The sequence below is a fragment of the Camellia sinensis genome, chromosome 12, assembly GCF_055761805.1.
Source record: "Camellia sinensis isolate YWXY chromosome 12, ASM5576180v1, whole genome shotgun sequence".
Taxonomy (NCBI): Eukaryota; Viridiplantae; Streptophyta; class Magnoliopsida; order Ericales; family Theaceae; genus Camellia; species Camellia sinensis.
The window spans coordinates 11,507,515-11,579,603 of record NC_138972.1 but is presented as its reverse complement, the minus strand read 5'-3'; positions in this window follow the sequence as shown (position 1 = coordinate 11,579,603).

Here is a 72,089-nt window from a genome sequence, read left to right as displayed (position 1 = left end):
TGCAGGAGAATCCGTATAGGTGTTCGAGTGTTCGAACCGTAATGCGCAAGAAATGGTACGGAAACCCCGTATTTACAGATCTGCCACTGTGCAGGAGAATCCGTATAGGTGTTCAAGTGTTCGAACCGTAATGCGCAAGAAATGGTACGGAAACCCCGTATTTACATATCTGCCACTATGTAGGGGAATCCGTATAGGTGTTCGGGTGTTCGAACCGTAATGCGCAAGAAATGGTGCGGAAACCCCATATTTACATATCTGCCACTATGCAGGAGAATCCGTATAGGTGTTCGAGTGTTAGAACCGTAATGCGCAAGAAATGGTATGTAAACCCCGTATTTAAATATCTGCCACTGTGCAGGAGAATCCGTATAGGTGTTCGAGTGTTCGAACCGTAATGCGCAAGAAATGGTACGGAAACCCCGTATTTACATATCTGCCACTGTGCAGGAGAATCCGTATAGGTGTTCGAGTGTTCAAACCGTAATGGCAAGAAATGTTATGTAGACCCCGTATTTACATATCTGCCACTGTGCAGGAGAATCCGTATAGGTGTTCGAGTGTTCGAACCGTAATGCGCAAGAAATGGTGCGGAAACCCCATATTTACATATCTGCCACTATGCAGGAGAATCCGTATAGGTGTTCGAGTGTTAGAACCGTAATGCGCAAGAAATGGTATGTAAACCCCGTATTTAAATATCTGCCACTGTGCAGGAGAATCCGTATATTTGTTCGAGTGTTCGAACCGTAATGCGCAAGAAATGGTACGGAAACCCCGTATTTACAGATCTGCCACTGTGCAGGAGAATCCGTATAGGTGTTCAAGTGTTCGAACCGTAATGCGCAAGAAATGGTACGGAATCCCCGTATTTACATATCTGCCACTATGTAGGGGAATCCGTATAGGTGTTCGGGTGTTCGAACCGTAATGCGCAAGAAATGGTACGGAAACCCCATATTTACATATCTGCCACTATGCAGGAGAATCCGTATAGGTGTTCGAGTGTTAGAACCGTAATGCGCAAGAAATGGTATGTAAACCCCGTATTTAAATATCTGCCACTGTGCAGGAGAATCCATATAGGTGTTCGAGTGTTCGAACCGTAATGCGCAAGAAATGGTACGGAAACCCCGTAGTTACATATCTGCCACTGTGCAGGAGAATCCGTATAGGTGTTCGAGTGTTCGAACCGTAATGGCAAGAAATGTTATGTAGACCCCGTATTTACATATCTGCCACTGTGCAGGAGAATCCAAATAGGTGTTCTAGTGTTCGAACCGTAATGTGCAAGAAATGGTCCCGAAACCCCGTATTTACATATCTGCCACTGTACAGGAGAATCCGTATAGGTGTTCGAGTGTTCGAACCGTAATGCGCAAGAAATGGTATGTAAACCCCGTATTTACATATCTGCCACTGTGCAGGAGAATCCGTATAGGTGTTCGAGTGTTCGAACCGTAATGCGCAAGAAATGGTACGGAAACAACGTATTTACATATCTGCCACTGTGCAAGAGAATCCGTGTTGGTGTTCTAGTGTTCGAACCGTAATGCGCAAGAAATGGTACGGAAACCCCGTATTTACATATCTGCCACTGTGCAGGAGAATCCGTATAGGTGTTCGAGTGTTCGAACCGTAATGCGCAAGAAGTGGTACGGAAACCCCGTATTTACATATCTGCCACTGCGCAGGAGAATCCGTATAGCTGTTCGAGTGTTCGAACCGTAATGCGCAAGAAATGGTATGTAAACCCCGTATTTACATATCTGCCACTGTGGAGGAGAATCCGTATAGGTGTTCGAGTGTTCGAACCGTAATGCGCAAGAAATGGTACGGAAACCCCGTATTTACATATCTGCCACTTTGCAGGAGAATCCTTATAGGTGTTCGAGTGTTCGAACCGTAATGCGCAAGAAATGGTATGGAAACCCCGTATTTACATATCTGCCACTGTGCAGGAGAATCCGTATAGGTTTTCGAGTGTTCGAACCGTAATGCGCAAGAAATGGTATGTAAACCCCGTATTTACATATCTGGCACTGTGCAGGAGAATCCGTATAGGTGTTCGAGTGTTCGAACCGTAATGCGCAAGAAATGGTACGGAAACCCCGTATTTACATATCTGCCACTGTGCAGGAGAATCCGTATAGGTGTTCGAGTGTTCGAACCGTAATGCGCAAGAAATGTTATGTAGACCCCGTATTTACATATCTGCCACTGTGCAGGAGAATCCGTATAGGTGTTCGAGTGTTCGAACCGTAATGCGCAAGAAATGGTGCGGAAACCCCATATTTACATATCTGCCACTATGCAGGAGAATCCGTATAGGTGTTCGAGTGTTAGAACCGTAATGCGCAAGAAATGGTATGTAAACCCCGTATTTAAATATCTGCCACTGTGCAGGAGAATCCGTATAGGTGTTCGAGTGTTCGAACCGTAATGCGCAAGAAATGGTACGGAAACCCCGTATTTACATATCTGCCACTGTGCAGGAGAATCCGTATAGGTGTTCAAGTGTTCGAACCGTAATGCGCAAGAAATGGTACGGAAACCCCGTATTTACATATCTGCCACTGTGTAGGGGAATCCGTATAGGTGTTCGAGTGTTCGAACCGTAATGCGCACGAAATGGTATGTAAACCCCGTATTTACATATCTGCCACTGTGTAGAAGAATCCATATAGGTGTTCTAGTGTTCGAACCGTAATGTGCAAGAAATGGTCCCGAAACCCCGTATTTACATCTCTGCCACTGTGCAGGAGAATCCGTATAGGTGTTCGAGTGTTCGAACCGTAATGCGCAAGAAATGGTATGTAAACCCCGTATTTACATATCTGCCACTGTGCAGGAGAATCCGTATAGGTGTTCGAGTGTTCGAACCGTAATGCGCAAGAAATGGTACGGAAACCCCGTATTTACATATCTGCCACTGTGCAGGAGAATCCGTATAGGTGGTCGAGTGTTCGAACCGTAATGCGCAAGAAATGGTATGTAAACCCCGTATTTAAATATCTGCCACTGTGCAGGAGAATTCGTATAGGTGTTCGAGTGTTCGAACCGTAATGCGCAAGAAATGGTACGGAAACCCCGTATTTACAGATCTGCCACTGTGCAGGAGAATCCGTATAGGTGTTCAAGTGTTCGAACCGTAATGCGCAAGAAATGGTACGGAAAGCCCGTATTTACATATCTGCCACTATGTAGGGGAATCCGTATAGGTGTTCGAGTGTTCGAACCGTAATGCGCAAGAAATGGTACGGAAACCCCGTATTTACATATCTGCCACTGTGCAGGAGAATCCGTATAGGTGTTCGAGTGTTCGAACCGTAATGCGCAAGAAATGGTACGGAAACCCCGTATTTACATATCTGCCACTGTGCAGGAGAATCCGTATAGGTGTTCGAGTGTTCGAACCGTAATGCGCAAGAAATGGTATGTAAACCCCGTATTTACATATCTGCCACTGTGCAGGAGAATCCGTATAGGTGTTCGAGTGTTCGAACCGTAATGCGCAAGAAATGGTACGGAAACCTCGTATTTACATATCTGCCACTGTGCAGGAGAATCCGTATAGGTGTTCGAGTGTTCGAACCGTAATGCGCAAGAAATGGTACGGAAACCCCGTATTTACATATCTGCCACTGTGCAGGAGAATCCGTATAGGTGTTCGAGTGTTCGAACCGTAATGCGCAAGAAATGTTTTGTAAACCCCGTATTTACATATCTGCCACTGTGCAGGAGAATCCGTATAGGTGTTCGAGTGTTCGAACCGTAATGCGCAAGAAATGTTTTGTAGACCCCGTATTTACATATCTGCCACTGTGCAGGAGAATCCGTATAGGTGTTCGAGTGTTCGAACCGTAATGCGCAAGAAATGGTATGTAAACCCCGTATTTAAATATCTGCCACTGTGCAGGAGAATTCGTATAGGTGTTCGAGTGTTCGAACCGTAATGCGCAAGAAATGGTACGGAAACCCCGTATTTACAGATCTGCCACTGTGCAGGAGAATCCGTATAGGTGTTCAAGTGTTCGAACCGTAATGCGCAAGAAATGGTACGGAAAGCCCGTATTTACATATCTGCCACTATGTAGGGGAATCCGTATAGGTGTTCGAGTGTTAGAACCGTAATGCGCAAGAAATGGTATGTAAACCCCGTATTTAAATATCTGCCACTGTGCAGGAGAATCCGTATAGGTGTTCGAGTGTTCGAACCGTAATGCGCAAGAAATGGTACGGAAACCCCGTATTTACAGATCTGCCACTGTGCAGGAGAATCCGTATAGGTGTTCAAGTGTTCGAACCGTAATGCGCAAGAAATGGTACGGAAACCCCGTATTTACATATCTGCCACTATGTAGGGGAATCCGTATAGGTGTTCGGGTGTTCGAACCGTAATGCGCAAGAAATGGTGCGGAAACCCCGTATTTACATATCTGCCACTATGCAGGAGAATCCGTATAGGTGTTCGAGTGTTAGAACCGTAATGCGCAAGAAATGGTATGTAAACCCCGTATTTAAATATCTGCCACTGTGCAGGAGAATCCATATAGGTGTTCGAGTGTTCGAACCGTAATGCGCAAGAAATGGTACGGAAACCCCGTAGTTACATATCTGCCACTGTGCAGGAGAATCCGTATAGGTGTTCGAGTGTTCGAACCGTAATGGCAAGAAATGTTATGTAGACCCCGTATTTACATATCTGCCACTGTGCAGGAGAATCCACATAGGTGTTCTAGTGTTCGAACCGTAATGTGCAAGAAATGGTCCCGAAACCCCGTATTTACATATCTGCCACTGTACAGGAGAATCCGTATAGGTGTTCGAGTGTTCGAACCGTAATGCGCAAGAAATGGTATGTAAACCCCGTATTTACATATCTGCCACTGTGCAGGAGAATCCGTATAGGTGTTCGAGTGTTCGAACCGTAATGCGCAAGAAATGGTACGGAAACCCCGTATTTACATATCTGCCACTGTGCAAGAGAATCCGTGTTGGTGTTCTAGTGTTCGAACCGTAATGCGCAAGAAATGGTACGGAAACCCCGTATTTACATATCTGCCACTGTGCAGGAGAATCCGTATAGGTGTTCGAGTGTTCGAACCGTAATGCGCAAGAAGTGGTACGGAAACCCCGTATTTACATATCTGCCACTGCGCAGGAGAATCCGTATAGCTGTTCGAGTGTTCGAACCGTAATGCGCAAGAAATGGTATGTAAACCCCGTATTTACATATCTGCCACTGTGGAGGAGAATCCGTATAGGTGTTCGAGTGTTCGAACCGTAATGCGCAAGAAATGGTACGGAAACCCCGTATTTACATATCTGCCACTGTGCAGGAGAATCCGTATAGGTGTTCGAGTGTTCGAACCGTAATGCGCAAGAAATGTTATGTAGACCCCGTATTTACATATCTGCCACTGTGCAGGAGAATCCGTATAGGTGTTCGAGTGTTCGAACCGTAATGCGCAAGAAATGGTGCGGAAACCCCATATTTACATATCTGCCACTATGCAGGAGAATCCGTATAGGTGTTCGAGTGTTAGAACCGTAATGCGCAAGAAATGGTATGTAAACCCCGTATTTAAATATCTGCCACTGTGCAGGAGAATCCGTATAGGTGTTCGAGTGTTCGAACCGTAATGCGCAAGAAATGGTACGGAAACCCCGTATTTACATATCTGCCACTGTGCAGGAGAATCCGTATAGGTGTTCAAGTGTTCGAACCGTAATGCGCAAGAAATGGTACGGAAACCCCGTATTTACATATCTGCCACTGTGTAGGGGAATCCGTATAGGTGTTCGAGTGTTCGAACCGTAATGCGCACGAAATGGTATGTAAACCCCGTATTTACATATCTGCCACTGTGTAGAAGAATCCATATAGGTGTTCTAGTGTTCGAACCGTAATGTGCAAGAAATGGTCCCGAAACCCCGTATTTACATCTCTGCCACTGTGCAGGAGAATCCGTATAGGTGTTCGAGTGTTCGAACCGTAATGCGCAAGAAATGGTATGTAAACCCCGTATTTACATATCTGCCACTGTGCAGGAGAATCCGTATAGGTGTTCGAGTGTTCGAACCGTAATGCGCAAGAAATGGTACGGAAACCCCGTATTTACATATCTGCCACTGTGCAGGAGAATCCGTATAGGTGGTCGTGTGTTCGAACCGTAATGCGCAAGAAATGGTATGTAAACCCCGTATTTAAATATCTGCCACTGTGCAGGAGAATTCGTATAGGTGTTCGAGTGTTCGAACCGTAATGCGCAAGAAATGGTACGGAAACCCCGTATTTACAGATCTGCCACTGTGCAGGAGAATCCGTATAGGTGTTCAAGTGTTCGAACCGTAATGCGCAAGAAATGGTACGGAAAGCCCGTATTTACATATCTGCCACTATGTAGGGGAATCCGTATAGGTGTTCGAGTGTTCGAACCGTAATGCGCAAGAAATGGTACGGAAACCCCGTATTTACATATCTGCCACTGTGCAGGAGAATCCGTATAGGTGTTCGAGTGTTCGAACCGTAATGCGCAAGAAATGGTATGTAAACCCCGTATTTACATATCTGCCACTGTGCAGGAGAATCCGTATAGGTGTTCGAGTGTTCGAACCGTAATGCGCAAGAAATGGTACGGAAACCTCGTATTTACATATCTGCCACTGTGCAGGAGAATCCGTATAGGTGTTCGAGTGTTCGAACCGTAATGCGCAAGAAATGGTACGGAAACCCCGTATTTACATATCTGCCACTGTGCAGGAGAATCCGTATAGGTGTTCGAGTGTTCGAACCGTAATGCGCAAGAAATGTTTTGTAAACCCCGTATTTACATATCTGCCACTGTGCAGGAGAATCCGTATAGGTGTTCGAGTGTTCGAACCGTAATGCGCAAGAAATGTTTTGTAGACCCCGTATTTACATATCTGCCACTGTGCAGGAGAATCCGTATAGGTGTTCGAGTGTTCGAACCGTAATGCGCAAGAAATGGTATGTAAACCCCGTATTTAAATATCTGCCACTGTGCAGGAGAATTCGTATAGGTGTTCGAGTGTTCGAACCGTAATGCGCAAGAAATGGTACGGAAACCCCGTATTTACAGATCTGCCACTGTGCAGGAGAATCCGTATAGGTGTTCAAGTGTTCGAACCGTAATGCGCAAGAAATGGTACGGAAAGCCCGTATTTACATATCTGCCACTATGTAGGGGAATCCGTATAGGTGTTCGAGTGTTCGAACCGTAATGCGCAAGAAATGGTACGGAAACCCCGTATTTACATATCTGCCACTGTGCAGGAGAATCCGTATAGGTGTTCGAGTGTTCGAACCGTAATGCGCAAGAAATGTTATGTAGACCCCGTATTTACATATCTGCCACTGTGCAGGAGAATCCGTATAGGTGTTCGAGTGTTCGAACCGTAATGCGCAAGAAATGGTGCGGAAACCCCATATTTACATATCTGCCACTATGCAGGAGAATCCGTATAGGTGTTCGAGTGTTAGAACCGTAATGCGCAAGAAATGGTATGTAAACCCCGTATTTAAATATCTGCCACTGTGCAGGAGAATCCGTATAGGTGTTCGAGTGTTCGAACCGTAATGCGCAAGAAATGGTACGGAAACCCCGTATTTACATATCTGCCACTGTGCAGGAGAATCCGTATAGGTGTTCAAGTGTTCGAACCGTAATGCGCAAGAAATGGTACGGAAACCCCGTATTTACATATCTGCCACTGTGTAGGGGAATCCGTATAGGTGTTCGAGTGTTCGAACCGTAATGCGCAAGAAATGGTATGTAAACCCCGTATTTACATATCTGCCACTGTGCAGAAGAATCCATATAGGTGTTCTAGTGTTCGAACCGTAATGTGCAAGAAATGGTCCCGAAACCCCGTATTTACATCTCTGCCACTGTGCAGGAGAATCCGTATAGGTGTTCGAGTGTTCGAACCGTAATGCGCAAGAAATGGTACGGAAACCCCGTATTTACATATCTGCCACTGTGCAGGAGAATCCGTATAGGTGTTTAAGTGTTCGAACCGTAATGCGCAAGAAATGGTACGGAAACCCCGTATTTACATATCTGCCACTGTGTAGGGGAATCCGTATAGGTGTTCGAGTGTTCGAACCGTAATGCGCTAGAAATGGTATGTAAACCCCATATTTACATATCTGCCACTGTGCAGGAGAATCCGTATAGGTGTTCGAGTGTTCGAACCGTAATGCGCAAGAAATGGTACGGAAAGCCCGTATTTACATATCTGCCACTATGTAAGGGAATCCGTATAGGTGTTCGAGTGTTCGAACCGTAATGCGCAAGAAATGGTACGGAAACCCCATATTTACATATCTGCCACTGTGCAGGAGAATCCGTATAGGTGTTCGAGTGTTAGAACCGTAATGCGCAAGAAATGGTATGTAAACCCCGTATTTAAATATCTGCCACTGTGCAGGAGAATCCGTATAGGTGTTCGAGTGTTCGAACCGTAATGCGCAAGAAATGGTACGGAAACCCCGTATTTACAGATCTGCCACTGTGCAGGAGAATCCGTATAGGTGTTCAAGTGTTCGAACCGTAATGCGCAAGAAATGGTACGGAAACCCCGTATTTACATATCTGCCACTATGTAGGGGAATCCGTATAGGTGTTCGAGTGTTCGAACCGTAATGCGCAAGAAATGGTGCGGAAACCCCATATTTACATATCTGCCACTATGCAGGAGAATCCGTATAGGTGTTCGAGTGTTAGAACCGTAATGCGCAAGAAATGGTATGTAAACCCCGTATTTAAATATCTGCCACTGTGCAGGAGAATCCGTATAGGTGTTCGAGTGTTCGAACCGTAATGCGCAAGAAATGGTACGGAAACCCCGTATTTACATATCTGCCACTGTGCAGGAGAATCCGTATAGGTGTTCCAGTGTTCGAACCGTAATGCGCAAGAAATGGTACGGAAACCCCGTATTTACATATCTGCCACTGTGTAGGGGAATCCGTATAGGTGTTCGAGTGTTCGAACCGTAATGCGCAAGAAATGGTATGTAAACCCCGTATTTACATATCTGCCACTGTGCAGAAGAATCCATATAGGTGTTCTAGTGTTCGAACCGTAATGTGCAAGAAATGGTCCCGAAACCCCGTATTTACATCTCTGCCACTGTGCAGGAGAATCCGTATAGGTGTTCGAGTGTTCGAACCGTAATGCGCAAGAAATGGTATGTAAACCCCGTATTTACATATCTGCCACTGTGCAGGAGAATCCGTATAGGTGTTCGAGTGTTCGAACCGTAATGCGCAAGAAATGGTACGGAAACCCCGTATTTACATATCTGCCACTGTGCAGGAGAATCCGTATAGGTGTTCAAGTGTTCGAACCGTAATGCGCAAGAAATGGTACGGAAACCCCGTATTTACATATCTGCCACTGTGTAGGGGAATCCGTATAGGTGTTCGAGTGTTCGAACCGTAATGCGCAAGAAATGGTATGTAAACCCCGTATTTACATATCTGCCACTGAGCAGAAGAATCCATATAGGTGTTCTAGTGTTCGAACCGTAATGTGCAAGAAATGGTCCCGAAACCCCGTATTTACATCTCTGCCACTGTGCAGGAGAATCCGTATAGGTGTTCGAGTGTTCGAACCGTAATGCGCAAGAAATGGTACGGAAACCCCGTATTTACATATCTGCCACTGTGCAGGAGAATCCGTATAGGTGTTTAAGTGTTCGAACCGTAATGCGCAAGAAATGGTACGGAAACCCCGTATTTACATATCTGCCACTGTGTAGGGGAATCCGTATAGGTGTTCGAGTGTTCGAACCGTAATGCGCAAGAAATGGTATGTAAACCCCGTATTTACATATCTGCCACTGTGCAGGAGAATCCGTATAGGTGTTCGAGTGTTCGAACCGTAATGCGCAAGAAATGGTACGAAAAGCCCGTATTTACATATCTGCCACTATGTAGGGGAATCCGTATAGGTGTTCGAGTGTTCGAACCGTAATGCGCAAGAAATGGTACGGAAACCCCATATTTACATATCTGCCACTGTGCAGGAGAATCCGTATAGGTGTTCGAGTGTTAGAACCGTAATGCGCAAGAAATGGTATGTAAACCCCGTATTTAAATATCTGCCACTGTGCAGGAGAATCCGTATAGGTGTTCGAGTGTTCGAACCGTAATGCGCAAGAAATGGTACGGAAACCCCGTATTTACAGATCTGCCACTGTGCAGGAGAATCCATATAGGTGTTCAAGTGTTCGAACCGTAATGCGCAAGAAATGGTACGGAAACCCCGTATTTACATATCTGCCACTATGTAGGGGAATCCGTATAGGTGTTCGAGTGTTCGAACCGTAATGCGCAAGAAATGTTTTGTAAACCCCGTATTTACATATCTGCCACTGTGCAGGAGAATCCGTATAGGTGTTCGAGTGTTCGAACCGTAATGCGCAAGAAATGTTTTGTAGACCCCGTATTTACATATCTGCCACTGTGCAGGAGAATCCGTATAGGTGTTCGAGTGTTCGAACCGTAATGCGCAAGAAATGGTATGTAAACCCCGTATTTAAATATCTGCCACTGTGCAGGAGAATTCGTATAGGTGTTCGAGTGTTCGAACCGTAATGCGCAAGAAATGGTACGGAAACCCCGTATTTACAGATCTGCCACTGTGCAGGAGAATCCGTATAGGTGTTCAAGTGTTCGAACCGTAATGCGCAAGAAATGGTACGGAAAGCCCGTATTTACATATCTGCCACTATGTAGGGGAATCCGTATAGGTGTTCGAGTGTTCGAACCGTAATGCGCAAGAAATGGTACGGAAACCCCGTATTTACATATCTGCCACTGTGCAGGAGAATCCGTATAGGTGTTCGAGTGTTCGAACCGTAATGCGCAAGAAATGTTATGTAGACCCCGTATTTACATATCTGCCACTGTGCAGGAGAATCCGTATAGGTGTTCGAGTGTTCGAACCGTAATGCGCAAGAAATGGTGCGGAAACCCCATATTTACATATCTGCCACTATGCAGGAGAATCCGTATAGGTGTTCGAGTGTTAGAACCGTAATGCGCAAGAAATGGTATGTAAACCCCGTATTTAAATATCTGCCACTGTGCAGGAGAATCCGTATAGGTGTTCGAGTGTTCGAACCGTAATGCGCAAGAAATGGTACGGAAACCCCGTATTTACATATCTGCCACTGTGCAGGAGAATCCGTATAGGTGTTCAAGTGTTCGAACCGTAATGCGCAAGAAATGGTACGGAAACCCCGTATTTACATATCTGCCACTGTGTAGGGGAATCCGTATAGGTGTTCGAGTGTTCGAACCGTAATGCGCAAGAAATGGTATGTAAACCCCGTATTTACATATCTGCCACTGTGCAGAAGAATCCATATAGGTGTTCTAGTGTTCGAACCGTAATGTGCAAGAAATGGTCCCGAAACCCCGTATTTACATCTCTGCCACTGTGCAGGAGAATCCGTATAGGTGTTCGAGTGTTCGAACCGTAATGCGCAAGAAATGGTACGGAAACCCCGTATTTACATATCTGCCACTGTGCAGGAGAATCCGTATAGGTGTTTAAGTGTTCGAACCGTAATGCGCAAGAAATGGTACGGAAACCCCGTATTTACATATCTGCCACTGTGTAGGGGAATCCGTATAGGTGTTCGAGTGTTCGAACCGTAATGCGCAAGAAATGGTATGTAAACCCCGTATTTACATATCTGCCACTGTGCAGGAGAATCCGTATAGGTGTTCGAGTGTTCGAACCGTAATGCGCAAGAAATGGTACGGAAAGCCCGTATTTACATATCTGCCACTATGTAGGGGAATCCGTATAGGTGTTCGAGTGTTCGAACCGTAATGCGCAAGAAATGGTACGGAAACCCCATATTTACATATCTGCCACTGTGCAGGAGAATCCGTATAGGTGTTCGAGTGTTAGAACCGTAATGCGCAAGAAATGGTATGTAAACCCCGTATTTAAATATCTGCCACTGTGCAGGAGAATCCGTATAGGTGTTCGAGTGTTCGAACCGTAATGCGCAAGAAATGGTACGGAAACCCCGTATTTACAGATCTGCCACTGTGCAGGAGAATCCGTATAGGTGTTCAAGTGTTCGAACCGTAATGCGCAAGAAATGGTACGGAAACCCCGTATTTACATATCTGCCACTATGTAGGGGAATCCGTATAGGTGTTCGAGTGTTCGAACCGTAATGCGCAAGAAATGGTGCGGAAACCCCATATTTACATATCTGCCACTATGCAGGAGAATCCGTATAGGTGTTCGAGTGTTAGAACCGTAATGCGCAAGAAATGGTATGTAAACCCCGTATTTAAATATCTGCCACTGTGCAGGAGAATCCGTATAGGTGTTCGAGTGTTCGAACCGTAATGCGCAAGAAATGGTACGGAAACCCCGTATTTACATATCTGCCGCTGTGCAGGAGAATCCGTATAGGTGTTCAAGTGTTCGAACCGTAATGCGCAAGAAATGGTACGGAAACCCAGTATTTACATATCTGCCACTGTGTAGGGGAATCCGTATAGGTGTTCGAGTGTTCGAACCGTAATGCGCAAGAAATGGTATGTAAACCCCGTATTTACATATCTGCCACTGTGCAGAAGAATCCATATAGGTGTTCTAGTGTTCGAACCGTAATGTGCAAGAAATGGTCCCGAAACCCCGTATTTACATCTCTGCCACTGTGCAGGAGAATCCGTATAGGTGTTCGAGTGTTCGAACCGTAATGCGCAAGAAATGGTATGTAAACCCCGTATTTACATATCTGCCACTGTGCAGGAGAATCCGTATAGGTGTTCGAGTGTTCGAACCGTAATGCGCAAGAAATGGTACGGAAAGCCCGTATTTACATATCTGCCACTATGTAGGGGAATCCGTATAGGTGTTCGAGTGTTCGAACCGTAATGCGCAAGAAATGGTACGGAAACCCCATATTTACATACCTGCCACTGTGCAGGAGAATCCGTATAGGTGTTCGAGTGTTAGAACCGTAATGCGCAAGAAATGGTATGTAAACCCCGTATTTAAATATCTGCCACTGTGCAGGAGAATCCGTATAGGTGTTCGAGTGTTCGAACCGTAATGCGCAAGAAATGGTACGGAAACCCCGTATTTACAGATCTGCCACTGTGCAGGAGAATCCGTATAGGTGTTCAAGTGTTCGAACCGTAATGCGCAAGAAATGGTACGGAAACCCCGTATTTACATATCTGCCACTATGTAGGGGAATCCGTATAGGTGTTCGAGTGTTCGAACCGTAATGCGCAAGAAATGGTGCGGAAACCCCATATTTACATATCTGCCACTATGCAGGAGAATCCGTATAGGTGTTCGAGTGTTAGAACCGTAATGCGCAAGAAATGGTATGTAAACCCCGTATTTAAATATCTGCCACTGTGCAGGAGAATCCGTATAGGTGTTCGAGTGTTCGAACCGTAATGCGCAAGAAATGGTACGGAAACCCCGTATTTACATATCTGCCACTGTGCAGGAGAATCCGTATAGGTGTTCAAGTGTTCGAACCGTAATGCGCAAGAAATGGTACGGAAACCCCGTATTTACATATCTGCCACTGTGTAGGGGAATCCGTATAGGTGTTCGAGTGTTCGAACCGTAATGCGCAAGAAATGGTATGTAAACCCCGTATTTACATATCTGCCACTGTGCAGAAGAATCCATATAGGTGTTCCAGTGTTCGAACCGTAATGTGCAAGAAATGGTCCCGAAACCCCGTATTTACATCTCTGCCACTATGCAGGAGAATCCGTATAGGTGTTCGAGTGTTCGAACCGTAATGCGCAAGAAATGGTATGTAAACCCCGTATTTACATATCTGCCACGGTGCAGGAGAATCCGTATAGGTGTTCGAGTGTTCGAACCGTAATGCGCAAGAAATGGTACGGAAACCCCGTATTTACATATCTGCCACTGTGCAGGAGAATCCGTATAGGTGTTCAAGTGTTCGAACCGTAATGCGCAAGAAATGGTACGGAAACCCCGTATTTACATATCTGCCACTGTGTAGGGGAATCCGTATAGGTGTTCGAGTGTTCGAACCGTAATGCGCAAGAAATGGTATGTAAACCCCGTATTTACATATCTGCCACTGTGCAGAAGAATCCATATAGGTGTTCTAGTGTTCGAACCGTAATGTGCAAGAAATGGTCCCGAAACCCCGTATTTACATCTCTGCCACTGTGCAGGAGAATCCGTATAGGTGTTCGAGTGTTCGAACCGTAATGCGCAAGAAATGGTACGGAAACCCCGTATTTACATATCTGCCACTGTGCAGGAGAATCCGTATAGGTGTTTAAGTGTTCGAACCGTAATGCGCAAGAAATGGTACGGAAACCCCGTATTTACATATCTGCCACTGTGTAGGGGAATCCGTATAGGTGTTCGAGTGTTCGAACCGTAATGCGCAAGAAATGGTATGTAAACCCCGTATTTACATATCTGCCACTGTGCAGGAGAATCCGTATAGGTGTTCGAGTGTTCGAACCGTAATGCGCAAGAAATGGTACGGAAAGCCCGTATTTACATATCTGCCACTATGTAGGGGAATCCGTATAGGTGTTCGAGTGTGCGAACCGTAATGCGCAAGAAATGGTACGGAAACCCCATATTTACATATCTGCCACTGTGCAGGAGAATCCGTATAGGTGTTCGAGTGTTAGAACCGTAATGCGCAAGAAATGGTATGTAAACCCCGTATTTAAATATCTGCCACTGTGCAGGAGAATCCATATAGGTGTTCGAGCGTTCGAACCGTAATGCGCAAGAAATGGTACGGAAACCCCGTATTTACAGATCTGCCACTGTGCAGGAGAATCCATATAGGTGTTCAAGTGTTCGAACCGTAATGCGCAAGAAATGGTACGGAAACCCCGTATTTACATATCTGCCACTATGTAGGGGAATCCGTATAGGTGTTCGAGTGTTCGAACCGTAATGCGCAAGAAATGGTGCGGAAACCCCATATTTACATATCTGCCACTATGCAGGAGAATCCGTATAGGTGTTCGAGTGTTCGAACCGTAATGCGCAAGAAATGGTACGGAAACCCCGTATTTACATATCTGCCACTGTGCAGGAGAATCCGTATAGGTGTTCAAGTGTTCGAACCGTAATGCGCAAGAAATGGTACGGAAACCCCGTATTTACATATCTGCCACTGTGTAGGGGAATCCGTATAGGTGTTCGAGTGTTCGAACCGTAATGCGCAAGAAATGGTATGTAAACCCCGTATTTACATATCTGCCACTGTGCAGAAGAATCCATATAGGTGTTCTAGTGTTCGAACCGTAATGTGCAAGAAATGGTCCCGAAACCCCGTATTTACATCTCTGCCACTGTGCAGGAGAATCCGTATAGGTGTTCGAGTGTTCGAACCGTAATGCGCAAGAAATGGTATGTAAACCCCGTATTCACATATCTGCCACTGTGCAGGAGAATCCGTATAGGTGTTCGAGTGTTCGAACCGTAATGCGCAAGAAATGGTACGGAAACCCCGTATTTACATATCTGCCACTGTGCAGGAGAATCCGTATAGGTGTTCGAGTGTTCGAACCGTAATGCGCAAGAAATGGTACGGAAACCCCGTATTTACATATCTGCCACTGTGCAGGAGAATCCGTATAGGTGTTCAAGTGTTCGAACCGTAATGCGCAAGAAATGGTATGTAAACCCCGTATTTAAATATCTGCCACTGTGCAGGAGAATCCGTATAGGTGTTCGAGTGTTCGAACCGTAATGCGCAAGAAATGGTACGGAAACCCCGTATTTACATATCTGCCACTGTGCAGGAGAATCCGTATAGGTGTTCAAGTGTTCGAACCGTAATGCGCAAGAAATGGTACGGAAACCCCGTATTTACATATCTGCCACTGTGTAGGGGAATCCGTATAGGTGTTCGAGTGTTCGAACCGTAATGCGCAAGAAATGGTATGTAAACCCCGTATTTACATATCTGCCACTGTGCAGAAGAATCCATATAGGTGTTCTAGTGTTCGAACCGTAATGTGCAAGAAATGGTCCCGAAACCCCGTATTTACATCTCTGCCACTGTGCAGGAGAATCCGTATAGGTGTTCGAGTGTTCGAACCGTAATGCGCAAGAAATGGTATGTAAACCCCGTATTCACATATCTGCCACTGTGCAGGAGAATCCGTATAGGTGTTCGAGTGTTCGAACCGTAATGCGCAAGAAATGGTACGGAAACCCCGTATTTACATATCTGCCACTGTGCAGGAGAATCCGTATAGGTGTTCGAGTGTTCGAACCGTAATGCGCAAGAAATGGTATGTAAACCCCGTATTTACATATCTGCCACTGTGCAGGAGAATCCGTATAGGTGTTCGAGTGTTCGAACCGTAATGCGCAAGAAATGGTACGGAAACCTCGTATTTACATATCTGCCACTGTGCAGGAGAATCCGTATAGGTGTTCGAGTGTTCGAACCGTAATGCGCAAGAAATGGTACGGAAACCCCGTATTTACATATCTGCCACTGTGCAGGAGAATCCGTATAGGTGTTCGAGTGTTCGAACCGTAATGCGCAAGAAATGTTTTGTAAACCCCGTATTTACATATCTGCCACTGTGCAGGAGAATCCGTATAGGTGTTCGAGTGTTCGAACCGTAATGCGCAAGAAATGTTTTGTAGACCCCGTATTTACATATCTGCCACTGTGCAGGAGAATCCGTATAGGTGTTCGAGTGTTCGAACCGTAATGCGCAAGAAATGGTACGGAAACCCCATATTTACATATCTGCCACTGTGCAGGAGAATCCGTATAGGTGTTCGAGTGTTAGAACCGTAATGCGCAAGAAATGGTATGTAAACCCCGTATTTAAATATCTGCCACTGTGCAGGAGAATTCGTATAGGTGTTCGAGTGTTCGAACCGTAATGCGCAAGAAATGGTACGGAAACCCCGTATTTACAGATCTGCCACTGTGCAGGAGAATCCGTATAGGTGTTCAAGTGTTCGAACCGTAATGCGCAAGAAATGGTATGGAAAGCCCGTATTTACATATCTGCCACTATGTAGGGGAATCCGTATAGGTGTTCGAGTGTTCGAACCGTAATGCGCAAGAAATGTTATGTAGACCCCGTATTTACATATCTGCCACTGTGCAGGAGAATCCGTATAGGTGTTCGAGTGTTCGAACCGTAATGCGCAAGAAATGGTGCGGAAACCCCATATTTACATATCTGCCACTATGCAGGAGAATCCGTATAGGTGTTCGAGTGTTAGAACCGTAATGCGCAAGAAATGGTATGTAAACCCCGTATTTAAATATCTGCCACTGTGCAGGAGAATCCGTATAGGTGTTCGAGTGTTCGAACCGTAATGCGCAAGAAATGGTACGGAAACCCCGTATTTACATATCTGCCACTGTGCAGGAGAATCCGTATAGGTGTTCAAGTGTTCGAACCGTAATGCGCAAGAAATGGTACGGAAACCCCGTATTTACATATCTGCCACTGTGTAGGGGAATCCGTATAGGTGTTCGAGTGTTCGAACTGTAATGCGCAAGAAATGGTATGTAAACCCCGTATTTACATATCTGCCACTGTGCAGAAGAATCCATATAGGTGTTCTAGTGTTCGAACCGTAATGTGCAAGAAATGGTCCCGAAACCCCGTATTTACATCTCTGCCACTGTGCAGGAGAATCCGTATAGGTGTTCGAGTGTTCGAACCGTAATGCGCAAGAAATGGTACGGAAACCCCGTATTTACATATCTGCCACTGTGCAGGAGAATCCGTATAGGTGTTTAAGTGTTCGAACCGTAATGCGCAAGAAATGGTACGGAAACCCCGTATTTACATATCTGCCACTGTGTAGAGGAATCCGTATAGGTGTTCGAGTGTTCGAACCGTAATGCGCAAGAAATGGTATGTAAACCCCGTATTTACATATCTGCCACTGTGCAGGAGAATCCATATAGGTGTTCTAGTGTTCGAACCGTAATGTGCAAGAAATGGTCCCGAAACCCCGTATTTACATCTCTGCCACTGTGCAGGAGAATCCGTATAGGTGTTCGAGTGTTCGTACCGTAATGCGCAAGAAATGGTATGTAAACCCCGTATTTACATATCTGCCACTGTGCAGGAGAATCCGTATAGGTGTTGGAGTGTTCGAACCGTAATGCGCAAGAAATGGTACGGAAACCTCGTATTTACATATCTGCCACTGTGCAGGAGAATCCGTATAGGTGTTCGAGTGTTCGAACCGTAATGCGCAAGAAATGGTATGTAAACCCCGTATTTACATATCTGCCACTGTGCAGGAGAATCCGTATAGGTGTTCGAGTGTTCGAACCGTAATGCGCAAGAAATGGTACGGAAACCCCGTATTTACATATCTGCCACTGTGCAGGAGAATCCGTATAGGTGTTCGAGTGTTCGAACCGTAATGCGCAAGAAATGGTACGGAAAGCCCGTATTTACATATCTGCCACTATGTAGGGGAATCCGTATAGGTGTTCGAGTGTTCGAACCGTAATGCGCAAGAAATGGTACGGAAACCCCATATTTACATATCTGCCACTGTGCAGGAGAATCCGTATAGGTGTTCGAGTGTTAGAACCGTAATGCGCAAGAAATGGTATGTAAACCCCGTATTTAAATATCTGCCACTGTGCAGGAGAATCCGTATAGGTGTTCGAGTGTTCGAACCGTAATGCGCAAGAAATGGTACGGAAACCCCGTATTTACAGATCTGCCACTGTGCAGGAGAATCCGTATAGGTGTTCAAGTGTTCGAACCGTAATGCGCAAGAAATGGTACGGAAACCCCGTATTTACATATCTGCCACTATGTAGGGGAATCCGTATAGGTGTTCGAGTGTTCGAACCGTAATGCGCAAGAAATGGTGCGGAAACCCCATATTTACATATCTGCCACTATGCAGGAGAATCCGTATAGGTGTTCGAGTGTTAGAACCGTAATGCGCAAGAAATGGTATGTAAACCCCGTATTTAAATATCTGCCACTGTGCAGGAGAATCCGTATAGGTGTTCGAGTGTTCGAACCGTAATGCGCAAGAAATGGTACGGAAACCCCGTATTTACATATCTGCCACTGTGTAGGAGAATCCGTATAGGTGTTCAAGTGTTTGAACCGTAATGCGCAAGAAATGGTACGGAAACCCCGTATTTACATATCTGCCACTGTGTAGGGGAATCCGTATAGGTGTTCGAGTGTTCGAACCGTAATGCGCAAGAAATGGTATGTAAACCCCGTATTTACATATCTGCCACTGTGCAGAAGAATCCATATAGGTGTTCTAGTGTTCGAACCGTAATGTGCAAGAAATGGTCCCGAAACCCCGTATTTACATCTCTGCCACTGTGCAGGAGAATCCGTATAGGTGTTCGAGTGTTCGAACCGTAATGCGCAAGAAATGGTATGTAAACCCCGTATTTACATATCTGCCACTGTGCAGGAGAATCCGTATAGGTGTTCGAGTGTTCGAACCGTAATGCGCAAGAAATGGTACGGAAACCCCGTATTTACATATCTGCCACTGTGCAGGAGAATCCGTATAGGTGTTCGAGTGTTCGAACCGTAATGCGCAAGAAATGGTATGTAAACCCCGTATTTACATATCTGCCACTGTGCAGGAGAATCCGTATAGTTGTTCGAGTGTTCGAACCGTAATGCGCAAGAAATGGTACGGAAACCTCGTATTTACATATCTGCCACTGTGCAGGAGAATCCGTATAGGTGTTCGAGTGTTCGAACCGTAATGCGCAAGAAATGGTACGGAAACCCCGTATTTACATATCTGCCACTGTGCAGGAGAATCCGTATAGGTGTTCGAGTGTTCGAACCGTAATGCGCAAGAAATGTTTTGTAAACCCCGTATTTACATATCTGCCACTGTGCAGGAGAATCCGTATAGGTGTTCGAGTGTTCGAACCGTAATGCGCAAGAAATGTTTTGTAGACCCCGTATTTACATATCTGCCACTGTGCAGGAGAATTCGTATAGGTGTTCGAGTGTTCGAACCGTAATGCGCAAGAAATGGTACGGAAACCCCATATTTACATATCTGCCACTGTGCAGGAGAATCCGTATAGGTGTTCGAGTGTTTGAACCGTAATGCGCAAGAAATGATATGTAAACCCCGTATTTAAATATCTGCCACTGTGCAGGAGAATTCGTATAGGTGTTCGAGTGTTCGAACCGTAATGCGCAAGAAATGGTACGGAAACCCCGTATTTACAGATCTGCCACTGTGCAGGAGAATCCGTATAGGTGTTCAAGTGTTCGAACCGTAATGCGCAAGAAATGGTACGGAAAGCCCGTATTTACATATCTGCCACTATGTAGGGGAATCCGTATAGGTGTTCGAGTGTTCGAACCGTAATGCGCAAGAAATGGTACGGAAACCCCATATTTACATATCTGCCACTGTGCAGGAGAATCCGTATAGGTGTTCGAGTGTTAGAACCGTAATGCGCAAGAAATGGTATGTAAACCCCGTATTTAAATATCTGCCACTGTGCAGGAGAATCCGTATAGGTGTTCGAGTGTTCGAACCGTAATGCGCAAGAAATGGTACGGAAACCCCGTATTTACAGATCTGCCACTGTGCAGGAGAATCCGTATAGGTGTTCAAGTGTTCGAACCGTAATGCGCAAGAAATGGTACGGAAACCCCGTATTTACATATCTGCCACTATGTAGGGGAATCCGTATAGGTGTTCGAGTGTTCGAACCGTAATGCGCAAGAAATGGTGCGGAAACCCCTTATTTACATATCTGCCACTATGCAGGAGAATCCGTATAGGTGTTCGAGTGTTAGAATCGTAATGCGCAAGAAATGGTATGTAAACCCCGTATTTAAATATCTGCCACTGTGCAGGAGAATCCGTATAGGTGTTCGAGTGTTCGAACCGTAATGCGCAAGAAATGGTACGGAAACCCCGTATTTACATATCTGCCACTGTGCAGGAGAATCCGTATAGGTGTTCAAGTGTTCGAACCGTAATGCGCAAGAAATGGTACGGAAACCCCGTATTTACATATCTGCCACTGTGTAGGGGAATCCGTATAGGTGTTCGAGTGTTCGAACCGTAATGCGCAAGAAATGGTATGTAAACCCCGTATTTACATATCTGCCACTATGCAGGAGAATCCACATAGGTGTTCTAGTGTTCGAACCGTAATGTGCAAGAAATGGTCCCGAAACCCCGTATTTACATATCTGCCACTGTACAGGAGAATCCGTATAGGTGTTCGAGTGTTCGAACCGTAATGCGCAAGAAATGGTATGTAAACCCCGTATTTACATATCTGCCACTGTGCAGGAGAATCCGTATAGGTGTTCGAGTGTTCGAACCGTAATGCGCAAGAAATGGTACGGAAACCTCGTATTTACATATCTGCCACTGTGCAGGAGAATCCGTATAGGTGTTCGAGTGTTCGAACCGTAATGCGCAAGAAATGGTACGGAAACCCCGTATTTACATATCTGCCACTGTGCAGGAGAATCCGTATAGGTGTTCGAGTGTTCGAACCGTAATGCGCAAGAAATATTTTGTAAACCCCGTATTTACATATCTGCCACTGTCCAGGAGAATCCGTATAGGTGTTCGAGTGTTCGAACCGTAATGCGCAAGAAATGTTTTGTAGACCCCGTATTTACATATCTGCCACTGTGCAGGAGAATCCGTATAGGTGTTCGAGTGTTCGAACCGTAATGCGCAAGAAATGGTACGGAAACCCCATATTTACATATCTGCCACTGTGCAGGAGAATCCGTATAGGTGTTCGAGTGTTAGAACCGTAATGCGCAAGAAATGGTATGTAAACCCCGTATTTAAATATCTGCCACTGTGCAGGAGAATTCGTATAGGTGTTCGAGTGTTCGAACCGTAATGCGCAAGAAATGGTACGGAAACCCCGTATTTACAGATCTGCCACTGTGCAGGAGAATCCGTATAGGTGTTCAAGTGTTCGAACCGTAATGCGCAAGAAATGGTACGGAAAGCCCGTATTTACATATCTGCCACTATGTAGGGGAATCCGTATAGGTGTTCGAGTGTTCGAACCGTAATGCGCAAGAAATGGTACGGAAACCCCATATTTACATATCTGCCACTGTGCAGGAGAATCCGTATAGGTGTTCGAGTGTTAGAACCGTAATGCGCAAGAAATGGTATGTAGACCCCGTATTTAAATATCTGCCACTGTGCAGGAGAATCCGTATAGGTGTTCGAGTGTTCGAACCGTAATGCGCAAGAAATGGTACGGAAACCCCGTATTTACAGATCTGCCACTGTGCAGGAGAATCCGTATAGGTGTTCAAGTGTTCGAACCGTAATGCGCAAGAAATGGTACGGAAACCCCGTATTTACATATCTGCCACTGTGCAGGAGAATCCGTATAGGTGTTCGAGTGTTCGAACCGTAATGCGCAAGAAATGGTACGGAAACCCCGTATTTACATATCTGCCACTGTGCAGGAGAATCCGTATAGGTGTTCGAGTGTTCGAACCGTAATGCGCAAGAAATGTTTTGTAAACCCCGTATTTACATATCTGCCACTGTGCAGGAGAATCCGTATAGGTGTTCGAGTGTTCGAACCGTAATGCGCAAGAAATGTTTTGTAGACCCCGTATTTACATATCTGCCACTGTGCAGGAGAATTCGTATAGGTGTTCGAGTGTTCGAACCGTAATGCGCAAGAAATGGTACGGAAACCCCATATTTACATATCTGCCACTGTGCAGGAGAATCCGTATAGGTGTTCGAGTGTTTGAACCGTAATGCGCAAGAAATGATATGTAAACCCCGTATTTAAATATCTGCCACTGTGCAGGAGAATTCGTATAGGTGTTCGAGTGTTCGAACCGTAATGCGCAAGAAATGGTACGGAAACCCCGTATTTACAGATCTGCCACTGTGCAGGAGAATCCGTATAGGTGTTCAAGTGTTCGAACCGTAATGCGCAAGAAATGGTACGGAAAGCCCGTATTTACATATCTGCCACTATGTAGGGGAATCCGTATAGGTGTTCGAGTGTTCGAACCGTAATGCGCAAGAAATGGTACGGAAACCCCATATTTACATATCTGCCACTGTGCAGGAGAATCCGTATAGGTGTTCGAGTGTTAGAACCGTAATGCGCAAGAAATGGTATGTAAACCCCGTATTTAAATATCTGCCACTGTGCAGGAGAATCCGTATAGGTGTTCGAGTGTTCGAACCGTAATGCGCAAGAAATGGTACGGAAACCCCGTATTTACAGATCTGCCACTGTGCAGGAGAATCCGTATAGGTGTATAAGTGTTCGAACCGTAATGCGCAAGAAATGGTACGGAAACCCCGTATTTACATATCTGCCACTATGTAGGGGAATCCGTATAGGTGTTCGAGTGTTCGAACCGTAATGCGCAAGAAATGGTGCGGAAACCCATATTTACATATCTGCCACTATGCAGGAGAATCCGTATAGGTGTTCGAGTGTTAGAATCGTAATGCGCAAGAAATGGTATGTAAACCCCGTATTTAAATATCTGCCACTGTGCAGGAGAATCCGTATAGGTGTTCGAGTGTTCGAACCGTAATGCGCAAGAAATGGTACGGAAACCCCGTATTTACATATCTGCCACTGTGCAGGAGAATCCGTATAGGTGTTCAAGTGTTCGAACCGTAATGCGCAAGAAATGGTACGGAAACCCCGTATTTACATATCTGCCACTGTGTAGGGGAATCCGTATAGGTGTTCGAGTGTTCGAACCGTAATGCGCAAGAAATGGTATGTAAACCCCGTATTTACATATCTGCCACTATGCAGGAGAATCCACATAGGTGTTCTAGTGTTCGAACCGTAATGTGCAAGAAATGGTCCCGAAACCCCGTATTTACATATCTGCCACTGTACAGGAGAATCCGTATAGGTGTTCGAGTGTTCGAACCGTAATGCGCAAGAAATGGTATGTAAACCCCGTATTTACATATCTGCCACTGTGCAGGAGAATCCGTATAGGTGTTCGAGTGTTCGAACCGTAATGCGCAAGAAATGGTACGGAAACCTCGTATTTACATATCTGCCACTGTGCAGGAGAATCCGTATAGGTGTTCGAGTGTTCGAACCGTAATGCGCAAGAAATGGTACGGAAACCCCGTATTTACATATCTGCCACTGTGCAGGAGAATCCGTATAGGTGTTCGAGTGTTCGAACCGTAATGCGCAAGAAATATTTTGTAAACCCCGTATTTACATATCTGCCACTGTCCAGGAGAATCCGTATAGGTGTTCGAGTGTTCGAACCGTAATGCGCAAGAAATGTTTTGTAGACCCCGTATTTACATATCTGCCACTGTGCAGGAGAATCCGTATAGGTGTTCGAGTGTTCGAACCGTAATGCGCAAGAAATGGTACGGAAACCCCATATTTACATATCTGCCACTGTGCAGGAGAATCCGTATAGGTGTTCGAGTGTTAGAACCGTAATGCGCAAGAAATGGTATGTAAACCCCGTATTTAAATATCTGCCACTGTGCAGGAGAATTCGTATAGGTGTTCGAGTGTTCGAACCGTAATGCGCAAGAAATGGTACGGAAACCCCGTATTTACAGATCTGCCACTGTGCAGGAGAATCCGTATAGGTGTTCAAGTGTTCGAACCGTAATGCGCAAGAAATGGTACGGAAAGCCCGTATTTACATATCTGCCACTATGTAGGGGAATCCGTATAGGTGTTCGAGTGTTCGAACCGTAATGCGCAAGAAATGGTACGGAAACCCCATATTTACATATCTGCCACTGTGCAGGAGAATCCGTATAGGTGTTCGAGTGTTAGAACCGTAATGCGCAAGAAATGGTATGTAGACCCCGTATTTAAATATCTGCCACTGTGCAGGAGAATCCGTATAGGTGTTCGAGTGTTCGAACCGTAATGCGCAAGAAATGGTACGGAAACCCCGTATTTACAGATCTGCCACTGTGCAGGAGAATCCGTATAGGTGTTCAAGTGTTCGAACCGTAATGCGCAAGAAATGGTACGGAAACCCCGTATTTACATATCTGCCACTGTGCAGGAGAATCCGTATAGGTGTTCGAGTGTTCGAACCGTAATGCGCAAGAAATGGTACGGAAACCCCGTATTTACATATCTGCCACTGTGCAGGAGAATCCGTATAGGTGTTCGAGTGTTCGAACCGTAATGCGCAAGAAATGTTTTGTAAACCCCGTATTTACATATCTGCCACTGTGCAGGAGAATCCGTATAGGTGTTCGAGTGTTCGAACCGTAATGCGCAAGAAATGTTTTGTAGACCCCGTATTTACATATCTGCCACTGTGCAGGAGAATTCGTATAGGTGTTCGAGTGTTCGAACCGTAATGCGCAAGAAATGGTACGGAAACCCCATATTTACATATCTGCCACTGTGCAGGAGAATCCGTATAGGTGTTCGAGTGTTTGAACCGTAATGCGCAAGAAATGATATGTAAACCCCGTATTTAAATATCTGCCACTGTGCAGGAGAATTCGTATAGGTGTTCGAGTGTTCGAACCGTAATGCGCAAGAAATGGTACGGAAACCCCGTATTTACAGATCTGCCACTGTGCAGGAGAATCCGTATAGGTGTTCAAGTGTTCGAACCGTAATGCGCAAGAAATGGTACGGAAAGCCCGTATTTACATATCTGCCACTATGTAGGGGAATCCGTATAGGTGTTCGAGTGTTCGAACCGTAATGCGCAAGAAATGGTACGGAAACCCCATATTTACATATCTGCCACTGTGCAGGAGAATCCGTATAGGTGTTCGAGTGTTAGAACCGTAATGCGCAAGAAATGGTATGTAAACCCCGTATTTAAATATCTGCCACTGTGCAGGAGAATCCGTATAGGTGTTCGAGTGTTCGAACCGTAATGCGCAAGAAATGGTACGGAAACCCCGTATTTACAGATCTGCCACTGTGCAGGAGAATCCGTATAGGTGTATAAGTGTTCGAACCGTAATGCGCAAGAAATGGTACGGAAACCCCGTATTTACATATCTGCCACTATGTAGGGGAATCCGTATAGGTGTTCGAGTGTTCGAACCGTAATGCGCAAGAAATGGTGCGGAAACCCATATTTACATATCTGCCACTATGCAGGAGAATCCGTATAGGTGTTCGAGTGTTAGAATCGTAATGCGCAAGAAATGGTATGTAAACCCCGTATTTAAATATCTGCCACTGTGCAGGAGAATCCGTATAGGTGTTCGAGTGTTCGAACCGTAATGCGCAAGAAATGGTACGGAAACCCCGTATTTACATATCTGCCACTGTGCAGGAGAATCCGTATAGGTGTTCAAGTGTTCGAACCGTAATGCGCAAGAAATGGTACGGAAACCCCGTATTTACATATCTGCCACTGTGTAGGGGAATCCGTATAGGTGTTCGAGTGTTCGAACCGTAATGCGCAAGAAATGGTATGTAAACCCCGTATTTACATATCTGCCACTATGCAGGAGAATCCACATAGGTGTTCTAGTGTTCGAACCGTAATGTGCAAGAAATGGTCCCGAAACCCCGTATTTACATATCTGCCACTGTACAGGAGAATCCGTATAGGTGTTCGAGTGTTCGAACCGTAATGCGCAAGAAATGGTATGTAAACCCCGTATTTACATATCTGCCACTGTGCAGGAGAATCCGTATAGGTGTTCGAGTGTTCGAACCGTAATGCGCAAGAAATGGTACGGAAACCTCGTATTTACATATCTGCCACTGTGCAGGAGAATCCGTATAGGTGTTCGAGTGTTCGAACCGTAATGCGCAAGAAATGGTACGGAAACCCCGTATTTACATATCTGCCACTGTGCAGGAGAATCCGTATAGGTGTTCGAGTGTTCGAACCGTAATGCGCAAGAAATATTTTGTAAACCCCGTATTTACATATCTGCCACTGTCCAGGAGAATCCGTATAGGTGTTCGAGTGTTCGAACCGTAATGCGCAAGAAATGTTTTGTAGACCCCGTATTTACATATCTGCCACTGTGCAGGAGAATCCGTATAGGTGTTCGAGTGTTCGAACCGTAATGCGCAAGAAATGGTACGGAAACCCCATATTTACATATCTGCCACTGTGCAGGAGAATCCGTATAGGTGTTCGAGTGTTAGAACCGTAATGCGCAAGAAATGGTATGTAAACCCCGTATTTAAATATCTGCCACTGTGCAGGAGAATTCGTATAGGTGTTCGAGTGTTCGAACCGTAATGCGCAAGAAATGGTACGGAAACCCCGTATTTACAGATCTGCCACTGTGCAGGAGAATCCGTATAGGTGTTCAAGTGTTCGAACCGTAATGCGCAAGAAATGGTACGGAAAGCCCGTATTTACATATCTGCCACTATGTAGGGGAATCCGTATAGGTGTTCGAGTGTTCGAACCGTAATGCGCAAGAAATGGTACGGAAACCCCATATTTACATATCTGCCACTGTGCAGGAGAATCCGTATAGGTGTTCGAGTGTTAGAACCGTAATGCGCAAGAAATGGTATGTAGACCCCGTATTTAAATATCTGCCACTGTGCAGGAGAATCCGTATAGGTGTTCGAGTGTTCGAACCGTAATGCGCAAGAAATGGTACGGAAACCCCGTATTTACAGATCTGCCACTGTGCAGGAGAATCCGTATAGGTGTTCAAGTGTTCGAACCGTAATGCGCAAGAAATGGTACGGAAACCCCGTATTTACATATCTGCCACTATGTAGGGGAATCCGTATAGGTGTTCGAGTGTTCGAACCGTAATGCGCCAGAAATGGTGCGGAAACCCCATATTTACATATCTGCCACTATGCAGGAGAATCCGTATAGGTGTTCGAGTGTTAGAACCGTAATGCGCAAGAAATGGTATGTAAACCCCGTATTTAAATATCTGCCACTGTGCAGGAGAATCCGTATAGGTGTTCGAGTGTTCGAACCGTAATGCGCAAGAAATGGTACGGAAACCCCGTATTTACATATCTGCCACTGTGCAGGAGAATCCGTATAGGTGTTCATGTGTTCGAACCGTAATGCGCAAGAAATGGTACGGAAACCCCGTATTTACAGATCTGCCACTGTGCAGGAGAATCCGTATAGGTGTTCAAGTGTTCGAACCGTAATGCGCAAGAAATGGTACGGAAACCCCGTATTTACATATCTGCCACTATGTAGGGGAATCCGTATAGGTGTTCGAGTGTTCGAACCGTAATGCGCCAGAAATGGTGCGGAAACCCCATATTTACATATCTGCCACTATGCAGGAGAATCCGTATAGGTGTTCGAGTGTTAGAACCGTAATGCGCAAGAAATGGTATGTAAACCCCGTATTTAAATATCTGCCACTGTGCAGGAGAATCCGTATAGGTGCTCGAGTGTTCGAACCGTAATGCGCAAGAAATGGTACGGAAACCCCGTATTTACATATCTGCCACTGTGCAGGAGAATCCGTATAGGTGTTCATGTGTTCGAACCGTAATGCGCAAGAAATGGTACGGAAACCCCGTATTTACATATCTGCCACTGTGTAGGGGAATCCGTATAGGTGTTCGAGTGTTCGAACCGTAATGCGCAAGAAATGGTATGTAAACCCCGTATTTACATATCTGCCACTGTGCAGGAGAATCCACATAGGTGTTCTAGTGTTCGAACCGTAATGTGCAAGAAATGGTCCCGAAACCCCGTATTTACATATCTGCCACTGTACAGGAGAATCCGTATAGGTGTTCGAGTGTTCGAACCGTAATGCGCAAGAAATGGTATGTAAACCCCGTATTTACATATCTGCCACTGTGCAGGAGAATCCGTATAGGTGTTCGAGTGTTCGAACCGTAATGCGCAAGAAATGGTACGGAAACCCCGTATTTACATATCTGCCACTGTGCAGGAGAATCCGTATAGGTGTTCGAGTGTTCGAACCGTAATGCGCAAGAAATGGTATGTAAACCCCGTATTTACATATCTGCCACTGTGCAGGAGAATCCGTATAGGTGTTCGAGTGTTCGAACCGTAATGCGCAAGAAATGGTACGGAAACCTCGTATTTACATATCTGCCACTGTGCAGGAGAATCCGTATAGGTGTTCGAGTGTTCGAACCGTAATGCGCAAGAAATGGTACGGAAACCCCGTATTTACATATCTGCCACTGTGCAGGAGAATCCGTATAGGTGTTCGAGTGTTCGAACCGTAATGCGCAAGAAATGTTTTGTAAACCCCGTATTTACATATCTGCCACTGTGCAGGAGAATCCGTATAGGTGTTCGAGTGTTCGAACCGTAATGCGCAAGAAATGTTTTGTAGACCCCGTATTTACATATCTGCCACTGTGCAGGAGAATTCGTATAGGTGTTCGAGTGTTCGAACCGTAATGCGCAAGAAATGGTACGGAAACCCCATATTTACATATCTGCCACTGTGCAGGAGAATCCGTATAGGTGTTCGAGTGTTAGAACCGTAATGCGCAAGAAATGGTATGTAAACCCCGTATTTAAATATCTGCCACTGTGCAGGAGAATCCGTATAGGTGTTCGAGTGTTCGAACCGTAATGCGCAAGAAATGGTACGGAAACCCCGTATTTACATATCTGCCACTGTGCAGGAGAATCCGTATAGGTGTTCATGTGTTCGAACCGTAATGCGCAAGAAATGGTACGGAAACCCCGTATTTACAGATCTGCCACTGTGCAGGAGAATCCGTATAGGTGTTCGAGTGTTCGAACCGTAATGCGCAAGAAATGGTACGGAAACCCCGTATTTACATATCTGCCACTATGTAGGGGAATCCGTATAGGTGTTCGAGTGTTCGAACCGTAATGCGCCAGAAATGGTGCGGAAACCCCATATTTACATATCTGCCACTATGCAGGAGAATCCGTATAGGTGTTCGAGTGTTAGAACCGTAATGCGCAAGAAATGGTATGTAAACCCCGTATTTAAATATCTGCCACTGTGCAGGAGAATCCGTATAGGTGCTCGAGTGTTCGAACCGTAATGCGCAAGAAATGGTACGGAAACCCCGTATTTACATATCTGCCACTGTGCAGGAGAATCCGTATAGGTGTTCATGTGTTCGAACCGTAATGCGCAAGAAATGGTACGGAAACCCCGTATTTACATATCTGCCACTGTGTAGGGGAATCCGTATAGGTGTTCGAGTGTTCGAACCGTAATGCGCAAGAAATGGTATGTAAACCCCGTATTTAAATATCTGCCACTGTGCAGGAGAATCCACATAGGTGTTCTAGTGTTCGAACCGTAATGTGCAAGAAATGGTCCCGAAACCCCGTATTTACATATCTGCCACTGTACAGGAGAATCCGTATAGGTGTTCGAGTGTTCGAACCGTAATGCGCAAGAAATGGTATGTAAACCCCGTATTTACATATCTGCCACTGTGCAGGAGAATCCGTATAGGTGTTCGAGTGTTCGAACCGTAATGCGCAAGAAATGGTACGGAAACCCCGTATTTACATATCTGCCACTGTGCAGGAGAATCCGTATAGGTGTTCGAGTGTTCGAACCGTAATGCGCAAGAAATGGTATGTAAACCCCGTATTTACATATCTGCCACTGTGCAGGAGAATCCGTATAGGTGTTCGAGTGTTCGAACCGTAATGCGCAAGAAATGGTACGGAAACCTCGTATTTACATATCTGCCACTGTGCAGGAGAATCCGTATAGGTGTTCGAGTGTTCGAACCGTAATGCGCAAGAAATGGTACGGAAACCCCGTATTTACATATCTGCCACTGTGCAGGAGAATCCGTATAGGTGTTCGAGTGTTCGAACCGTAATGCGCAAGAAATGTTTTGTAAACCCCGTATTTACATATCTGCCACTGTGCAGGAGAATCCGTATAGGTGTTCGAGTGTTCGAACCGTAATGCGCAAGAAATGTTTTGTAGACCCCGTATTTACATATCTGCCACTGTGCAGGAGAATTCGTATAGGTGTTCGAGTGTTCGAACCGTAATGCGCAAGAAATGGTACGGAAACCCCATATTTACATATCTGCCACTGTGCAGGAGAATCCGTATAGGTGTTCTAGTGTTAGAACCGTAATGCGCAAGAAATGATATGTAAACCCCGTATTTAAATATCTGCCACTGTGCAGGAGAATTCGTATAGGTGTTCGAGTGTTCGAACCGTAATGCGCAAGAAATGGTACGGAAACCCCGTATTTACAGATCTGCCACTGTGCAGGAGAATCCGTATAGGTGTTCAAGTGTTCGAACCGTAATGCGCAAGAAATGGTACGGAAAGCCCGTATTTACATATCTGCCACTATGTAGGGGAATTCGTATAGGTGTTCGAGTGTTCGAACCGTAATGCGCAAGAAATGGTACGGAAACCCCATATTTACATATCTGCCACTGTGCAGGAGAATCCGTATAGGTGTTCGAGTGTTAGAACCGTAATGCGCAAGAAATGGTATGTAAACCCCGTATTTAAATATCTGCCACTGTGCAGGAGAATCCGTATAGGTGTTCGAGTGTTCGAACCGTAATGCGCAAGAAATGGTACGGAAACCCCTTATTTACAGATCTGCCACTGTGCAGGAGAATCCGTATAGGTGTTCAAGTGTTCGAACCGTAATGCGCAAGAAATGGTACGGAAACCCCGTATTTACATATCTGCCACTATGTAGGGGAATCCGTATAGGTGTTCGAGTGTTCGAACCGTAATGCGCAAGAAATGGTGCGGAAACCCCATATTTACATATCTGCCACTATGCAGGAGAATCCGTATAGGTGTTCGAGTGTTAGAACCGTAATGCGCAAGAAATGGTATGTAAACCCCGTATTTAAATATCTGCCACTGTGCAGGAGAATCCGTATAGGTGTTCGAGTGTTCGAACCGTAATGCGCAAGAAATGGTACGGAAACCCCGTATTTACATATCTGCCACTGTGCAGGAGAATCCGTATAGGTGTTCAAGTGTTCGAACCGTAATGCGCAAGAAATGGTACGGAAACCCCGTATTTACATATCTGCCACTGTGTAGGGGAATCCGTATAGGTGTTCGAGTGTTCGAACCGTAATGCGCAAGAAATGGTATGTAAACCCCGTATTTACATATCTGCCACTATGCAGGAGAATCCACATAGGTGTTCTAGTGTTCGAACCGTAATGTGCAAGAAATGGTCCCGAAACCCCGTATTTACATATCTACCACTGTACAGGAGAATCCGTATAGGTGTTCGAGTGTTCGAACCGTAATGCGCAAGAAATGGTATGTAAACCCCGTATTTACATATCTGCCACTGTGCAGGAGAATCCGTATAGGTGTTCGAGTGTTCGAACCGTAATGCGCAAGAAATGGTACGGAAACCTCGTATTTACATATCTGCCACTGTGCAGGAGAATCCGTATAGGTGTTCGAGTGTTCGAACCGTAATGCGCAAGAAATGGTACGGAAACCCCGTATTTACATATCTGCCACTGTGCAGGAGAATCCGTATAGGTGTTCGAGTGTTCGAACCGTAATGCGCAAGAAATGTTTTGTAAACCCCGTATTTACATATCTGCCACTGTGCAGGAGAATCCGTATAGGTGTTCGAGTGTTCGAACCGTAATGCGCAAGAAATGGTACGGAAACCCCGTATTTACAGATCTGCCACTGTGCAGGAGAATCCGTATAGGTGTTCAAGTGTTCGAACCGTAATGCGCAAGAAATGGTACGGAAACCCCGTATTTACATATCTGCCACTATGTAGGGGAATCCGTATAGGTGTTCGAGTGTTCGAACCGTAATGCGCAAGAAATGGTGCGGAAACCCCATATTTACATATCTGCCACTATGCAGGAGAATCCATATAGGTGTTCGAGTGTTAGAACCGTAATGCGCAAGAAATGGTATGTAAACCCCGTATTTAAATATCTGCCACTGTGCAGGAGAATCCGTATAGGTGTTCGAGTGTTCGAACCGTAATGCGCAAGAAATGGTACGGAAACCCCGTATTTACATATCTGCCACTGTGCAGGAGAATCCGTATAGGTGTTCGAGTGTTCGAACCGTAATGCGCAAGAAATGGTACGGAAACCCCGTATTTACATACCTGCCACTGTGCAGCAGAATCCGTATTGGTGTTCAAGTGTTCGAACCGTCATGCGCAAGAAATGGTACGGAAACCCCGTATTTACATATCTGCCACTGTGCAGGGGAATCCGTATAGGTGTTCGAGTGTTCGAACCGTAATGCGCAAGAAATGGTAAGTAAACCCCGTATTTACATATCTGCCACTGTGCAGGAGAATCCATATAGGTCTTCTAGTGTTCGAACCGTAATGTGCAAGAAATGGTCCCGAAACCCCGTATTTACATATCTGCCACTGTGAAGGAGAATCCGTATAGGTGTTCGAGTGTTCGAACCGTAATGCGCAAGAAATGGTATGTAAACCCCGTATTTACATATCTGCCACTGTGCAGGAGAATCCGTATAGGTGTTCGAGTGTTCGAACCGTAATGCGCAAGAAATTTTACGGAAACCCCGTATTTACATATCTGCCACTGTGCCGGAGAATCCGTATAGGTGTTCGAGTGTTAGAACCGTATTGCGCAAGAAATAGTATGTAAACCCCGTATTTACATATCTGCCACTGTGCAGGAGAATCCGTATAGGTGTTCGAGTGTTCGAACCGTAATGCGCAAGAAATGTTATGTAGACCCCATATTTACATATCTGCCACTGTGCAAGAGAATCCGTATAGGTGTTCGAGTGTTCGAACCGTAATGCGCAAGAAATGGTACGGAAACCCCGTATTTACATATCTGCCACTGTGCAGGAGAATCCGTATAGGTGTTCGAGTGTTCGAACCGTAATGCGCAAGAAATGGTACGGAAACCCCGTATTTACATATCTGCCATTGTGCAGGAGAATCCGTATTGGTGTTCAAGTGTTCGAACCGTAATGCGCAAGAAATGGTACGGAAAGCCCGTATTTACATATCTGCCACTATGTAGGGGAATCCGTATAGGTGTTCGAGTGTTCGAACCGTAATGCGCAAGAAATGGTACGGAAACCCCATATTTACATATCTGCCACTGTGCAGGAGAATCCGTATAGGTGTTCGAGTGTTAGAACCGTAATGCGCAAGAAATGGTATGTAAACCCCGTATTTAAATATCTGCCACTGTGCAGGAGAATCCGTATAGGTGTTCGAGCGTTCGAACCGTAATGCGCAAGAAATGGTACGGAAACCCCGTATTTACAGATCTGCCACTGTGCAGGAGAATCCGTATAGGTGTTCGAGTGTTCGAACCGTAATGCGCAAGAAATGTTTTGTAAACCCCGTATTTACATATCTGCCACTGTGCAGGAGAATCCGTATAGGTGTTCGAGTGTTCGAACCGTAATGCGCAAGAAATGGTACGGAAACCCCGTATTTACAGATCTGCCACTGTGCAGGAGAATCCGTATAGGTGTTCATGTGTTCGAACCGTAATGCGCAAGAAATGGTACGGAAACCCCGTATTTACATATCTGCCACTGTGTAGGGGAATCCGTATAGGTGTTCGAGTGTTCGAACCGTAATGCGCAAGAAATGGTATGTAAACCCCGTATTTACATATCTGCCACTGTGCAGGAGAATCCACATAGGTGTTCTAGTGTTCGAACCGTAATGTGCAAGAAATGGTCCCGAAACCCCGTATTTACATATCTGCCACTGTACAGGAGAATCCGTATAGGTGTTCGAGTGTTCGAACCGTAATGCGCAAGAAATGGTACGGAAACCCCGTATTTACAGATCTGCCACTGTGCAGGAGAATCCGTATAGGTGTTCGAGTGTTCGAACCGTAATGCGCAAGAAATGGTACGGGAACCCCGTATTTCCATATCTGCCACTGTGCAGGAGAATCCGTATAGGTGTTCGAGTGTTCGAACCGTAATGCGCAAGAAATGGTACGGAAACCCCGTATTTACATACCTGCCACTGTGCAGGAGAATCCGTATTGGTGTTCAAGTGTTCGAACCGTCATGCGCAAGAAATGGTACGGAAACCCCGTATTTACATATCTGCCACTGTGCAGGGGAATCCGTATAGGTGTTCGAGTGTTCGAACCGTAATGCGCAGGAAATGGTAAGTAAACCCCGTATTTACATATCTGCCACTGTGCAGGAGAATCCATATAGGTCTTCTAGTGTTCGAACCGTAATGTGCAAGAAATGGTCCCGAAACCCCGTATTTACATATCTGCCACTGTACAGGAGAATCCGTATAGGTGTTCGAGTGTTCGAACCGTAATGCGCAAGAAATGGTGTGTAAACCCCGTATTTACATATCTGCCACTGTGCAGGAGAATCCGTATAGGTGTTCGAGTGTTCGAACCGTAATGCGCAAGAAATGGTACGGAAACCCCGTATTTACATATCTGCCACTGTGCAGGAGAATCCGTATAGGTGTTCGAGTGTTCGAACCGTAATGCGCAAGAAATGGTACGGAAACCCCGTATTTACATACCTGCCACTGTGCAGGAGAATCCGTATTGGTGTTCAAGTGTTCGAACCGTCATGCGCAAGAAATGGTACGGAAACCCCGTATTTACATATCTGCCACTGTGCAGGAGAATCCGTATAGGTGTTCGAGTGTTCGAACCGTAATGCGCAAGAAATGGTACGGAAACCCCGTATTTACATACCTGCCACTGTGCAGCAGAATCCGTATTGGTGTTCAAGTGTTCGAACCGTCATGCGCAAGAAATGGTACGGAAACCCCGTATTTACATATCTGCCACTGTGCAGGGGAATCCGTATAGGTGTTCGAGTGTTCGAACCGTAATGCGCAAGAAATGGTAAGTAAACCCCGTATTTACATATCTGCCACTGTGCAGGAGAATCCATATAGGTCTTCTAGTGTTCGAACCGTAATGTGCAAGAAATGGTCCCGAAACCCCGTATTTACATATCTGCCACTGTGAAGGAGAATCCGTATAGGTGTTCGAGTGTTCGAACCGTAATGCGCAAGAAATGGTATGTAAACCCCGTATTTACATATCTGCCACTGTGCAGGAGAATCCGTATAGGTGTTCGAGTGTTCGAACCGTAATGCGCAAGAAATTTTACGGAAACCCCGTATTTACATATCTGCCACTGTGCCGGAGAATCCGTATAGGTGTTCGAGTGTTAGAACCGTATTGCGCAAGAAATAGTATGTAAACCCCGTATTTACATATCTGCCACTGTGCAGGAGAATCCGTATAGGTGTTCGAGTGTTCGAACCGTAATGCGCAAGAAATGTTATGTAGACCCCATATTTACATATCTGCCACTGTGCAAGAGAATCCGTATAGGTGTTCGAGCGTTCGAACCGTAATGCGCAAGAAATGGTACGGAAACCCCGTATTTACATATCTGCCACTGTGCAGGAGAATCCGTATAGGTGTTCGAGTGTTCGAACCGTAATGCGCAAGAAATGGTACGGAAACCCCGTATTTACATATCTGCCATTGTGCAGGAGAATCCGTATTGGTGTTCAAGTGTTCGAACCGTAATGCGCAAGAAATGGTGCGGAAACCCCATATTTACATATCTGCCACTATGTAGGGGAATCCGTATAGGTGTTCGAGTGTTCGAACCGTAATGCGCAAGAAATGGTACGGAAACCCCATATTTACATATCTGCCACTGTGCAGGAGAATCCGTATAGGTGTTCGAGTGTTAGAACCGTAATGCGCAAGAAATGGTATGTAAACCCCGTATTTAAATATCTGCCACTGTGCAGGAGAATCCGTATAGGTGTTCGTGCGTTCGAACCGTAATGCGCAAGAAATGGTACGGAAACCCCGTATTTACAGATCTGCCACTGTGCAGGAGAATCCGTATAGGTGTTCCAGTGTTCGAACCGTAATGCGCAAGAAATGGTACGGAAACCCCGTATTTACATATCTGCCACTATGTAGGGGAATCCGTATAGGTGTTCGAGTGTTCGAACCGTAATGCGCAAGAAATGGTGCGGAAACCCCATATTTACATATCTGCCACTATGCAGGAGAATTCGTATAGGTGTTCGAGTGTTAGAACCGTAATGCGCAAGAAATGGTATGTAAACCCCGTATTTAAATATCTGCCACTGTGCAGGAGAATCCGTATAGGTGTTCGAGTGTTCGAACCGTAATGCGCAAGAAATGGTACGGAAACCCCGTATTTACATATCTGCCCCTGTGCAGGAGAATCCGTATAGGTGTTCAAGTGCTCGAACCGTAATGCGCAAGAAATGGTACGGAAACCCCGTATTTACATATCTGCCACTGTGTAGGGGAATCCCTATAGGTGTTCGAGTGTTCGAACCGTAATGCGCAAGAAATGGTATGTAAACCCCGTATTTACATATCTGCCACTGTGCAGGAGAATCCACATAGGTGTTCTAATGTTCGAACCGTAATGTGCAAGAAATGGTCCCGAAACCCCGTATTTACATATCTGCCACTGTACAGGAGAATCCGTATAGGTGTTCGAGTGTTCGAACCGTAATGCGCAAGAAATGGTATGTAAACCCCGTATTTACATATCTGCCACTGTGCAGGAGAATCCGTATAGGTGTTCGAGTGTTCGAACCGTAATGCGCAAGAAATGGTACGGAAACCCCGTATTTACATATCTGCCACTGTGCAGGAGAATCCGTATAGGTGTTCGAGTGTTCGAACCGTAATGCGCAAGAAATGGTACGGAAACCCCGTATTTACATACCTGCCACTGTGCAGGAGAATCCGTATTGGTGTTCAAGTGTTCGAACCGTCATGCGCAAGAAATGGTACGGAAACCCCGTATTTACATATCTGCCACTATGCAGGGGAATCCGTATAGGTGTTCGAGTGTTCGAACCGTAATGCGCAAGAAATGGTAAGTAAACCCCGTATTTACATATCTGCCACTGTGCAGGAGAATCCATATAGGTCTTCTAGTGTTCGAACCGTAATGTGCAAGAAATGGTCCCGAAACCCCGTATTTACATATCTGCCACTGTGAAGGAGAATCCGTATAGGTGTTCGAGTGTTCGAACCGTAATGCGCAAGAAATGGTATGTAAACCCCGTATTTACATATCTGCCACTGTGCAGGAGAATCCGTATAGGTGTTCGAGTGTTCGAACCGTAATGCGCAAGAAATTTTACGGAAACCCCGTATTTACATATCTGCCACTGTGCCGGAGAATCCGTATAGGTGTTCGAGTGTTAGAACCGTATTGCGCAAGAAATAGTATGTAAACCCCGTATTTACATATCTGCCACTGTGCAGGAGAATCCGTATAGGTGTTCGAGTGTTCGAACCGTAATGCGCAAGAAATGTTATGTAGACCCCATATTTACATATCTGCCACTGTGCAAGAGAATCCGTATAGGTGTTCGAGTGTTCGAACCGTAATGCGCAAGAAATGGTACGGAAACCCCGTATTTACATATCTGCCACTGTGCAGGAGAATCCGTATAGGTGTTCGAGTGTTCGAACCGTAATGCGCAAGAAATGGTACGGAAACCCCGTATTTACATATCTGCCATTGTGCAGGAGAATCCGTATTGGTGTTCAAGTGTTCGAACCGTAATGCGCAAGAAATGGTACGGAAAGCCCGTATTTACATATCTGCCACTATGTAGGGGAATCCGTATAGGTGTTCGAGTGTTCGAACCGTAATGCGCAAGAAATGTTACGGAAACCCCATATTTACATATCTGCCACTGTGCAGGAGAATCCGTATAGGTGTTCGAGTGTTAGAACCGTAATGCGCAAGAAATGGTATGTAAACCCCGTATTTACATATCTGCCACTGTGCAGGAGAATCCGTATAGGTGTTCGAGTGTTCGAACCGTAATGCGCAAGAAATGGTACGGAAACCCCGTATTTACATATCTGCCATTGTGCAGGAGAATCCGTATTGGTGTTCAAGTGTTCGAACCGTAATGCGCAAGAAATGGTGCGGAAACCCCATATTTACATATCTGCCACTATGTAGGGGAATCCGTATAGGTGTTCGAGTGTTCGAACCGTAATGCGCAAGAAATGGTACGGAAACCCCATATTTACATATCTGCCACTGTGCAGGAGAATCCGTATAGGTGTTCGAGTGTTAGAACCGTAATGCGCAAGAAATGGTATGTAAACCCCGTATTTAAATATCTGCCACTGTGCAGGAGAATCCGTATAGGTGTTCGTGCGTTCGAACCGTAATGCGCAAGAAATGGTACGGAAACCCCGTATTTACAGATCTGCCACTGTGCAGGAGAATCCGTATAGGTGTTCCAGTGTTCGAACCGTAATGCGCAAGAAATGGTACGGAAACCCCGTATTTACATATCTGCCACTATGTAGGGGAATCCGTATAGGTGTTCGAGTGTTCGAACCGTAATGCGCAAGAAATGGTGCGGAAACCCCATATTTACATATCTGCCACTATGCAGGAGAATTCGTATAGGTGTTCGAGTGTTAGAACCGTAATGCGCAAGAAATGGTATGTAAACCCCGTATTTAAATATCTGCCACTGTGCAGGAGAATCCGTATAGGTGTTCGAGTGTTCGAACCGTAATGCGCAAGAAATGGTACGGAAACCCCGTATTTACATATCTGCCCCTGTGCAGGAGAATCCGTATAGGTGTTCAAGTGCTCGAACCGTAATGCGCAAGAAATGGTACGGAAACCCCGTATTTACATATCTGCCACTGTGTAGGGGAATCCCTATAGGTGTTCGAGTGTTCGAACCGTAATGCGCAAGAAATGGTATGTAAACCCCGTATTTACATATCTGCCACTGTGCAGGAGAATCCACATAGGTGTTCTAATGTTCGAACCGTAATGTGCAAGAAATGGTCCCGAAACCCCGTATTTACATATCTGCCACTGTACAGGAGAATCCGTATAGGTGTTCGAGTGTTCGAACCGTAATGCGCAAGAAATGGTATGTAAACCCCGTATTTACATATCTGCCACTGTGCAGGAGAATCCGTATAGGTGTTCGAGTGTTCGAACCGTAATGCGCAAGAAATGGTACGGAAACCCCGTATTTACATATCTGCCACTGTGCAGGAGAATCCGTATAGGTGTTCGAGTGTTCGAACCGTAATGCGCAAGAAATGGTACGGAAACCCCGTATTTACATACCTGCCACTGTGCAGGAGAATCCGTATTGGTGTTCAAGTGTTCAAACCGTCATGCGCAAGAAATGGTACGGAAACCCCGTATTTACATATCTGCCACTATGCAGGGGAATCCGTATAGGTGTTCGAGTGTTCGAACCGTAATGCGCAAGAAATGGTAAGTAAACCCCGTATTTACATAGCTGCCACTGTGCAGGAGAATCCATATAGGTCTTCTAGTGTTCGAACCGTAATGTGCAAGAAATGGTCCCGAAACCCCGTATTTACATATCTGCCACTGTGAAGGAGAATCCGTATAGGTGTTCGAGTGTTCGAACCGTAATGCGCAAGAAATGGTATGTAAACCCCGTATTTACATATCTGCCACTGTGCAGGAGAATCCGTATAGGTGTTCGAGTGTTCGAACCGTAATGCGCAAGAAATTTTACGGAAACCCCGTATTTACATATCTGCCACTGTGCCGGAGAATCCGTATAGGTGTTCGAGTGTTAGAACCGTATTGCGCAAGAAATAGTATGTAAACCCCGTATTTACATATCTGCCACTGTGCAGGAGAATCCGTATAGGTGTTCGAGTGTTCGAACCGTAATGCGCAAGAAATGTTATGTAGACCCCATATTTACATATCTGCCACTGTGCAAGAGAATCCGTATAGGTGTTCGAGTGTTCGAACCGTAATGCGCAAGAAATGGTACGGAAACCCCGTATTTACATATCTGCCACTGTGCAGGAGAATCCGTATAGGTGTTCGAGTGTTCGAACCGTAATGCGCAAGAAATGGTACGGAAACCCCGTATTTACATATCTGCCATTGTGCAGGAGAATCCGTATTGGTGTTCAAGTGTTCGAACCGTAATGCGCAAGAAATGGTACGGAAAGCCCGTATTTACATATCTGCCACTATGTAGGGGAATCCGTATAGGTGTTCGAGTGTTCGAACCGTAATGCGCAAGAAATGGTACGGAAACCCCATATTTACATATCTGCCACTGTGCAGGAGAATCCGTATAGGTGTTCGAGTGTTAGAACCGTAATGCGCAAGAAATGGTATGTAAACCCCGTATTTAAATATCTGCCACTGTGCAGGAGAATCCGTATAGGTGTTCGAGCGTTCGAACCGTAATGCGCAAGAAATGGTACGGAAACCCCGTATTTACAGATCTGCCACTGTGCAGGAGAATCCGTATAGGTGTTCGAGTGTTCGAACCGTAATGCGCAAGAAATGTTTTGTAAACCCCGTATTTACATATCTGCCACTGTGCAGGAGAATCCGTATAGGTGTTCGAGTGTTCGAACCGTAATGCGCAAGAAATGGTACGGAAACCCCGTATTTACAGATCTGCCACTGTGCAGGAGAATCCGTATAGGTGTTCATGTGTTCGAACCGTAATGCGCAAGAAATGGTACGGAAACCCCGTATTTACATATCTGCCACTGTGTAGGGGAATCCGTATAGGTGTTCGAGTGTTCGAACCGTAATGCGCAAGAAATGGTATGTAAACCCCGTATTTACATATCTGCCACTGTGCAAGAGAATCCACATAGGTGTTCTAGTGTTCGAACCGTAATGTGCAAGAAATGGTCCCGAAACCCCGTATTTACATATCTGCCACTGTACAGGAGAATCCGTATAGGTGTTCGAGTGTTCGAACCGTAATGCGCAAGAAATGGTACGGAAACCCCGTATTTACAGATCTGCCACTGTGCAGGAGAATCCGTATAGGTGTTCGAGTGTTCGAACCGTAATGCGCAAGAAATGGTACGGAAACCCCGTATTTCCATATCTGCCACTGTGCAGGAGAATCCGTATAGGTGTTCGAGTGTTCGAACCGTAATGCGCAAGAAATGGTACGGAAACCCCGTATTTACATACCTGCCACTGTGCAGGAGAATCCGTATTGGTGTTCAAGTGTTCGAACCGTCATGCGCAAGAAATGGTACGGAAACCCCGTATTTACATATCTGCCACTGTGCAGGGGAATCCGTATAGGTGTTCGAGTGTTCGAACCGTAATGCGCAGGAAATGGTAAGTAAACCCCGTATTTACATATCTGCCACTGTGCAGGAGAATCCATATAGGTCTTCTAGTGTTCGAACCGTAATGTGCAAGAAATGGTCCCGAAACCCCGTATTTACATATCTGCCACTGTACAGGAGAATCCGTATAGGTGTTCGAGTGTTCGAACCGTAATGCGCAAGAAATGGTGTGTAAACCCCGTATTTACATATCTGCCACTGTGCAGGAGAATCCGTATAGGTGTTCGAGTGTTCGAACCGTAATGCGCAAGAAATGGTACGGAAACCCCGTATTTACATATCTGCCACTGTGCAGGAGAATCCGTATAGGTGTTCGAGTGTTCGAACCGTAATGCGCAAGAAATGGTACGGAAACCCCGTATTTACATACCTGCCACTGTGCAGGAGAATCCGTATTGGTGTTCAAGTGTTCGAACCGTCATGCGCAAGAAATGGTACGGAAACCCCGTATTTACATATCTGCCACAGTGCAGGAGAATCCGTATAGGTGTTCGAGTGTTCGAACCGTAATGCGCAAGAAATGGTACGGAAACCCCGTATTTACATACCTGCCACTGTGCAGCAGAATCCGTATTGGTGTTCAAGTGTTCGAACCGTCATGCGCAAGAAATGGTACGGAAACCCCGTATTTACATATCTGCCACTGTGCAGGGGAATCCGTATAGGTGTTCGAGTGTTCGAACCGTAATGCGCAAGAAATGGTAAGTAAACCCCGTATTTACATATCTGCCACTGTGCAGGAGAATCCATATAGGTCTTCTAGTGTTCGAACCGTAATGTGCAAGAAATGGTCCCGAAACCCCGTATTTACATATCTGCCACTGTGAAGGAGAATCCGTATAGGTGTTCGAGTGTTCGAACCGTAATGCGCAAGAAATGGTATGTAAACCCCGTATTTACATATCTGCCACTGTGCAGGAGAATCCGTATAGGTGTTCGAGTGTTCGAACCGTAATGCGCAAGAAATTTTACGGAAACCCCGTATTTACATATCTGCCACTGTGCCGGAGAATCCGTATAGGTGTTCGAGTGTTAGAACCGTATTGCGCAAGAAATAGTATGTAAACCCCGTATTTACATATCTGCCACTGTGCAGGAGAATCCGTATAGGTGTTCGAGTGTTCGAACCGTAATGCGCAAGAAATGTTATGTAGACCCCATATTTACATATCTGCCACTGTGCAAGAGAATCCGTATAGGTGTTCGAGTGTTCGAACCGTAATGCGCAAGAAATGGTACGGAAACCCCGTATTTACATATCTGCCACTATGCAGGAGAATCCGTATAGGTGTTCGAGTGTTCGAACCGTAATGCGCAAGAAATGGTACGGAAACCCCGTATTTACATATCTGCCATTGTGCAGGAGAATCCGTATTGGTGTTCAAGTGTTCGAACCGTAATGCGCAAGAAATGGTACGGAAAGCCCGTATTTACATATCTGCCACTATGTAGGGGAATCCGTATAGGTGTTCGAGTGTTCGAACCGTAATGCGCAAGAAATGGTACGGAAACCCCATATTTACATATCTGCCACTGTGCAGGAGAATCCGTATAGGTGTTCGAGTGTTAGAACCGTAATGCGCAAGAAATGGTATGTAAACCCCGTATTTAAATATCTGCCACTGTGCAGGAGAATCCGTATAGGTGTTCGAGCGTTCGAACCGTAATGCGCAAGAAATGGTACGGAAACCCCGGATTTACAGATCTGCCACTGTGCAGGAGAATCCGTATAGGTGTTCCAGTGTTCGAACCGTAATGCGCAAGAAATGGTACGGAAACCCCGTATTTACATATCTGCCACTATGTAGGGGAATCCGTATAGGTGTTCGAGTGTTCGAACCGTAATGCGCAAGAAATGGTGCGGAAACCCCATATTTACATATCTGCCACTATGCAGGAGAATTCGTATAGGTGTTCGAGTGTTAGAACCGTAATGCGCAAGAAATGGTATGTAAACCCCGTATTTAAATATCTGCCACTGTGCAGGAGAATCCGTATAGGTGTTCGAGTGTTCGAACCGTAATGCGCAAGAAATGGTACGGAAACCCCGTATTTACATATCTGCCCCTGTGCAGGAGAATCCGTATAGGTGTTCAAGTGTTCGAACCGTAATGCGCAAGAAATGGTACGGAAACCCCGTATTTACATATCTGCCACTGTGTAGGGGAATCCCTATAGGTGTTCGAGTGTTCGAACCGTAATGCGCAAGAAATGGTATGTAAACCCCGTATTTACATATCTGCCACTGTGCAGGAGAATCCACATAGGTGTTCTAATGTTCGAACCGTAATGTGCAAGAAATGGTCCCGAAACCCCGTATTTACATATCTGCCACTGTACAGGAGAATCCGTATAGGTGTTCGAGTGTTCGAACCGTAATGCGCAAGAAATGGTATGTAAACCCCGTATTTACATATCTGCCACTGTGCAGGAGAATCCGTATAGGTGTTCGAGTGTTCGAACCGTAATGCGCAAGAAATGGTACGGAAACCCCGTATTTACATATCTGCCACTGTGCAGGAGAATCCGTATAGGTGTTCGAGTGTTCGAACCGTAATGCGCAAGAAATGGTACGGAAACCCCGTATTTACATACCTGCCACTGTGCAGGAGAATCCGTATTGGTGTTCAAGTGTTCGAACCGTCATGCGCAAGAAATGGTACGGAAACCCCGTATTTACATATCTGCCACTGTGCAGGGGAATCCGTATAGGTGTTCGAGTGTTCGAACCGTAATGCGCAAGAAATGGTAAGTAAACCCCGTATTTACATATCTGCCACTGTGCAGGAGAATCCATATAGGTCTTCTAGTGTTCGAACCGTAATGTGCAAGAAATGGTCCCGAAACCCCGTATTTACATATCTGCCACAGTGAAGGAGAATCCGTATAGGTGTTCGAGTGTTCGAACCGTAATGCGCAAGAAATGGTATGTAAACCCCGTATTTACATATCTGCCACTGTGCAGGAGAATCCGTATAGGTGTTCGAGTGTTCGAACCGTAATGCGCAAGAAATTTTACGGAAACCCCGTATTTACATATCTGCCACTGTGCCGGAGAATCCGTATAGGTGTTCGAGTGTTAGAACCGTATTGCGCAAGAAATAGTATGTAAACCCCGTATTTACATATCTGCCACTGTGCAGGAGAATCCGTATAGGTGTTCGAGTGTTCGAACCGTAATGCGCAAGAAATGTTATGTAGACCCCATATTTACATATCTGCCACTGTGCAGGAGAATCCGTATAGGTGTTCGAGTGTTCGAACCGTAATGCGCAAGAAATGGTACGGAAACCCCGTATTTACATATCTTCCACTGTGCAGGAGAATCCGTATAGGTGTTCGAGTGTTCGAACCGTAATGCGCAAGAAATGGTACGGAAACCCCGTATTTACATATCTGCCACTGTGCAGGAGAATCCGTATAGGTGTTCGAGTGTTCGAATCGTAATGCGCAAGAAATGGTATGTAAACCCCGTATTTACATATTTTCCACTGTGCAGGAGAATCCGTATAGGTGTGCGAGTGTTCGAACCGTAATGCGCAAGAAATGGTATGTCAACCCCGTATTTACATATCTGCCACTGTGCAGGAGAATCCGTATAGGTGTTCGAATGTTCGAACCGTAATGCGCAAGAAATGGTATGGAAACCCCGTATTTACATATCTGCCACTGTGCAGGAGAATCCGTATAGGTTTTCGAGTGTTCGAACCGTAATGCGCAAGAAATGGTAAATAAACCCCGTATTTACATATCTGCCACTGTGCAGGAGAATCAGTATAGGTGTTCGAGTGTTCGAACCGTAATGCGCAAGAAATGGTACGGAAACCCCGTATTTACATATCTGCCACTGTGCAAGAGAATCCGTATAGGTGTTCGAGTGTTCGAACCGTAATGCGCAAGAAATGGTACGGAAACCCCGTATTTACATATCTGCCACTGTGCAGGAGAATCCGTATAGGTGTTCGAGTGTTCGAACCGTAATGCGCAAGAAATGGTACCGAAACCCCGTATTTATATATTTGCCACTGTGCAGGAGAATCCGTATAGGTGTTCGAGTGTTCGAACCGTAATGCGCAAGGAATGGTATGTAAACCCCGTATTTACATATCTGCCACTGTGCAGGAGAATCCGTATAAGTGTTCGAGTGTTCGAACCGTAATGCGCAAGAAATGGTACGGAAACACCGTATTTACATATCTGCCACTGTGCAGGAGAATCCGTATAGGTGTTCGAGTGTTCGAACCGTAATGCGCAAGATATGGTATGTAAACCCCGTATTTACATATCTGCCACTGTGCAGGAGAATCCATATAGGTGTTCGAGTGTTCGAACCGTAATGTGCAAGAAATGGTCCCGAAACCCCGTATTTACACATCTGCCACTGTGCAGGAGAATCCGTATAGGTGTTCGAGTGTTCGAACCGTAATGCGCAAGAAATGGTACGGAAACCACGTATTTACATATCTGCCACTATGCAGGAGAATCCGTATAGGTGTTCGAGTGTTCGAACCGTAATGCGCAAAAAATGGTAGGTAAACCCCGTATTTACATATCTGCCACTGTGCAGGAGAATCCGTATAGGTGTTCGAGTGTTCGAACCGTAATGCGCAAGAAATGGTACGGAAACCCCGTATTTACATATCTACCACTGTGCAGGAGAATCCGTATAGGTGTTCGAGTGTTCGAACCGTAATGTGCAAGAAATGGTCCCGAAACCCCGTATTTACACATCTGCCACTGTGCAGGAGAATCCGTATAGGTGTTCGAGTGTTCGAACCGTAATGCGCAAGAAATGGTACGGAAACCACGTATTTACATATCTGCCACTATGCAGGAGAATCCGTATAGGTGTTCGAGTGTTCGAACCGTAATGCGCAAAAAATGGTATGTAAACCCCGTATTTACATATCTGCCACTGTGCAGGAGAATCCGTATAGGTGTTCGAGTGTTCGAACCGTAATGCGCAAGAAATGGTACGGAAACCCCGTATTTACATATCTGCCACTGTGCAAGAGAATCCGTATAGGTGTTCGAGTGTTCGAACCGTAATGCGCAAGAAATGGTACGGAAACCCCGTATTTACATATCTGCCACTGTGCAGGAGAATCCGTATAGGTGTTCGAGTGTTCGAACCGTAATGCGCAAGAAATGGTACCGAAACCCCGTATTTATATATTTGCCACTGTGCAGGAGAATCCGTATAGGTGTTCGAGTGTTCGAACCGTAATGCGCAAGGAATGATATGTAAACCCCGTATTTACATATCTGCCACTGTGCAGGAGAATCCGTATAAGTGTTCGAGTGTTCGAACCGTAATGCGCAAGAAATGGTACGGAAACACCGTATTTACATATCTGCCACTGTGCAGGAGAATCCGTATAAGTGTTCGAGTGTTCGAACCGTAATGCGCAAGATATGGTATGTAAACCCCGTATTTACATATCTGCCACTGTGCAGGAGAATCCATATAGGTGTTCGAGTGTTCGAACCGTAATGTGCAAGAAATGGTCCCGAAACCCCGTATTTACACATCTGCCACTGTGCAGGAGAATCCGTATAGGTGTTCGAGTGTTCGAACCGTAATGCGCAAGAAATGGTACGGAAACCACGTATTTACATATCTGCCACTATGCAGGAGAATCCGTATAGGTGTTCGAGTGTTCGAACCGTAATGCGCAAAAAATGGTAGGTAAACCCCGTATTTACATATCTGCCACTGTGCAGGAGAATCCGTATAGGTGTTCGAGTGTTCGAACCGTAATGCGCAAGAAATGGTACGGAAACCCCGTATTTACATATCTACCACTGTGCAGGAGAATCCGTATAGGTGTTCGAGTGTTCGAACCGTAATGTGCAAGAAATGGTCCCGAAACCCCGTATTTACACATCTACCACTGTGCAGGAGAATCCGTATAGGTGTTCGAGTGTTCGAACCGTAATGCGCAAGAAATGGTACGGAAACCACGTATTTACATATCTGCCACTATGCAGGAGAATCCGTATAGGTGTTCGAGTGTTCGAACCGTAATGCGCAAAAAATGGTATGTAAACCCCGTATTTACATATCTGCCACTGTGCAGGAGAATCCGTATAGGTGTTCGAGTGTTCGAACCGTAATGCGCAAGAAATGGTACGGAAACCCCGTATTTACATATCTGCCACTGTGCAAGAGAATCCGTATTGGTCTTCTAGTGTTCGAACCGTAATGCGCAAGAAATGGTACGGAAACCCCGTATTTACATATCTGTCACTGTGCAGCAGAATCCGTATAGCTGTTCGAGTGTTCGAACCGTAATGCGCAAGAAATGGTAAGGAAACCCCGTATTTACATATTTGCCACTGTGCAGGAGAATCCGTGTATGTGTTCGAGTGTTCGAACCGTAATGCGCAAGAAGTGGTACGGAAACGCCGTATTTACATATCTGCCACTACGTAGGAGAATCCGTATAGGTGTTCGAGTGTTCGAACCGTAATGCGCAAGAAATGGTATGTAAACCCCGTATTTACATATCTGCCACTGTGCAGTAGAATCCGTATAGGTGTTCGAGTGTTCGAACCGTAATGCGCAATGAATGGTACGGAAACCCCGTATTTACATATCTGCCACTGTGTAGGACAATCCGTATAGGTGTTCAATTGTTCGAACCGTAATGCGCAAGAAATGGTACGGAAACCCCGTATTTACATATCTGCCACTGTGCAAGGGAATCCGTATAGGTGTTCGAGTGTTCGAACCGTAATGCGCAAGAAATGGTATGTAAACCCCGTATTTACATATCTGCCACTGTGCAGGAGAATCCGTATAGGTGTTCGAGTGTTCGAACCGTAATGCGCAAGAAATGGTATGTAAACCCCGTATTTACATATCTGCCACTGTGCAGGAGAATCCGTATAGGTGTTCGAGTGTTCGAACCGTAATGCGCAAGAAATGGTACGGAAACCCCGTATTTACATATCTGCCACTGTGCAGGAGAATCTGTATAGGTGTTCGAGTGTTCGAACCGTAATGCGCAAGAAATGGTACGGAAACCCCGTATTTACATATCTGCCACTGTGCAGGGGAATCCGTATAGGTGTTCGAGTGTTCGAACCGTAATGCGCAAGAAATGGTACGTAAACCCCGTATTTACATATCTGCCACTGTGCAGGAGAATCCATATAGGTGTTCGAGTGTTCGAACCGTAATGCGCAAGAAATGGTATGTAAACCCCGTATTTACATATTTGCCACTGTGCAGGAGAATCCGTGTAGGTGTTCGAGTGTTCGAACCGTAATGCGCAAGAAATGGTATGGAAACCCCGTATTTACATATCTGCCACTGTACAGGAGAATCCGTATAGGTTTTCGAGTGTTCGAACTGTAATGCGCAAGAAATGGTAAGTAAACCCCGTATTTACATATCTGCCACTGTGCAGGAGAATCCGTATAGGTGTTCGAGTGTTCGAACCGTAATGCGCAAGAAATGGTATGGAAACCCCGTATTTACATATCTGCCACTGTGCAGGAGAATCCGTATAGGTGTTCGAGTGTTCGAACCGTAATGCGCAAGAAATGGTACGGAAACCCCGTATTTACATATCTTGCACTGTGCAGGAGAATCCGTATAGGTGTTCGAGTGTTCGAACCGTAATGCGCAAGAAATGGTACGGAAACCCCGTATTTACATATCTGCCACTGTGCAGGAGAATCCGTATAGGTGTTCGAGTGTTCGAACCGTAATGCGCAAGAAATGGTACCGAAACCCCGTATTCACATATCTGCCGCTGTGCAGGATTATCCGTATAGGTGTTCGAGTGTTCGAACCGTAATGTGCAAGAAATGGTCCCGAAACCCCGTATTTACACATCTGCCACTGTGCAGGAGAATCCGTATAGGTGTTCGAGTGTTCGAACCGTAATGCGCAAGAAATGGTACGGAAACCACGTATTTACATATCTGCCACTATGCAGGAGAATCCGTATAGGTGTTCGAGTGTTCGAACCGTAATGCGCAAAAAATGGTATGTAAACCCCGTATTTACATATCTGCCACTGTGCAGGAGAATCCGTATAGGTGTTCGAGTGTTCGAACCGTAATGCGCAAGAAATGGTACGGAAACCCCGTATTTACATATCTGCCACTGTGCAAGAGAATCCGTATTGGTCTTCTAGTGTTCGAACCGTAATGCGCAAGAAATGGTACGGAAACCCCGTATTTACATATCTGTCACTATGCAGTAGAATCCGTATAGCTGTTCGAGTGTTCGAACCGTAATGCGCAAGAAATGGTACGGAAACCCCGTATTTACAAATCTGCCACTGTGCAGTAGAATCCGTGTATGTGTTCGAGTGTTCGAACCGTAATGCGCAAGAAGTGGTACGGAAACCCCGTATTTACATATCTGCCACTACGTAGGAGAATCCGTATAGGTGTTCGAGTGTTCGAACCGTAATGCGCAAGAAATGGTATGTAAACCCCGTATTTACATATCTGCCACTGTGCAGTAGAATCCGTATAGGTGTTCGAGTGTTCGAACCGTAATGCGCAATGAATGGTACGGAAACCCCGTATTTACATATCTGCCACTGTGTAGGACAATCCGTATAGGTGTTCAATTGTTCGAACCGTAATGCGCAAGAAATGGTACGGAAACCCCGTATTTACATATCTGCCACTGTGCAAGGGAATCCGTATAGGTGTTCGAGTGTTCGAACCGTAATGCGCAAGAAATGGTATGTAAACCCCGTATTTACATATCTGCCACTGTGCAGGAGAATCCGTATAGGTGTTCGAGTGTTCGAACCGTAATGCGCAAGAAATGGTATGTAAACCCCGTATTTACATATCTGCCACTGTGCAGGAGAATCCGTATAGGTGTTCGAGTGTTCGAACCGTAATGCGCAAGAAATGGTACGGAAACCCCGTATTTACATATCTGCCACTGTGCAGGAGAATCTGTATAGGTGTTCGAGTGTTCGAACCGTAATGCGCAAGAAATGGTACGGAAACCCCGTATTTACATATCTGCCACTGTGCAGGGGAATCCGTATAGGTGTTCGAGTGTTCGAACCGTAATGCGCAAGAAATGGTACGTAAACCCCGTATTTACATATCTGCCACTGTGCAGGAGAATCCATATAGGTGTTCGAGTGTTCGAACCGTAATGCGCAAGAAATGGTATGTAAACCCCGTATTTACATATTTGCCACTGTGCAGGAGAATCCGTGTAGGTGTTCGAGTGTTCGAACCGTAATGCGCAAGAAATGGTATGGAAACCCCGTATTTACATATCTGCCACTGTACAGGAGAATCCGTATAGGTTTTCGAGTGTTCGAACTGTAATGCGCAAGAAATGGTAAGTAAACCCCGTATTTACATATCTGCCACTGTGCAGGAGAATCCGTATAGGTGTTCGAGTGTTCGAACCGTAATGCGCAAGAAATGGTATGGAAACCCCGTATTTACATATCTGCCACTGTGCAGGAGAATCCGTATAGGTGTTCGAGTGTTCGAACCGTAATGCGCAAGAAATGGTACGGAAACCCCGTATTTACATATCTTGCACTGTGCAGGAGAATCCGTATAGGTGTTCGAGTGTTCGAACCGTAATGCGCAAGAAATGGTACGGAAACCCCGTATTTACATATCTGCCACTGTGCAGGAGAATCCGTATAGGTGTTCGAGTGTTCGAACCGTAATGCGCAAGAAATGGTACCGAAACCCCGTATTCACATATCTGCCACTGTGCAGGATTATCCGTATAGGTGTTCGAGTGTTCGAACCGTAATGTGCAAGAAATGGTCCCGAAACCCCGTATTTACACATCTGCCACTGTGCAGGAGAATCCGTATAGGTGTTCGAGTGTTCGAACCGTAATGCGCAAGAAATGGTACGGAAACCACGTATTTACATATCTGCCACTATGCAGGAGAATCCGTATAGGTGTTCGAGTGTTCGAACCGTAATGCGCAAAAAATGGTATGTAAACCCCGTATTTACATATCTGCCACTGTGCAGGAGAATCCGTATAGGTGTTCGAGTGTTCGAACCGTAATGCGCAAGAAATGGTACGGAAACCCCGTATTTACATATCTGCCACTGTGCAAGAGAATCCGTATTGGTCTTCTAGTGTTCGAACCGTAATGCGCAAGAAATGGTACGGAAACCCCGTATTTACATATCTGTCACTATGCAGTAGAATCCGTATAGCTGTTCGAGTGTTCGAACCGTAATGCGCAAGAAATGGTACGGAAACCCCGTATTTACAAATCTGCCACTGTGCAGTAGAATCCGTGTATGTGTTCGAGTGTTCGAACCGTAATGCGCAAGAAGTGGTACGGAAACCCCGTATTTACATATCTGCCACTACGTAGGAGAATCCGTATAGGTGTTCGAGTGTTCGAACCGTAATGCGCAAGAAATGGTATGTAAACCCCGTATTTACATATCTGCCACTGTGCAGTAGAATCCGTATAGGTGTTCGAGTGTTCGAACCGTAATGCGCAATGAATGGTACGGAAACCCCGTATTTACATATCTGCCACTGTGTAGGACAATCCGTATAGGTGTTCAATTGTTCGAACCGTAATGCGCAAGAAATGGTACGGAAACCCCGTATTTACATATCTGCCACTGTGCAAGGGAATCCGTATAGGTGTTCGAGTGTTCGAACCGTAATGCGCAAGAAATGGTATGTAAACCCCGTATTTATATATCTGCCACTGTGCAGGAGAATCCGTATAGGTGTTCGAGTGTTCGAACCGTAATGCGCAAGAAATGGTATGTAAACCCCGTATTTACATATTTGCCACTGTGCAGGAGAATCCGTATAGGTGTTCGAGTGTTCGAACCGTAATGCGCAAGAAATGGTACGGAAACCCCGTATTTACATATCTGCCACTGTGCAGGAGAATCTGTATAGGTGTTCGAGTGTTCGAACCGTAATGCGCAAGAAATGGTACGGAAACCCCGTATTTACATATCTGCCACTGTGCAGGGGAATCCGTATAGGTGTTCGAGTGTTCGAACCGTAATGCGCAAGAAATGGTACGTAAACCCCGTATTTACATATCTGCCACTGTGCAGGAGAATCCATATAGGTGTTCGAGTGTTCGAACCGTAATGCGCAAGAAATGGTATGTAAACCCCGTATTTACATATTTGCCACTGTGCAGGAGAATCCGTGTAGGTGTTCGAGTGTTCGAACCGTAATGCGCAAGAAATGGTACGGAAACCCCGTATTTACATATCTGCCACTGTGCATAAGAATCCATATAGGTGTTCGAGTGTTCGAACCGTAATGCGCAAGAAATGGTATGGAAACCCCGTATTTACATATCTGCCACTGTACAGGAGAATCCGTATAGGTTTTCGAGTGTTCGAACCGTAATGCGCAAGAAATGGTAAGTAAACCCCGTATTTACATATCTGCCACTGTGCAGGAGAATCCGTATAGGTGTTCGAGTGTTCGAACCGTAATGCGCAAGAAATGGTATGGAAACCCCGTATTTACATATCTGCCACTGTGCAGGAGAATCCGTATAGGTGTTCGAGTGTTCGAACCGTAATGCGCAAGAAATGGTACGGAAACCCCGTATTTACATATCTTGCACTGTGCAGGAGAATCCGTATAGGTGTTCGAGTGTTCGAACCGTAATGCGCAAGAAATGGTACGGAAACCCTGTATTTACATATCTGCCACTGTGCAGGAGAATCCGTATAGGTGTTCGAGTGTTCGAACCGTAATGCGCAAGAAATGGTACCGAAACCCCGTATTTACATATCTGCCACTGTGCAGGATTATCCGTATAGGTGTTCGAGTGTTCGAACCGTAATGCGCAAGAAATGGTATGTAAACCCCGTATTTACATATCTGCCACTGTGCAGGAGAATCCGTATAAGTGTTCGAGTGTTCGAACAGTAATGCGCAAGAAATGGTACGGAAACACCGTATTTACATATCTGCCACTGTGCAGGAGAATCCGTATAGGGGTTCGAGTGTTCGAACCGTAATGCGCCAGAAATGGCATGTAAACCCCGTATTTACATATCTGCCACTGTGCAGGAGAATCCATATAGGTGTTCGAGTGTTCGAACCGTAATGTGCAAGAAATGGTCCCGAAACCCCGTATTTACATATCTGCCACTGTGCAGGAGAATCCGTATAGGTGTTCGAGTATTCGAACCGTAATGCGCAAGAAATGGTATGTAAATCGAGTGTTCGAACCGTAATGCGCAAGAAATGGTATGTAAATCCCGTATTTACATATCTGCCACTGTGCAGGAGAATCCGTATAGGTGTCCGAGTGTTCGAACCGTAATGCGCAAGAAATGGTACGGAAACCCCGTATTTACATATCTGCCACTGTGTAGGACAATCCGTATAGGTGTTCAATTGTTCGAACCGTAATGCGCAAGAAATGGTACGGAAACCCCGTATTTACATATCTGCCACTGTGCAAGGGAATCCGTATAGGTGTTCGAGTGTTCGAACCGTAATGCGCAAGAAATGGTATGTAAACCCCGTATTTACATATCTGCCACTGTGCAGGAGAATCCGTATAGGTGTTCGAGTGTTCGAACCGTAATGCGCAAGAAATGGTATGTAAACCCCGTATTTACATATTTGCCACTGTGCAGGAGAATTCGTATAGGTGTTCGAGTGTTCGAACCGTAATGCGCAAGAAATGGTACGGAAACCCCGTATTTACATATCTGCCACTGTGCAGGAGAATCTGTATAGGTGTTCGAGTGTTCGAACCGTAATGCGCAAGAAATGGTACGGAAACCCCGTATTTACATATCTGCCACTGTGCAAGAGAATCCGTATTGGTCTTCTAGTGTTCGAACCGTAATGCGCAAGAAATGGTACGGAAACCCCGTATTTACATATCTGTCACTGTGCAGGAGAATCCGTATAGCTGTTCGAGTGTTCGAACCGTAATGCGCAAGAAATAGTACGGAAACCCCGTATTTACATATTTGCCACTGTGCAGGAGAATCCGTGTATGTGTTCGAGTGTTCGAACCGTAATGCGCAAGAAGTGGTACGGAAACCCCGTATTTACATATCTGCCACTACGTAGGAGAATCCGTATAGGTGTTCGAGTGTTCGAACCGTAATGCGCAAGAAATGGTATGTAAACCCCGTATTTACATATCTGCCACTGTGCAGTAGAATCCGTATAGGTGTTCGAGTGTTCGAACCGTAATGCGCAATGAATGGTACGGAAACCCCGTATTTACATATCTGCCACTGTGTAGGACAATCCGTATAGGTGTTCAATTGTTCGAACCGTAATGCGCAAGAAATGGTACGGAAACCCCGTATTTACATATCTGCCACTGTGCAAGGGAATCCGTGTAGGTGTTCGAGTGTTCGAACCGTAATGCGCAAGAAATGGTATGTAAACCCCGTATTTACATATCTGCCACTGTGCAGGAGAATCCGTATAGGTGTTCGAGTGTTCGAACCGTAATGCGCAAGAAATGGTATGTAAACCCCGTATTTACATATCTGCCACTGTGCAGGAGAATCCGTATAGGTGTTCGAGTGTTCGAACCGTAATGCGCAAGAAATGGTACGGAAACCTCGTATTTACATATCTGCCACTGTGCAGGAGAATCTGTATAGGTGTTCGAGTGTTCGAACCGTAATGCGCAAGAAATGGTACGGAAACCCCGTATTTACATATCTGCCACTGTGCAGGGGAATCCGTATAGGTGTTCGAGTGTTCGAACCGTAATGCGCAAGAAATGGTACGTAAACCCCGTATTTACATATCTGCCACTGTGCAGGAGAATCCATATAGGTGTTCGAGTGTTCGAACCGTAATGCGCAAGAAATGGTATGTAAACCCCGTATTTACATATTTGCCACTGTGCAGGAGAATCCGTGTAGGTTTTCGAGTGTTCGAACCGTAATGCGCAAGAAATGGTATGGAAACCCCGTATTTACATATCTGCCACTGTACAGGAGAATCCGTATAGGTTTTCGAGTGTTCGAACCGTAATGCGCAAGAAATGGTAAGTAAACCCCGTATTTACATATCTGCCACTGTGCAGGAGAATCCGTATAGGTGTTCGAGTGTTCGAACCGTAATGCGCAAGAAATGGTAAGGAAACCCCGTATTTACATATCTGCCACTGTGCAGGAGAATCCGTATAGGTGTTCGAGTGTTCGAACCGTAATGCGCAAGAAATGGTACGGAAACCCCGTATTTACATATCTTGCACTGTGCAGGAGAATCCGTATAGGTGTTCGAGTGTTCGAACCGTAATGCGCAAGAAATGGTACGGAAACCCCGTATTTACATATCTGCCACTGTGCAGGAGAATCCGTATAGGTGTTCGAGTGTTCGAACCGTAATGCGCAAGAAATGGTACCGAAACCCCGTATTTACATATCTGCCACTGTGCAGGATTATCCGTATAGGTGTTCGAGTGTTCGAACCGTAATGTGCAAGAAATGGTCCCGAAACCCCGTATTTACACATCTGCCACTGTGCAGGAGAATCCGTATAGGTGTTCGAGTGTTCGAACCGTAATGCGCAAGAAATGGTACGGAAACCACGTATTTACATATCTGCCACTATGCAGGAGAATCCGTATAGGTGTTCGAGTGTTCGAACCGTAATGCGCAAAAAATGGTATGTAAACCCCGTATTTACATATCTACCACTGTGCAGGAGAATCCGTATAGGTGTTCGAGTGGTCGAACCGTAATGCGCAAGAAATGGTACGGAAACCCCGTATTTACATATCTGCCACTGTGCAAGAGAATCCGTATTGGTCTTCTAGTGTTCGAACCGTAATGCGCAAGAAATGGTACGGAAACCCCGTATTTACATATCTGTCACTGTGCAGGAGAATCCGTATAGCTGTTCGAGTGTTCGAACCGTAATGCGCAAGAAATGGTACGGAAACCCCGTATTTACATATCTGCCACTGTGCAGGAGAATCCGTGTATGTGTTCGAGTGTTCGAACCGTAATGCGCAAGAAGTGGTACGGAAACCCCGTATTTACATATCTGCCACTACGTAGGAGAATCCGTATAGTTGTTCGAGTGCTCGAACCGTAATGCGCAAGAAATGGTATGTAAACCCCGTATTTACATATCTGCCACTGTGCAGTAGAATCCGTATAGGTGTTCGAGTGTTCGAACCGTAATGCGCAATGAATGGTACGGAAACCCCGTATTTACATATCTGCCACTGTGTAGGACAATCCGTATAGGTGTTCAATTGTTCGAACCGTAATGCGCAAGAAATGGTACGGAAACCCCGTATTTACATATCTGCCACTGTGCAAGGGAATCCGTATAGGTGTTCGAGTGTTCGAACCGTAATGCGCAAGAAATGGTATGTAAACCCCGTATTTACATATCTGCCACTGTGCAGGAGAATCCGTATAGGTGTTCGAGTGTTCGAACCGTAATGCGCAAGAAATGGTATGTAAACCCCGTATTTACATATTTGCCACTGTGCAGGAGAATCCGTATAGGTGTTCGAGTGTTCGAACCGTAATGCGCAAGAAATGGTACGGAAACCCCGTATTTACATATCTGCCACTGTGCAGGAGAATCTGTATAGGTGTTCGAGTGTTCGAACCGTAATGCGCAAGAAATGGTACGGAAACCCCGTATTTACATATCTGCCACTGTGCAGGGGAATCCGTATAGGTGTTCGAGTGTTCGAACCGTAATGCGCAAGAAATGGTACGTAAACCCCGTATTTACATATCTGCCACTGTGCAGGAGAATCCATATAGGTGTTCGAGTGTTCGAACCGTAATGCGCAAGAAATGGTATGTAAACCCCGTATTTACATATTTGCCACTGTGCAGGAGAATCCGTGTAGGTGTTCGAGTGTTCGAACCGTAATGCGCAAGAAATGGTACGGAAACCCTGTATTTACATATCTGCCACTGTGCATAAGAATCCATATAGGTGTTCGAGTGTTCGAACCGTAATGCGCAAGAAATGGTATGGAAACCCCGTATTTACATATCTGCCACTGTACAGGAGAATCCGTATAGGATTTCGAGTGTTCGAACCGTAATGCGCAAGAAATGGTAAGTAAACCCCGTATTTACATATCTGCCACTGTGCAGGAGAATCCGTATAGGTGTTCGAGTGTTCGAACCGTAATGCGCAAGAAATGGTATGGAAACCCCGTATTTACATATCTGCCACTGTGCAGGAGAATCCGTATAGGTGTTCGAGTGTTCGAACCGTAATGCGCAAGAAATGGTACGGAAACCCCGTATTTACATATCTTGCACTGTGCAGGAGAATCCGTATAGGTGTTCGAGTGTTCGAACCGTAATGCGCAAGAAATGGTACGGAAACCCTGTATTTACATATCTGCCACTGTGCAGGAGAATCCGTATAGGTGTTCGAGTGTTCGAACCGTAATGCGCAAGAAATGGTACCGAAACCCCGTATTTACATATCTGCCACTGTGCAGGATTATCCGTATAGGTGTTCGAGTGTTCGAACCGTAATGCGCAAGAAATGGTATGTAAACCCTGTATTTACATATCTGCCACTGTGCAGGAGAATCCGTATAAGTGTTCGAGTGTTCGAACAGTAATGCGCAAGAAATGGTACGGAAACACCGTATTTACATATCTGCCACTGTGCAGGAGAATCCGTATAGGGGTTCGAGTGTTCGAACCGTAATGCGCCAGAAATGGCATGTAAACCCCGTATTTACATATCTGCCACTGTGCAGGAGAATCCATATAGGTGTTCGAGTGTTCGAACCGTAATGTGCAAGAAATGGTCCCGAAACCCCGTATTTACATATCTGCCACTGTGCAGGAGAATCCGTATAGGTGTTCGAGTGTTCGAACCGTAATGCGCAAGAAATGGTATGTAAATCGAGTGTTCGAACCGTAATGCGCAAGAAATGGTATGTAAATCCCGTATTTACATATCTGCCACTGTGCAGGAGAATCCGTATAGGTGTCCGAGTGTTCGAACCGTAATGCGCAAGAAATGGTACGGAAACCCCGTATTTACATATCTGCCACTGTGTAGGACAATCCGTATAGGTGTTCAATTGTTCGAACCGTAATGCGCAAGAAATGGTACGGAAACCCCGTATTTACATATCTGCCACTGTGCAAGGGAATCCGTATAGGTGTTCGAGTGTTCGAACCGTAATGCGCAAGAAATGGTATGTAAACCCCGTATTTACATATCTGCAACTGTGCAGGAGAATCCGTATAGGTGTTCGAGTGTTCGAACCGTAATGCGCAAGAAATGGTATGTAAACCCCGTATTTACATATTTGCCACTGTGCAGGAGAATCCGTATAGGTGTTCGAGTGTTCGAACCGTAATGCGCAAGAAATGGTACGGAAACCCCGTATTTACATATCTGCCACTGTGCAGGAGAATCTGTATAGGTGTTCGAGTGTTCGAACCGTAATGCGCAAGAAATGGTACGGAAACCCCGTATTTACATATCTGCCACTGTGCAGGGGAATCCGTATAGGTGTTCGAGTGTTCGAACCGTAATGCGCAAGAAATGGTACGTAAACCCCGTATTTACATATCTGCCACTGTGCAGGAGAATCCATATAGGTGTTCGAGTGTTCGAACCGTAATGCGCAAGAAATGGTATGTAAACCCCGTATTTACATATTTGCCACTGTGCAGGAGAATCCGTGTAGGTGTTCGAGTGTTCGAACCGTAATGCGCAAGAAATGGTACGGAAACCCCGTATTTACATATCTGCCACTGTGCATAAGAATCCATATAGGTGTTCGAGTGTTCGAACCGTAATGCGCAAGAAATGGTATGGAAACCCCGTATTTACATATCTGCCACTGTACAGGAGAATCCGTATAGGTTTTCGAGTGTTCGAACCGTAATGCGCAAGAAATGGTAAGTAAACCCCGTATTTACATATCTGCCACTGTGCAGGAGAATCCGTATAGGTGTTCGAGTGTTCGAACCGTAATGCGCAAGAAATGGTATGGAAACCCCGTATTTACATATCTGCCACTGTGCAGGAGAATCCGTATAGGTGTTCGAGTGTTCGAACCGTAATGCGCAAGAAATGGTACGGAAACCCCGTATTTACATATCTTGCACTGTGCAGGAGAATCCGTATAGGTGTTCGAGTGTTCGAACCGTAATGCGCAAGAAATGGTACGGAAACCCCGTATTTACATATCTGCCACTGTGCAGGAGAATCCGTATAGGTGTTCGAGTGTTCGAACCGTAATGCGCAAGAAATGGTACCGAAACCCCGTATTTACATATCTGCCACTGTGCAGGATTATCCGTATAGGTGTTCGAGTGTTCGAACCGTAATGTGCAAGAAATGGTCCCGAAACCCCGTATTTACACATCTGCCACTGTGCAGGAGAATCCGTATAGGTGTTCGAGTGTTCGAACCGTAATGCGCAAGAAATGGTACGGAAACCACGTATTTACATATCTGCCACTATGCAGGAGAATCCGTATAGGTGTTCGAGTGTTCGAACCGTAATGCGCAAAAAATGGTATGTAAACCCCGTATTTACATATCTGCCACTGTGCAGGAGAATCCGTATAGGTGTTCGAGTGTTCGAACCGTAATGCGCAAGAAATGGTACGGAAACCCCGTATTGACATATCTGCCACGGTGCAAGAGAATCCGTATTGGTCTTCTAGTGTTCGAACCGTAATGCGCAAGAAATGGTACGGAAACCCCGTATTTACATATCTGTCACTGCGCAGGAGAATCCGTATAGCTGTTCGAGTGTTCGAACCGTAATACGCAAGAAATGGTATGTAAACCCCGTATTTACATATCTGCCACTGTGGAGTAGAATCCGTATAGGTGTTCGAGTGTTCGAACCGTAATGCGCAATGAATGGTACGGAAACCCCGTATTTACATATCTGCCACTGTGTAGGACAATCCGTATAGGTGTTCAATTGTTCGAACCGTAATGCGCAAGAAATGGTACGGAAACCCCGTATTTACATATCTGCCACTGTGCAAGGGAATCCGTATAGGTGTTCGAGTGTTCGAACCGTAATGCGCAAGAAATGGTATGTAAACCCCGTATTTACATATCTGCCACTGTGCAGGAGAATCCGTATAGGTGTTCGAGTGTTCGAACCGTAATGCGCAAGAAATGGTATGTAAACCCCGTATTTACATATTTGCCACTGTGCAGGAGAATCCGTATAGGTGTTCGAGTGTTCGAACCGTAATGCGCAAGAAATGGTACGGAAACCCCGTATTTACATATCTGCCACTGTGCAGGAGAATCTGTATAGGTGTTCGAGTGTTCGAACCGTAATGCGCAAGAAATGGTACGGAAACCCCGTATTTACATATCTGCCACTGTGCAGGGGAATCCGTATAGGTGTTCGAGTGTTCGAACCGTAATGCGCAAGAAATGGTACGTAAACCCCGTATTTACATATCTGCCACTGTGCAGGAGAATCCCTATAGGTGTTCGAGTGTTCGAACCGTAATGCGCAAGAAATGGTATGTAAACCCCGTATTTACATATTTGCCACTGTGCAGGAGAATCCGTGTAGGTGTTCGAGTGTTCGAACCGTAATGCGCAAGAAATGGTACGGAAACCCCGTATTTACATATCTGCCACTGTGCATAAGAATCCATACAGGTGTTCGAGTGTTCGAACCGTAATGCGCAAGAAATGGTATGGAAACCCCGTATTTACATATCTGCCACTGTACAGGAGAATCCGTATAGGTTTTCGAGTGTTCGAACCGTAATGCGCAAGAAATGGTAAGTAAACCCCGTATTTACATATCTGCCACTGTGCAGGAGAATCCGTATAGGTGTTCGAGTGTTCGAACCGTAATGCGCAAGAAATGGTATGGAAACCCCGTATTTACATATCTGCCACTGTGCAGGAGAATCCGTATAGGTGTTCGAGTGTTCGAACCGTAATGCGCAAGAAATGGTACGGAAACCCCGTATTTACATATCTTGAACTGTGCAGGAGAATCCGTATAGGTGTTCGAGTGTTCGAACCGTAATGCGCAAGAAATGGTACGGAAACCCCGTATTTACATATCTGCCACTGTGCAGGAGAATCCGTATAGGTGTTCGAGTGTTCGAACCGTAATGCGCAAGAAATGGTACCGAAACCCCGTATTTACATATCTGCCACTGTGCAGGATTATCCGTATAGGTGTTCGAGTGTTCGAACCGTAATGCGCAAGAAATGGTATGTAAACCCCGTATTTACATATCTGCCACTGTGCAGGAGAATCCGTATAAGTGTTCGAGTGTTCGAACAGTAATGCGCAAGAAATGGTACGGAAACACCGTATTTACATATCTGCCACTGTGCAGGAGAATCCGTATAGGGGTTCGAGTGTTCGAACCGTAATGCGCCAGAAATGGCATGTAAACCCCGTATTTACATATCTGCCACTGTGCAGGAGAATCCATATAGGTGTTCGAGTGTTCGAACCGTAATGTGCAAGAAATGGTCCCGAAACCCCGTATTTACATATCTGCCACTGTGCAGGAGAATCCGTATAGGTGTTCGAGTGTTCGAACCGTAATGCGCAAGAAATGGTATGTAAATCGAGTGTTCGAACCGTAATGCGCAAGAAATGGTATGTAAATCCCGTATTTACATATCTGCCACTGTGCAGGAGAATCCGTATAGGTGTCCGTGTGTTCGAACCGTAATGCGCAAGAAATGGTACGGAAACCCCGTATTTACATATCTGCCACTGTGTAGGACAATCCGTATAGGTGTTCAATTGTTCGAACCGTAATGCGCAAGAAATGGTACGGAAACCCCGTATTTACATATCTGCCACTGTGCAAGAGAATCCGTATAGGTGTTCGAGTGTTCGAACCGTAATGCGCAAGAAATGGTATGTAAACCCCGTATTTACATATTTGCCACTGTGCAGGAGAATCCGTATAGGTGTTCGAGTGTTCGAACCGTAATGCGCAAGAAATGGTACGGAAACCCCGTATTTACATATCTGCCACTGTGCAGGAGAATCCGTATAGGTGTTCGAGTGTTCGAACCGTAATGCGCAAGAAATGGTACGGAAACCCCGTATTTACATATCTGCCACTGTGCAGGGGAATCCGTATAGGTGTTCGAGTGTTCGAACCGTAATGCGCAAGAAATGGTATGTAAACCCCGTATTTACATATCTGCCACTGTGCAGGAGAATCCATATAGGTGTTCGAGTGTTCGAACCGTAATGCGCAAGAAATGGTATGTAAACCCCGTATTTACATATTTGCCACTGTGCAGGAGAATCCATGTAGGTGTTCGAGTGTTCGAACCGTAATGCGCAAGAAATGGTACGGAAACCCCGTATTTACATATCTGCCACTGTGCATAAGAATCCATATAGGTGTTCGAGTGTTCGAACCGTAATGCGCAAGAAATGGTATGTAAACCCCGTATTTACATATTTGCCACTGTGCAGGAGAATCCGTGTAGGTGTTCGAGTGTTCGAACCGTAATGCGCAAGAAATGGTACGGAAACCACGTATTTACATATCTGCCACTGTGCATAAGAATCCATATAGGTGTTCGAGTGTTCGAACCGTAATGCGCAAGAAATGGTATGGAAACCCCGTATTTACATATCTGCCACTGTGCAGGAGAATCCGTATAGGTGTTCGAGTGTTCGAACCGTAATGCGCAAGAAATGGTACGGAAACCCCGTATTTACATATCTTGCACTGTGCAGGAGAATCCGTATAGGTGTTCGAGTGTTCGAACCGTAATGCGCAAGAAATGGTACGGAAACCCCGTATTTACATATCTGCCACTGTGCAGGAGAATCCGTATAGGTGTTCGAGTGTTCGAACCGTAATGCGCAAGAAATGGTACCGAAACCCCGTATTTACATATCTGCCACTGTGCAGGATTATCCGTATAGGTGTTCGAGTGTTCGAACCGTAATGTGCAAGAAATGGTCCCGAAACCCCGTATTTACACATCTGCCACTGTGCAGGAGAATCCGTATAGGTGTTCGAGTGTTCGAACCGTAATGCGCAAGAAATGGTACGGAAACCACGTATTTACATATCTGCCACTATGCAGGAGAATCCGTATAGGTGTTCGAGTGTTCGAACCGTAATGCGCAAAAAATGGTATGTAAACCCCGTATTTACATATCTGCCACTGTGCAGGAGAATCCGTATAGGTGTTCGAGTGTTCGAACCGTAATGCGCAAGAAATGGTACGGAAACCCCGTATTGACATATCTGCCACGGTGCAAGAGAATCCGTATTGGTCTTCTAGTGTTCGAACCGTAATGCGCAAGAAATGGTACGGAAACCCCGTATTTACATATCTGTCACTGCGCAGGAGAATCCGTATAGCTGTTCGAGTGTTCGAACCGTAATACGCAAGAAATGGTATGTAAACCCCGTATTTACATATCTGCCACTGTGGAGTAGAATCCGTATAGGTGTTCGAGTGTTCGAACCGTAATGCGCAATGAATGGTACGGAAACCCCGTATTTACATATCTGCCACTGTGTAGGACAATCCGTATAGGTGTTCAATTGTTCGAACCGTAATGCGCAAGAAATGGTACGGAAACCCCGTATTTACATATCTGCCACTGTGCAAGGGAATCCGTATAGGTGTTCGAGTGTTCGAACCGTAATGCGCAAGAAATGGTATGTAAACCCCGTATTTACATATCTGCCACTGTGCAGGAGAATCCGTATAGGTGTTCGAGTGTTCGAACCGTAATGCGCAAGAAATGGTATGTAAACCCCGTATTTACATATTTGCCACTGTGCAGGAGAATCCGTATAGGTGTTCGAGTGTTCGAACCGTAATGCGCAAGAAATGGTACGGAAACCCCGTATTTACATATCTGCCACTGTGCAGGAGAATCTGTATAGGTGTTCGAGTGTTCGAACCGTAATGCGCAAGAAATGGTACGGAAACCCCGTATTTACATATCTGCCACTGTGCAGGGGAATCCGTATAGGTGTTCGAGTGTTCGAACCGTAATGCGCAAGAAATGGTACGTAAACCCCGTATTTACATATCTGCCACTGTGCAGGAGAATCCCTATAGGTGTTCGAGTGTTCGAACCGTAATGCGCAAGAAATGGTATGTAAACCCCGTATTTACATATTTGCCACTGTGCAGGAGAATCCGTGTAGGTGTTCGAGTGTTCGAACCGTAATGCGCAAGAAATGGTACGGAAACCCCGTATTTACATATCTGCCACTGTGCATAAGAATCCATACAGGTGTTCGAGTGTTCGAACCGTAATGCGCAAGAAATGGTATGGAAACCCCGTATTTACATATCTGCCACTGTACAGGAGAATCCGTATAGGTTTTCGAGTGTTCGAACCGTAATGCGCAAGAAATGGTAAGTAAACCCCGTATTTACATATCTGCCACTGTGCAGGAGAATCCGTATAGGTGTTCGAGTGTTCGAACCGTAATGCGCAAGAAATGGTATGGAAACCCCGTATTTACATATCTGCCACTGTGCAGGAGAATCCGTATAGGTGTTCGAGTGTTCGAACCGTAATGCGCAAGAAATGGTACGGAAACCCCGTATTTACATATCTTGAACTGTGCAGGAGAATCCGTATAGGTGTTCGAGTGTTCGAACCGTAATGCGCAAGAAATGGTACGGAAACCCCGTATTTACATATCTGCCACTGTGCAGGAGAATCCGTATAGGTGTTCGAGTGTTCGAACCGTAATGCGCAAGAAATGGTACCGAAACCCCGTATTTACATATCTGCCACTGTGCAGGATTATCCGTATAGGTGTTCGAGTGTTCGAACCGTAATGCGCAAGAAATGGTATGTAAACCCCGTATTTACATATCTGCCACTGTGCAGGAGAATCCGTATAAGTGTTCGAGTGTTCGAACAGTAATGCGCAAGAAATGGTACGGAAACACCGTATTTACATATCTGCCACTGTGCAGGAGAATCCGTATAGGGGTTCGAGTGTTCGAACCGTAATGCGCCAGAAATGGCATGTAAACCCCGTATTTACATATCTGCCACTGTGCAGGAGAATCCATATAGGTGTTCGAGTGTTCGAACCGTAATGTGCAAGAAATGGTCCCGAAACCCCGTATTTACATATCTGCCACTGTGCAGGAGAATCCGTATAGGTGTTCGAGTGTTCGAACCGTAATGCGCAAGAAATGGTATGTAAATCGAGTGTTCGAACCGTAATGCGCAAGAAATGGTATGTAAATCCCGTATTTACATATCTGCCACTGTGCAGGAGAATCCGTATAGGTGTCCGTGTGTTCGAACCGTAATGCGCAAGAAATGGTACGGAAACCCCGTATTTACATATCTGCCACTGTGTAGGACAATCCGTATAGGTGTTCAATTGTTCGAACCGTAATGCGCAAGAAATGGTACGGAAACCCCGTATTTACATATCTGCCACTGTGCAAGAGAATCCGTATAGGTGTTCGAGTGTTCGAACCGTAATGCGCAAGAAATGGTATGTAAACCCCGTATTTACATATTTGCCACTGTGCAGGAGAATCCGTATAGGTGTTCGAGTGTTCGAACCGTAATGCGCAAGAAATGGTACGGAAACCCCGTATTTACATATCTGCCACTGTGCAGGAGAATCCGTATAGGTGTTCGAGTGTTCGAACCGTAATGCGCAAGAAATGGTACGGAAACCCCGTATTTACATATCTGCCACTGTGCAGGGGAATCCGTATAGGTGTTCGAGTGTTCGAACCGTAATGCGCAAGAAATGGTATGTAAACCCCGTATTTACATATCTGCCACTGTGCAGGAGAATCCATATAGGTGTTCGAGTGTTCGAACCGTAATGCGCAAGAAATGGTATGTAAACCCCGTATTTACATATTTGCCACTGTGCAGGAGAATCCATGTAGGTGTTCGAGTGTTCGAACCGTAATGCGCAAGAAATGGTACGGAAACCCCGTATTTACATATCTGCCACTGTGCATAAGAATCCATATAGGTGTTCGAGTGTTCGAACCGTAATGCGCAAGAAATGGTATGTAAACCCCGTATTTACATATTTGCCACTGTGCAGGAGAATCCGTGTAGGTGTTCGAGTGTTCGAACCGTAATGCGCAAGAAATGGTACGGAAACCACGTATTTACATATCTGCCACTGTGCATAAGAATCCATATAGGTGTTCGAGTGTTCGAACCGTAATGCGCAAGAAATGGTATGGAAACCCCGTATTTACATATCTGCCACTGTACAGGAGAATCCGTATAGGTGTTCGAGTGTTCGAACCGTAATGCGCAAGAAATGGTAAGTAAACCCCGTATTTACATATCTGCCACTGTGCAGGAGAATCCGTATAGGTGTTCGAGTGTTCGAACCGTAATGCGCAAGAAATGGTATGTAAACCCCGTATTTACATATCTGCCACTGTGCAGGAGAATCCGTATAGGTGTTCGAGTGTTCGAACCGTAATGCGCAAGAAATGGTATGTAAACCCCGTATTTACATATTTGCCACTGTGCAGGAGAATCCGTATAGGTGTTCGAGTGTTCGAACCGTAATGCGCAAGAAATGGTACGGAAACCCCGTATTTACATATCTGCCACTGTGCAGGAGAATCTGTATAGGTGTTCTAGTGTTCGAACCGTAATGCGCAAGAAATGGTACGGAAACCCCGTATTTACATATCTGCCACTGTGCAGGGGAATCCGTATAGGTGTTCGAGTGTTCGAACCGTAATGCGCAAGAAATGGTACGTAAACCCCGTATTTACATATCTGCCACTGTGCAGGAGAATCCCTATAGGTGTTCGAGTGTTCGAACCGTAATGCGCAAGAAATGGTATGTAAACCCCGTATTTACATATTTGCCACTGTGCAGGAGAATCCGTGTAGGTGTTCGAGTGTTCGAACCGTAATGCGCAAGAAATGGTACGGAAACCCCGTATTTACATATCTGCCACTGTGCATAAGAATCCATACAGGTGTTCGAGTGTTCGAACCGTAATGCGCAAGAAATGGTATGGAAACCCCGTATTTACATATCTGCCACTGTACAGGAGAATCCGTATAGGTTTTCGAGTGTTCGAACCGTAATGCGCAAGAAATGGTAAGTAAACCCCGTATTTACATATCTGCCACTGTGCAGGAGAATCCGTATAGGTGTTCGAGTGTTCGAACCGTAATGCGCAAGAAATGGTATGGAAACCCCGTATTTACATATCTGCCACTGTGCAGGAGAATCCGTATAGGTGTTCGAGTGTTCGAACCGTAATGCGCAAGAAATGGTACGGAAACCCCGTATTTACATATCTTGCACTGTGCAGGAGAATCCGTATAGGTGTTCGAGTGTTCGAACCGTAATGCGCAAGAAATGGTACGGAAACCCCGTATTTACATATCTGCCACTGTGCAGGAGAATCCGTATAGGTGTTCGAGTGTTCGAACCGTAATGCGCAAGAAATGGTACCGAAACCCCGTATTTACATATCTGCCACTGTGCAGGAGAATCCGTATAGGTGTTCGAGTGTTCGAACCGTAATGCGCAAGAAATGGTATGTAAACCCCGTATTTACATATCTGCCACTGTGCAGGAGAATCCGTATAAGTGTTCGAGTGTTCGAACAGTAATGCGCAAGAAATGGTACGGAAACACCGTATTTACATATCTGCCACTGTGCAGGAGAATCCGTATAGGGGTTCGAGTGTTCGAACCGTAATGCGCCAGAAATGGCATGTAAACCCCGTATTTACATATCTGCCACTGTGCAGGAGAATCCATATAGGTGTTCGAGTGTTCGAACCGTAATGTGAAAGAAATGGTCCCGAAACCCCGTATTTACATATCTGTCACTGTGCAGGAGAATCCGTATAGGTGTTCGAGTGTTCGAACCGTAATGCGCAAGAAATGGTATGTAAATCGAGTGTTCGAACTGTAATGCGCAAGAAATGGTATGTAAATCCCGTATTTACATATCTGCCACTGTGCAGGAGAATCCGTATAGGTGTCCGAGTGTTCGAACCGTAATGCGCAAGAAATGGTACGGAAACCCCGTATTTACATATCTGCCACTGTGTAGGACAATCCGTATAGGTGTTCAATTGTTCGAACCGTAATGCGCAAGAAATGGTACGGAAACCCCGTATTTACATATCTGCCACTGTGCAAGGGAATCCGTATAGGTGTTCGAGTGTTCGAACCGTAATGCGCAAGAAATGGTATGTAAACCCCGTATTTACATATCTGCCACTGTGCAGGAGAATCCGTATAGGTGTTCGAGTGTTCGAACCGTAATGCGCAAGAAATGGTATGTAAACCCCGTATTTACATATTTGCCACTGTGCAGGAGAATCCGTATAGGTGTTCGAGTGTTCGAACCGTAATGCGCAAGAAATGGTACGGAAACCCCGTATTTACATATCTGCCACTGTGCAGGAGAATCCGTATAGGTGTTCGAGTGTTCGAACCGTAATGCGCAAGAAATGGTACGGAAACCCCGTATTTACATATCTGCCACTGTGCAGGGGAATCCGTATAGGTGTTCGAGTGTTCAAACCGTAATGCGCAAGAAATGGTATGTAAACCCCGTATTTACATATCTGCCACTGTGCAGGAGAATCCATATAGGTGTTCGAGTGTTCGAACCGTAATGCGCAAGAAATGGTATGTAAACCCCGTATTTACATATGTGCCACTGTGCAGGAGAATCCGTGTAGGTGTTCGAGTGTTCGAACCGTAATGCGCAAGAAATGGTACGGAAACCCCGTATTTACATATCTGCCACTGTGCATAAGAATCCATATAGGTGTTCGATTGTTCGAACCGTAATGCGCAAGAAATGGTATGGAAACCCCGTATTTACATATCTGCCACTGTACAGGAGAATCCGTATAGGTGTTCGAGTGTTCGAACCGTAATGCGCAAGAAATGGTAAGTAAACCCCGTATTTACATATCTGCCACTGTGCAGGAGAATCCGTATAGGTGTTCGAGTGTTCGAACCGTAATGCGCAAGAAATGGTATGGAAACCCCGTATTTACATATCTGCCACTGTGCAGGAGAATCCGTATAGGTGTTCGAGTGTTCGAACCGTAATGCGCAAGAAATGGTACGGAAACCCCGTATTTACATATCTTGCACTGTGCAGGAGAATCCGTATAGGTGTTCGAGTGTTCGAACCGTAATGCGCAAGAAATGGTACGGAAACCCCGTATTTACATATCTGCCACTGTGCAGGAGAATCCGTGTAGGTGTTCGAGTGTTCGAACCGTAATGCGCAAGAAATGGTACCGAAACCCCGTATTTACATATCTGCCACTGTGCAGGAGAATCCGTATAGGTGTTCGAGTGTTCGAACCGTAATGCGCAAGAAATGGTACGGAAACCCCGTATTTACATATCTGCCACTGTGCATAAGAATCCATATAGGTGTTCGATTGTTCGAACCGTAATGCGCAAGAAATGGTATGGAAACCCCGTATTTACATATCTGCCACTGTACAGGAGAATCCGTATAGGTTTTCGAGTGTTCGAACCGTAATGCGCAAGAAATGGTAAGTAAACCCCGTATTTACATATCTGCCACTGTGCAGGAGAATCCGTATAGGGGTTCGAGTGTTCGAACCGTAATGCGCCAGAAATGGCATGTAAACCCCGTATTTACATATCTGCCACTGTGCAGGAGAATCCATATAGGTGTTCGAGTGTTCGAACCGTAATGTGCAAGAAATGGTCCCGAAACCCCGTATTTACATATCTGCCACTGTGCAGGAGAATCCGTATAGGTGTTCGAGTGTTCGAACCGTAATGCGCAAGAAATGGTATGTAAATCCCGTATTTACATATCTGCCACTGTGCAAGAGAATCCGTATAGGTGTCCGAGTGTTCGAACCGTAATGCGCAAGAAATGGTACGGAAACCCCGTATTTACATATCTGCCACTGTGTAGGACAATCCGTATAGGTGTTCAATTGTTCGAACCGTAATGCGCAAGAAATGGTACGGAAACCCCGTATTTACATATCTTCCACTGTGCAAGGGAATCCGTATAGGTGTTCGAGTGTTCGAACCGTAATGCGCAAGAAATGGTATGTAAACCCCGTATTTACATATCTGCCACTGTGCAGGAGAATCCGTATAGGTGTTCGAGTGTTCGAACCGTAATGCGCAAGAAATGGTATGTAAACCCCGTATTTACATATTTGCCACAGTGCAGGAGAATCCGTATAGGTGTTCGAGTGTTCGAACCGTAATGCGCAAGAAATGGTACGGAAACCCCGTATTTACATATCTTGCACTGTGCAGGAGAATCCGTATAGGTGTTCGAGTGTTCGAACCGTAATGCGCAAGAAATGTTACGGAAACCCCGTATTTACATATCTGCCACTGTGCAGGAGAATCCGTATAGGTGTTCGAGTGTTCGAACCGTAATGCGCAAGAAATGGTACCGAAACCCCGTATTTACATATCTGCCACTGTGCAGGAGAATCCGTATAGGTGTTCGAGTGTTCGAACCGTAATGCGCAAGAAATGGTATGTAAACCCCGTATTTACATATCTGCCACTGTGCAAGAGAATCCGTATAAGTGTTCGAGTGTTCGAACAGTAATGCGCAAGAAATGGTACGGAAACACCATATTTACATATCTGCCACTGTGCAGGAGAATCCGTATAGGGGTTCGAGTGTTCGAACCGTAATGCGCCAGAAATTGCATGTAAACCCCGTATTTACATATCTGCCACTGTGCAGGAGAATCCATATAGGTGTTCGAGTGTTCGAACCGTAATGTGCAAGAAATGGTCCCGAAACCCCGTATTTACATATCTGCCACTGTGTAGGAGAATCCGTATAGGTGTTCGAGTGTTCGAACCGTAATGCGCAAGAAATGGTACGTAAATCCCGTATTTACATATCTTGCACTGTGCAGGAGAATCCGTATAGGTGTTCGAGTGTTCGAACCGTAATGCGCAAGAAATGGTACGGAAACC